At 44.5% G+C, this 72,089-nt stretch overlaps 2 protein-coding genes and 2 pseudogenes across 2 annotated transcripts; all 4 read right to left on the bottom strand.

The window, feature by feature from the left end:
• Positions 1 to 23,393: 23,393 nt before the first annotated feature.
• Positions 23,394 to 25,954, bottom strand: LOC123398968. The gene has a single exon (XM_045093405.1). The coding sequence runs from the start codon at positions 25,952 to 25,954 to the stop codon at positions 23,507 to 23,509; it is 2,448 nt and encodes an 815-aa protein (XP_044949340.1). The 3' UTR covers positions 23,394 to 23,506.
• A 4,479-nt stretch (positions 25,955 to 30,433) lies between these two features.
• Positions 30,434 to 43,629, bottom strand: LOC123452385 (annotated as a pseudogene).
• Positions 43,630 to 59,315: 15,686 nt separating this feature from the next.
• On the bottom strand, positions 59,316 to 61,876 carry LOC123399100. Its single transcript, XM_045093520.1, has one exon. It carries the CDS (start codon positions 61,874 to 61,876, stop codon positions 59,429 to 59,431), a length of 2,448 nt encoding a protein of 815 aa, XP_044949455.1. The 3' UTR covers positions 59,316 to 59,428.
• A 4,482-nt stretch (positions 61,877 to 66,358) lies between these two features.
• The window catches only part of LOC123452379, a 13,191-nt pseudogene continuing 7,460 nt past the window's right edge, over positions 66,359 to 72,089 (bottom strand).

Here is a 72,089-nt window from a genome sequence, read left to right as displayed (position 1 = left end):
CCGAGAATGGGCAAGAGGTCACATATTATGGTTACATAGAGGAGATATGGGAACTTGACTATGGACCCTCCTTTAAGGTCCCTTTGTTCCGGTGCAAATGGTTCAAGCTAACAGGAGGTGGGGTAAAGGTGGACCAGCAATACGGAATGACAATGGTGGATTTCAACAATCTTGGTTACCTTGACGAACCATTCGTCCTAGCGAAAGATGTCGCTCAGGTTTTCTATGTGAAGGACATGAGTAGCAAACCGAGGAAACGGAAAGATAAGAAAACGATCAGTACATCATGCGATGATCCAAAGCGCCACATTGTTCTTTCAGGGAAAAGAAACATCGTGGGAGTGGAGGACAAGACAGACATGTCAGAAGATTATAATATGTTTGCTGAAATTCCGCCCTTCAAAGTGAACACCGACCCAAGCATTAAGTTAAATGATGAGGATGCTCCATGGATACGGCACAATCGTAAGCAAGCAGGGACACAAGGGAAGAAATGATGTGTAATAATTTATTGTACCAAACTTTGTTGAATGGATCATGTGAATTATATTACCCGTGATGTGTTTGGTGTCCATTTTCGAATGATTCGAGATACCACTGATGATACATGAAATTTGGAGTGATTTAGTCATACTCCTTCCTAGGCGTATAATATGCATACTCGTAGTCTTCATAGCCGCCGTCGTCGTTGTAGTGGTAGTCGTCGCCTTCTAAGTTGCCGCCGTCGTCGTCGCTGCTGTCGTCGCTGTCGTCGGGCGGCGCTCGTGGCTCGAACTGAGGGTAGCGCAGGCGGGGGATATCGCCGGCCGTGATGTAGTCCATGACGCTCTGCAGAGTCCGGCCGTACCACCATAGCCGACGGCCGGCCTCGTGGAAGTTCCCAGGAGGCAGACCGTCCTCCTCATACCTGGCGAGCGCCCTCTCACGCCGATTGATGAAGAAGGCGTCCCAAGTATGCTGGTTATCGGGATGCCAGCGGGGATTCATCCGCTGCTCCGGCGTGAGGTCGAGGTAGTAGTGGTTCGTGATGGCCGCCCGGCGCGCAGTACCCTGAGGGACGGGAGGGACCGGCACGCCGCCGGCGCTTAGGCTCCAGCCGGTGGGGACGCGGTAGCCCGGTGGACAAGGGTAGTTCGAGGCGCAAAGCTCCTCCACCTGCTGGTAGGTTAGAGTGGGTGCGGTGGAAGCCATGAGAGAGTGATGAGAGATTGTAGAGATGTGATAATGCTGGCCAAGCCGGGCTACATATATGTAGTGAGAAATGGCGGGAAAAATGGGAGCGGGAAGACAGGAGGCGGGAAGACAGGAGGCGGGAAGAAAGTGGCGGGAAGAAAGAGGCGGGAAGACAGGGAAGAAATGGCGGGAAGAAGAGGAATCCAGAGCTGGTCATCTAACCTTTAGTCCCGGCTGGTTGGTGCAACCGGGACTAAAGGCCAGACCAACCGCGACTAAAGGTCGTTGCGCGCGGGGAACGCAAAAACGACCTCTCAGCGGGCGGATAGGAGAAGAAAGGGGCGGCGCGCTCACGGCTCGGGCGAGAGGCCTCTCAGCGGGGCATCACAGCCACCGCACCAGGCAGGCGTGAGCAAGATGGGTCGAGGCCGAAGGCCGGCCCAGGCCGGGGGGGAGAGAGGCTGTGGCCAATGTTCCCTTTAAATGGATTCTCTTTTTTCTGTCCCGTTTTAGGCAGATTCAATGTATTGTCTCTATGCATATTTTTCCTACGAAAATATGCTTAGAAAACAGAAAATAAAATGTTTGAAGTTTCTATAAAAGCAATGATGATTTTTCTGAAAAGAAAAAGATAAAAGGTTCTGAAAATAAAAGAAGATTTGGGGGGGGGGGCCTTTAGTCGCGGTTGGTCTGGCAAACCGCGACTAAAGGTTACCCTTTAGTCGCGGGTCGCCTCCCCAACCGCGACTAAAGGGGGGGGGGGCGCGGGAACGCAAAAAACCCGCCAAAAACCCTTTAGTCGCGGTTGGGGAGGCGACCCGCGACTAAAGGGTACCTTTAGTCGCGGGTCTCGTCCCCAACCGCGACTAAAGGGGGGGGGCTATAAATACAAGTGCGGGTCGCCTCCCCTGCCGCCGTCTTCTCCATCTCTCTCGTCTTCTCCGATTCTCTGCCGCGCGCGCCGAAGGCCTGCCGCCGCCGTCGCCCTCGCCCTCGTCGACGCCGCCCGCCGTCGCCCTCGCCGTCGTCGCCGCCCGCCGTCGCCCTCGCCCGCGACTAAAGGGTTCACCCCTATCCTTTCATCTTTCCCGCGCCGCGCCCGCCTTCCTCGCTTCCTGTCGCCGCCTTCCTCGCTTCCTCCGCTCGAAGCATTGCGCTCGTCGCTGCGCTCATAGCCGCCCTCGTCCCCGCGCCCATCGATGCCGACAGGGCTCGCAGAAAAAGAACGTCTTGGAAGAACGTCTTGGAAGAACGTCTTGGAAGAACGTCTTGGAAGAAAAAGAACGTCTTGGAAGAACGTCTTGGAAGAACGTCTTGGAAGAAAAAGAACGTCTTGGAAGAACGTCTTGGAAGAAAAAGAACGTCTTGGAAGAACGTCTTGGAAGAAAAAGAACGTCTTGGAAGAACGTCTTGGAAGAAAAAGAACAGAGACTATCTATTTAAAAGTTTCATCGAATATAAAAAGTTTCATCGAATATGAAAAAGAACAGAGACTATCAAATATGAAAAAGTTTCATCGAATATAAAAAGATCATCGAGTTAAAAAATCATCAATTTAAATAATTAATCAATCTAAATTGAAAAAAATTAGCGAATTTGGAAAAGTTCACCATTTTTGGTTGAGTTTAAGACTATCTATTTTGGTTGAGTTATTGCAGGACATGATTTTGGGAATGTATCAATTATCTTTTAGATTATTTCAAGTTACTTTATTTGTGTAGTTTAAATTATGTGTGGGATCAATTGTGAGTATCAAAAAATCAACAGAAAACCAAGAAGAGAGGGAGTCATGGGACGAAAAAACAAAGGGAGTAGGAGAGGCAACGGAACCAACTCCTCTTTTAATAATGAGATACTTACATAATATTTACTCCCTCCGTTTTTAAATAATTATAGTCAAAAAAAGATAGTCTAGTTTTTTTAACTACAATTATTTAGGAACAAAGAAAGTATTTTCTCGATGCACCTGCACAGTCCCGGGTCTCATACTCGTGTGGTTAGTACACACGGCAGTGATGAGAAAAAAAGTATGGTCCCGGGTCTCCCTCTCCGTGACGCCGTCGTCTGCCGCCCCGTCTCGCGCTCTACCGCGACACCCTCTCCCACCCCTTCCTCGCCCCCTCCTTTTGCCACCGCCCTTTCGCCACCGCCACCGCCACCGCCCCCCTTCTTCACTTAATTAATTTGTTTTTACTACGTGTTTTCAGGACTGACATAATGGCGGACGATAGAGCTGACCCGATTATGGACAACTATGATCCGGACGGTGAAGCACATATGTTCGGCATCATAAACGGCGATATTCTATATGTGCCGACCGGAGAAGAAGAAGATGATATCTCTTCTTATCTGAACCTTGACGGTGAAGATGAAGGGCGCCGTCAGCAAGATGATGCCGAACAAACGTCGATAAACGACGATCTTCAAATGGAAGTAGCAACCACCTCCGGCGCCGAGGTATATATATACATTGAGCCTCTGGTGATACAAACTAACTGATTTGAATAAATATGTGTGTACTAACGCGCGCGACTCTCTTTCTTATTTTAGCCCTCGGCCGGATCGTCGAAACAATCGAGTACGTCGTCAAAGCGTGGCGCAACCAAGACGATGAAACAAGGAGAAACATGCACCATCGAGGTTGTCGACAGTGCAACCGGCAGGCCGCTGGAGCCCCGCAAGAACGCCACCAAGTTTGTCAGCCAATGCGGAGCCGTTGTTAGAGACAACGTCTCGATCACCGTCCAGGAGTGGAATGAGCCAAAGAAGGCACGAATTGCTGCAGGTTTCACTTTTGTCGATAAGAGAACAAAAAAAGATTGCTTCAAGAAGCTTATGGAACATTTCGTTCTACCTCCGGAATACAACAAATTCGATGAGGAGGGTAACAAGATTGAGGAAAACAAGGAGAGGAGGAGGCTAGTCAAACAGTTCGCTCTTCATAAGATGGCCGACGCATTCCGGAAATTCAAGCAAAATCTAGCCCATGACTTTGTCAAGCAGAACAAGACTCCGGATTTCAAAGGACAATATGAGAAACTGAAACATGATTGGCCAGAATTTGTGAAGCAAAAGAAATCGGAGCAGTTCATTCAAATATCGAAAAAAATAAGGAAAATGCGGCTAAGAAGGAGTACAATCATATTATGGGGCCAGGAGGGTATCGCATTTTGTTGCCTAGGTTGGAGAAGATGGAGAACGAGCTGAGGGCGCGAGGAATCCGTCCAGGTACGGAGGGATGGGACCCAAGGGCCAAAAGCTGGTGGTACGGGCATGGGGGAACGCTGAACCCGGAGACAGGGGAGTGTGTTTACCGGGGCAAATTAATTAAACCCACCCAAGCCCTTATTGACGCAATGAGGGATGCTCAAGAGGGGAAGATCAAGTTCAACAGAGAGAACGACGCGCTGACAAAAGCCCTCGGGAATCCTGAACACGGAGGACGTGTACAAGGCATGGGGCACATTCCGTGGAAAATAGGGTTCCCCCAGAACGATGACCCGTACGGTTACAGAAGCCGTAAGAGAAAGATGGATCGGGAAGCAGATGTTGTGGCGCGGTTGGCATCGGAAATGGATGTGATGAAGAAAACCATGAGTGTACTAGTAGCCGAAAGAGATGCAGCTCGGGTGCAGCATGAAGATCATCCAGCGGATCTCGGAAGCCAGCAGCGGAGAAGCAGCGTGGCTTCCACGGAGGCCCCACCGGCTGGTGCAGATGCACCGACGATCGAAATTAATGCACCGGAGCCTCTGGTGGTCGAAATTACTGCACCGGAGCCTCTGGTGGTCGAAATTACTGCACCGGAGCCTCCTCGCTACCCCGTGGACGATATAAAGGAGATGAAAGAATGTCATCTGTATTATCCTATCGGGAACATGTCCATGAAGGTAGCCATCGGCAGTGCTTTACCATGTTTACCTGGAGCACTCCACCACAACAACCCCATTCAAGATGGCTATGCTCGTGTCACGGTGGAGGACATAGTCCAAGGGTTTGAGGACCTGGAGATTGACATTGCTACACCTGAAGGGGAGAAAAGACTTGGAGATGTCAAGCGCCATTTCATTCTATGGCAAAAGAAGTTTATCAAGTTTCCAGGCGAGGCGCCAAGGACAACAAGTCCACCCCCCTACGGTGGTGGTGGTGGCGGTGGCGGTGGTGGTGGTGGTGGTGGTGGTGGCGGTTCACCTACACCTCCGTCACGTCAGCCGACGCCCCCCAGTCCACAACGTCCGGCGGGTGATCAGACGCCGCCCCCCAGTCCTCGTCCGGCGGGTGATCAGACGCCGCCCCCCAATCCACCTCCGGCAAAGAAGCAGAAGCAGAAGCAGTCCTGGATTATTAACCCGGACCCTTATGTACCTAAGACCACAAAGGTACCGGAGCCATCACTGAAGCCTCTCCCCACAAGGCCTTGGGAACGTAGTGCCGAGGAAGTCGACGCGGCCGCGGCTGCTGATTTGGAGAAATGGAAGGCGGACTGCAAGAAGAAAAGAGAGCCCGAGCCCAAGCCAGTATTTTCTGATGAGCAAAAGAAGTGGGCTAAGTCATTTTTGAGCACACCGTCCCAAGCCGCGAAGAATCTGCCTGACGACTATGCACGTGAACTTCGCAGGCAGGCACTCATGTTCAAGGAGAACAAAGAGCGGGAGAAGGCCGAAAGTAAAAAAAGCGGGAAACAAGTTGCCCAGCTCGGGGAACAAAGTAAACAATCGATTGCCCCGCTTATAGTGGAAGCCGCCGGTCCGGATGCCCCCGAGATCATACAAGCTGCGGCAGCATAGGGATTGACTGCAACGAGTGCCAGAGAACAAGCGGCCAACTTAGGTATTACTCTTCGTGAACTGTTAGGCCTTGATGAGGCGCCAGTGAAGGAGGTAGTAATTACATATGTCAAGAATGGGCCTCTCGTCGAGCCTGCGCAGGAAAAGGATCTACCTCCACAAATGAAAGGTCTGCTGAAATGGTACAAGGGTTACATAAAAAATAAAAACGCCAAAGATTATATTTATGCGGAAGTTAGACATGAGCATCACTTCAAACATTACTATGTACAAATTGAACTGAGTGAATTGTTCCAGCTTTTCAATCTGCGCGATCTCGACAAATCTATCATCAGTTGCTACGTTCTGTAAGTGTTTTATTTCTACCCCATCTCGTTCATATTGCCTGCACTATATATATGTCCTAACTATATTGTTGTGTCCGCTATTATACATGCAGAATGAAGATTAAGGAATGCAGAGTAAGGAACATCCATGATGTTGGGTTCATTGACCCACACATCGTTAATGGACATGTGTTGGAGCATCACCCCGCCGACATGGAGGCAGACCTGTGGCAGTTTCTTACAAAGCAGGAACTCAAAAGTGATATTCTATTTCCTTACCATTTTGGGTGAGTGTTTCTGTCTTGAGCACATTCTCTTTTGTTTACTCCATGCATGGTATGTGGCCGGCTAATCGATGAGTTATGCATGACGTACTGTGCATGTATCGTGTCCGCAGGTTCCACTGGATTCTGCTAGTAATTAAAGTTAACACCTCAGAATGTCTCGTCCACGACTCTCTGAATATGGATCCAAAGCTTTGGGGCGGCATGAGAAGAATGCTGCAGAAGTAATTATTTTCATTCATTTGCGCTCTATATCGATCGGCCTATTTCGTTCATTTCCTAATATCAAGTAACTAATAACTCTCTTGTTCATTTAATTTTCTTTGCCTCGTAGGGTTTGGAGACGGTTCGTAGATACAAAGGTCGGTGAATTCAAAAAAGAGCTAGAATTCAAAAGGTCAAAGCCTAAGAATGCTGGGGATATTCAGCCAGCGGGGACCAATCTATGTGGATACTATGTCTGTGAGATGATCCGGAGATACACCTCTGAGCGGGTTCCGAGTGATACCAATGCGGGGAGGAATAACCTCCGGATGATGCTTAGTCCAGAAGCTCGCTTCCGACCACTTCAAGAGGAACTAGCTGGATGGTTCAGCAGGGAAGTCCTCCATCCTAAAGGAGAACACCATTACGAGGACGTAGAACTTTATATGCATTAAATTATGTATGGAAACTTGTTCAAAATTGTATATGGTCATCCGATGATATTGAATATATATTGTATATTCCTCTTGAATTCTTTTTGGTTCTAATTTCAAATTTGTTTGAAATTGTACATTCATATGCATGTATGTAGTACCGTAGAATATATGAAATTCCTTCAAAATTAAAATAAAGCACAAAAGAAATAAAACAATACAAATTAAAAAGAAAACAGGTTTAGGGGGGGGGGGGGGCGCGCGCGCTAAAACCCTAAACCTGTGGCGGCCTTTAGTCGCGGTTGGCCAGAAGAACCGCGACTAAAGGTCCTCCGCCCCGACGGCCGCCTGGCGCCCACGTGGACGGGCCTTTAGTCGCGGTTCTTAAGAAACCGCGACTAAAGGTGGGGGGCTTTAGTCGCGCTTAGTTGGTCGCGGTTGCGCAACCGCGACTAATGGCAGTTGCGAACCGCGACCAAAGGCCTTTTTTCCACCAGTGTTGGCACCAACGAAGAGGAAGCCGGTCAGGGGATGGTGACGGAAGCGCTGACCATAGGCACCGATCCCGACCATAACTCCTATCACGATGGTGCTCGCCACCAGAAGAGCATTCACTCGCACCAATTGCCCATCTATGTGATTAGAGAAGTCACGGATTGCTTCATCAGAGCAGTTTCCGGTGCCCATGATCTGCTTAACACACATGCCAAATCCAACGTCAACACATATTGAATTTGTTGATAAATAATTAAATATGCATGCAAAAAATAATATGTACAGTGCTACGTATGATACTAGTATACTGCAATCATACGTATTTAAATTAATAATCAACCACCAATACGAGAACAATCAGCTCATACTAAATTGCTGTACTAGCAGCTCAAACAAAAAAAAATAGATTGGTTGTTGTGCTAACAAGATTAGATTTAGGAGTAAAGGAAATTACCTCACACAAGGGTAGCAATCGGACTGCTGGAGACGTCAATCCGGACTGCTGGAGTACAAGCATGCGTGCTACTAAGTGGTCATGGAGACATTTGCTGATGCAGCCTTACCATGCCAGACGTAATTAATAAATCATGTGATTTTCCCTCTTTCATGTCTTCCACTACGTACTTTGTTATTAGGCAGGTTCTTTATTCCTTTGTTCTTTGCTGAAAAGGAAAGCTCTTGTACAATATACACTCTTTTGTCTCATATACACATCTAATGTAGTAGCTGATTCAGTGCTGTATAAACGTCGGTGCTCGATCTCTCCGGCTCATATTAATTCTCTAGGAGCAAGAACGAACTTATATTAGACAAGTTTCACCTATGAGCAAGAACGATTGCTTCGAAGCAAGGGGAGTACATGTCTATTTCACGATCGGATTTGAACCACCCACTATACATTTACAGCATGTTTTTTCATTTATGTTGTCCCTCCTAGCTGGTGTAAATCAACTTTGCATTTGAAGTTACATAGTATCTGTGATGTGATGTGAGCATCTTTAAAAGGAATTCCAGATTCCTGACGTACGGCTTGTAGGGCTGGTTAGCGCATGTGTCTCCTCCTTTGCCTACCTAGCCTGGATCAGGTGGCGTCCTGTGCATTGTTAGTGTAAAAATGGAACCCCCTGCTACAGATCATCGGAGACAAGAAAGGAGAGAGGAAGAGACAACACACAAGATTTCCCGGTGCACGAACACCTTGTCGCCCGAACGGCTATTTGTGTATTCCGGCGAGCTCGTACTCACCCCCACTTGTTACAATGTCCAACACTAGGATTTTATACCACGCACACGAAGGACATGCTCTCCGCGCTCCTGCCTGCTCGCGCCCACGACCTAGCACGCTCTGGCGGCGTCCTCCGCGCGCGCCTGCAACGCCCACGACGCACCGAACCCTCCCGATCGCTACGCTCCCCTAGACGTAGTATCTAACAGACACGCACGCACACGGCGCCACCCTACCCTGGCGGCCCGCGCACACTGTGCACGCACACACGCACGCCACTGCCGCGGACCCGACGCATCAGACGCACCTGGTGGGCGCCCACACACGCACGAGGCGCGCTAGCTCGCCGCCGCGGCTTATTCCAACGCAACACTCACCCCCTAAGCCGTGGCTTAGAGTAGCGTGGCGTTCTCGACGTCGACGTCTCCCATCAACGCATGTTCCTCCGCCGTCGGCCCCTTCCTCCGATGAGAATCCTTCTTGAAATGACCCCGCTCGTCGTAGTGGTAGTAGCGCCCGCGTCGGTTCTACCGGACGCTTGACGCCACGCTCTTGCCGTCGTCGTCGTCGTCCCGCACACTGCCTCGCCGGCGCTCCCGCGCACGCCACCGCTCCGCGGTGAGCATCAGCTGCTCCACGCCATGGTCGGCACCGTCCTGCCCGCGCCGACGCAGCCGCTCGTCGAAGGCTTTCAAGCGACCAAGGGCGTCCTCGAACACCATGGGCGAGACATCGCAGAATTGCTCGATTCCGGCCACCGCCACGTACATGCGATCCGGCACGGCGTTGAGCAATTTGTTTACCATCGCGGCGTCGTCCAGGGTCGATCCGAGCCCCGCGTAACGCGCCGCCATCCCGCTGATCTTCCCCGCAAATGCGTCCAGGGACTCGCCGTCGTCCATGCGCAGCCGCTCGAAGTCGCCTCGGAGCGTGGCCAGCCGCTCCACCCGCACGCGATCGGCTCCGACTAACCGCACCTTGAGAGAGTCCCATACCTCCCTCGCGTTCGCTGCAAACTGCATCAGCAAGTCTTCCGGCAGTGCCGTGAGCAACATCGCCCGCGCCGTCTTGCACTTCCTGGTGTCCACTGCTGCTCCATCCGCCTGCTGCACCACGCCACACAGCCCCCCGACATCAAGGATAGCCTCCACCTTGATTGACCAGGAGGTGTAGCCCGTTGGTACCAGCGGCAGGAGATGCATCGAACCCGACGCACCGCCGCCCCGCCGCCCCCGTACGGGACTATCGACATGGCCGCCGGCGCGTGATGTGACCTCGCTCTGATACGAGATGTTAGTGCAAAAATGGAACCCCCTACCGCCGGCGATCACCGGAGACAAGAAGGCAGAGAGGAAGAGACAACACACAAGTTTTCCCGGTGCACGAACATCTTGCCTCCCGAACGGCTACCTGTGTATTCCGGCGAGCTCGTACTCCACCCCCACCTGTTACAATGTCCAACACTAGGGTTTTATACCCAGGCACACGACGGACATGCTCTCCGCACTCCTGCCTGCTCGCGCCCACGACCTAGCACGCTCTGGCCGCGTCCTCCGCGCGCGCCCGCAACTCCCGCGACGCACCGAACCCTCCCGGTCGCTACGCTCCCCTAGACCTAGTCTGTAACAGACACGCACGCACACGGCGCCACCCTACCCTGGCGGCCCGCGCACACCACGCACGCACACACAGGCATGCCACTTCCGCGGACCCGACAAACCAGACATACCCGGTGCGCGCCCACACACGCACGAGGCGCGCTAGCTCGCCGCCGCGGCTTATTCCAACGCAACATGCATATGCAAGATAGGAAATAGCTTTGCTTTAGACAGTATGAGAATCATGCATGTGTTTCCAAGTGTGTACAATACAATACGGTCTTGCCATTGGCACTTTGGCCGCTCTTTGATTCGATGCTCTTTGGCGATTAATTAAGCTCGGAATCTCCTTTTGATATAGCTTCTGTGTTGCTCCATCTCTTTTATATATTTCGGCCTTACTTCTCACTTTACGTATCCATTGGAATCTCATATATGTTGTGGTCTTTCCGTAGCTCTAGTACGTCACTGATATATCTTGGTTAATTCGGTTAAACATTGGGGTTTTAGGTATATGCAAAAAACAAAAGTGGAACTTCAAAACAGTCGGGAAATTTCATGCCGAAAGTCATAAACCATAAAAAAAATATAAAATTCGTTTGGTTTCGTTTTTTTTGTTCAATTTTAAAATGCACAGAGTGAGATCAGACCGTACTGTTCAACATTGGGTGGAACAATGGTGTTGGGTATGTGAAAAGTATATGAATCGTCCCTACCCCCATACATGGGAGCGACGATGTTATATATTGATCAGGAGAGCCAACTCTCGGTAGGTTACACAGATCGATCTACTTGAGACCGTTGGAGATACTACAGGAGGGAGATCGAGATAAACAAGATAACAACTAGTTTAAACTACCTCCTGAATACAACCTTGTCTTGCAAGGCAAGCCTTCGGGTATAACTATCTAGAGATAAGACTCTAGAGATAAGATGTGTTTCAACACCCTCCCATAATCAAAACTTTCCTAAGTTGAGATTACGTTTAAACACTTCAAATAACTTTGTAGAAAAGCCTTTGTAAACCCATCGGTGACTTGATCGCCGATTATTTGCTTGCAACTCTCTCTCTCACAAAATGATAGTCGATCTCTATATGCTTAGTCCTAACATGAAAAACAGGATTTGCTAACACATAAGTGGCACCAAGATTGTCACACCAAAGACATGGAGTTTGTGTGCGGTGCTGGCAGTCCCCGGCAATGACACCAGAAAAGAACTGCTTCCAGTTGCTCAACAATTAGCAATTGTCTTGCAATGGCCCACCAGCGTGTGGGATCGCGGCAGTTTTCGAGGGTAGAGTATTCAACCCAAATTTGTTGGTTCGACACGATGGGAGTGAAAGGATATTCTTCAGTATTAGCAGTTGAGGTGTCAGCTCAACCACACCTGAAAGATTAGTATCTGCAAGCAGGATATAAGCAGCAAAGATAGTATGATAGCAACGGTGCCAGAAACGATCTGTTGACAAGGCAGACTATTCCTAACTGAAGTATCAATGGCGCCAGAAAAGTATTGTAGCAGGTAGCAGCAGTGTAATGAGTAACAGCAGTGGCAAGGAGCAACAGTAGTGACAGCAGTAGCAAGTAGCAGCAGTAGCGACTAACAGCAGTAGCAAGAAGCAACAGTAGTGGCAGCAGCAGCAGGACAAAGCAAGTAACAGTGGCAGTGGGACAAACTCGTAGGCAATGGATCGGTGATTTGCTGGATGACATTCATCATGCAACAGTTATAACACGGAGAGATATGTGGCTAGCTCCCGTTCGTCGATGTGATGTAGGCATGCATTCCGTGTGTAGTCATACGTGCTTAGGGAAAAGAACTTGCATGACATTTATTGTCCATCCCTCCCGTGGCAGCGGGGTCCAAAGGGATACTACGGGATAACACATTAAGGTTCTCCTTTTAATAAAGAACCGGACCAACGCATTAGCACTTGGTGAACACATGAACTCCTCAAACTATGGTCATCACCGGGAGTGGTTCCGGTTATTGTCACTCCGGGGTTGCCGGTTCATAACACATAGTAGGTAACTACAACTTGCAAGATCGGATCTAAAACACACATATATTGGTGACAACATAATAATTTCAGATCTGAAATCATGGCACTCGGGCCCTAGTGACAAGCATTAAGCATGGCAAAGTAGTAGCAACATCAATCTCAGAACATAGTGGATACTAGGGATCAATCCCCGTCAAAACTAACTCGATTACATGATAGATCTCATCCTACTCATCACCACCCAGCGAGCCTACGAATAGATTACTCACGAACGATGAAGAGCTTCATGGAATTGGAGAGGGAAGAAGGTTGATGATGACGATGGCCACGATCTCCTTGATCTGGAGCCCAAAACGGACTCCAGATCTGCCCTCCAGGGCAAGAACGGGATGTGGCGGCGCCTCTGGATCGTAAAACGCGATGAAATCTTCTCTCTTGATTTTTTCCGGGACGAAATGGAATAAATAGCGCTGGAATTGGGGGCGGCAGAGCCACGTGGGCCACACAAGCCTGGTCGCCGCGGCCAGGGGGAGGCCGCGGCCACAGGGCTTGTGGCCCACTGGCCCGTACCCTCTGGTGGATCTTTGTTGGGGAACGTCGCATGGGAAACATTCGTCATTCCCGGTACATTCCCGGTAACTCTAAAAATCTTCCGGTAATCAAATGAGGTCATCCTATATATCAATCTTCGTTTCCGGACCATTCCGGAAACCCTCGTGACGTCCGTGATCTCATCCGGGACTCCGAACAACATTCGGTAACCAACCATATAACTCAAATACGCATAAAATAACGTCGAACCTTAAGTGTGCAGACCCTGCGGGTTCAAGAACTATGTAGACTTGAGCCGAGAGACTCCTCGGTCAATATCCAATAGCGGGACCTGGATGCCCATATTGGATCCTACATATTCTACGAAGATCTTATCGTTTGAACCTCAGTGCCAAGGATTCATATAATCCCGTATGTCATTCCCTTTGTCCTTCGGTATGTTACTTGCCCGAGATTCGATCGTCAGTATCCGCATACCTATTTCAATCTCGTTTACCGGCAAGTCTCTTTACTCGTTCCGTAATACAAGATCCCGTAACTTACACTAAGTCACATTGCTTGCAAGGCTTGTGTGTGATGTTGTATTACCGAGTGGGCCCCGAGATACCTCTCCGTCACACGGAGTGACAAATCCCAGTCTCGATCCATACTAACTCAACGAACACCTTCGGAGATACCTGTAGAGCATCTTTATAGTCACCCAGTTACGTTGCGACGTTTGATACACACAAAGCATTCCTCCGGTGTTCGTGAGTTATATTATCTCATGGTCATAGGAACAAATACTTGACACGCAGAAAACAGTAGCAACAAAATGACACGATCAACATGCTACGTCTATTAGTTTGGGTCTAGTCCATCACATGATTCTCCTAATGATGTGATCCCGTTATCAAGTGACAACACTTGCCTATGGCCAGGAAACCTTGACCATCTTTGATCAACGAGCTAGTCAACTAGAGGCTTACTAGGGACAGTGTTTTGTCTACGTATCCACACAAGTATTGTGTTTCCAATCAATAGAATTATAGCATGGATAATAAACCATTATCATGAACTAAGAAATATAATAATAACTAATTTATTATTGTCTCTAGGGCATATTTCCAACAATCTTTGCGCAGGTATTTTTCATATTTTCTAGAAATATTCTCCGTAAATTTTCAAGACGTTCCGAGAACTTTCATTTCTGCACAAAAACAACACCATGACAATTCTGCTGAAAACAACGTTAGTCCGGGTTAGTTCCATTCAAATCATGCAAATTAGAGTCCAAAACAAGGGCAAAAGAGTTTGGAAAAGTAGATACGATGGAGACGTATCAACTCCCCCAAGCTTAAAACCTTGCTTGTCCTCAAGCAACTCAGTTGACAAACTGAAAGAGAAAGAAAAACTTTGACAAACTCTGTTTGATCTTGTTGTTGCAACTATGTCTAACTCATAACCAGAATTTCAGCAAGATCACAAGTTAACCACATAAGCAAGTGACACAAAGGTCTCACGGTAAACTAATATCAATGGCATAAACAGCTAGCGAGCAAATAATAATGAGTTTCAGATACCAACAATTCAATAAAACAAGCATGAAGCAATATGAATAGGTGGTACCTCGCTAGCTCTTTCTGAGACCGCAAAACATAAATGCAGAGCACTTTCAAATATCAAGGGCTGACTAAACATTGTAATTCATAGCAACGAAGATCCAGTCATAGTCATACTCAATATCAATCAAAAGCAAGGCATAGAAATGACAGAGGTGCTCTCTAATTGGTGCTTATATAAGAAGAGGATGACTCAACAAGAAAATAAATAGACAGGCCCTTCGCAGAGGGAAGCATTGATTTGCAGAGGTGCCAGAGCTCAAGCTTTGAAAACAGAGATAATAATTTTTGGGTGGCACTACAGGAATCAGCTTCTTTGCCGTCTGCCATCACAGACGGCAAAGACAAAATCCTGGACGGCAAAGACAAAACAGCAGACGACAAAGATTCTCACGGCCGGCAAAATTTCTGCGTCAGCCTACGACGGCATAGGACCTTCTTTGCCGTCTGCCCCCCCCCCCAAAGCGGACGACAAAGCCGTCTGCCTCTTCCTTTATCTTTGCCGTCTGCCTCCCCCTTTATCTTTGCCGTCTGCCTCCTCCTCCCCCCCCCCTCCACTCTTTGTCGTATTCCTTCCCCTCCATCTTTGTCGTCTGCCTACTCCTCCCCTCCCCCCTCCACTCTTTGTCGTCTGCCTCTCCCCCCTCCACTCTTTGCCGTCTGCCTCTCCACCCCTCCACTCTTTGCCGTCTGCCTCCTCCCCCCCCTCTGCGCCCTCTTCTTTGCCGTCTGCCCACCCTGGAGGCTGACGGCAAAGATCCTATATACACACCCCAGGATGCACATCTGGGTGCCATGTGGCAACTTTGCCATCTGCAAGCTGATGGCACAAGTCTTTGCCATCAGCTGGCAGACGGCAAAGAGCCCATATAGTACCTGTTTTTTTTGTTTTATATTATTTCACAGCACATATATATATATATATATTTGGCAACACATTTATATAATTCACCACACATATATGATATATAGTTCACCACACATATACTTGCCAACACATATATATAATTCACCACACATATATGATATACATATAAATCAATGTACATCCCCATATATCGGAAGAACCAACATACAAAGTATTGCACTGTTTATCCATATATACATATACATATAGTTCGACATTGTTCATCAACTCAAATAAAAACAAGATAATATACATATAAAGTTCATCCATCGACATTGTTCAACTCCATGAATGCCAGCTTCCATGCATGTAGTATATCCAATCTGCAAAAATGTGAATAAGAAAGTCAGAAGAAGAACAAAATATGATGTATTTCAGCTAATTATGTCATTTTTAGCGGAAAACAAGCTAAGAATATAATATTCATGAGCTAACCAAGGTTCTTATGCCATTTTTAGCTTATTATGGCATTTTGGAGCTAAATGGGTTAATTAAAGCAAGGATAATATGAAAGAGGAGAAGAAAGAGGAGGAGGAGGAGAAGAAGAAGAAATCAAGCAGAAGGAGGAGAAGGAGGAGGAGGAGAAGGACAAGAAGGTCCTTGGCCTTCTCCTCCTCCTCCTCCTCCTTATCCTTCTTCTCTTCTTCTTCTTCTTCTTCTTCTTCTTGTTTCTTTTCATTTTGCCTATTTCTTCTCCTCTTCTCCTCTTGTTGGAGCTAAATTACCTAATGTCTTCCCATCTATGTCGAACAATGTACCAAAAATAGCCTCTCCGATATTCTTTTCAGTGTGCATCATGTCGATATTGTGTGGAAGAAGGAGGTGTTTAAAGTAAGGCAGATCCCAGAAGCATGGCTTGTGAGTCCAGGCGTGTTTTGAATTATACCCCTTGAAATACCCTGGACGCTCTGGATCAGGCTCGAGGGCGTTTAACTGATCCAGGATCAGTTGGCCTGTGAACGGAGGTGGTGCCAAGTTTTTGACAACTTTACCTTTGGTAAAGTTCTTCTTGTCTTTTCTGAACTGATGGTCAGGATTCAGGAATTGTCTATGCAAGTCAAAGCAAGAATACTTCCGACCCTCCTGCAACCAATGAAACTGAAGAGCTGCCTTGCATTGGGGGCATGGGAACCTTCCATGCACACACCATCCAGAGAATACTACTGATAATTTACTAGGGCATGTTCTTATATGTGTAACTTATCTACATCAAATGTGAGCTCATTTCATTTATCCAATTCCTCTCAATAATTTTTACAAGTTTCTGTCCATAGAAGAGCATTGTGAAGGAAGTGCCACTTTGGCATGTCCAAATGGTATAAAAACGTACAGTACTTTCCTATGCCCAAATCACCATCCTCCACCAAATTGTAGATCAATCCAAGCATTCATTTGAGCCCAGATTCAACATCCGTATTTTTGCCAAGTGTGGTACTTTGCAAACCAAGTGCCACCTAGACTCCTTCATTTGAGCTAAAAATTTGCCAAGACAGTCTCCTTAGTAGACGATCATCCTCACTCAAAAATCAGGCCCATTGGCCTTGTGAATTTCCCCCACCGCTAATCAAACACTTGGCTGTTAATTCATGTTTGAGCTTATTTCAGTCTTCTCGTGAGATTTTTCTATTGTATTATTCTTACTAACACCTAACGGGGGAGTGATAAACCCACCAGACATGCCTAGACTTCCCAGAACGCGCGACAATGTCACAGTCACGCGGTGACCACGCGGTTGGCATGCTCGTTTACACGCTCTGGAGTTGGGGCCCTCAGACACCATCCAAACCTCGATGTCTTGTCATATTACAAGTTTATTATTTTACCTGATAACTTTGTCACATATAATGACACAATGTGAAAGTTTTCCATTTTTTTGATTTGTTTTGAATTTTTCATGCCCATTTCAATATGCGGTAAAAACGGCGGGTATAACCGTTCCTACCTAGTGGTTGAATTATGGAAAACTTTCGGTGTTTCTCTGATTAAATAGATACTTCTATACCTAAAAATTCATTTTGGAAAACATAAAGAGCAAACTATAAGATAGCTGCAGTTCAAATTTGATCCGCTTCCACATGAACCGGCGAAAATTTGTCTTTTTTACAAGAGGTGGATAAAAGCTTTTGACACCCAACCATTTGGTCAATTGTATATTAAATATGTCCTAGTATTTTAGAAAAATGATTTGGTCCAATTTCGCAACAAATATATGGTAGTTTCTTCACAAAAAACTCATTTTGGGTACTCGAAAAATGAAAAATGAATTTTGCGTCCAAAGAAAATGAGAACTTCCTTAGCAAACATTGTTTTCCATTCCAATACGCACCCGTGTGCACAATATGAGATCATTTGAACAAACTATGCCATGAAATTAGCGATAAGATTGATCATTTGGTTTGAAAGCAATGAATCTTCACACATGATAGGTCATTTCTAAGAACACTTTTTAAAAATAATTGCTATATTACAAGTTTATTATTTTACCTGATAACTTTGTCACATATAATGACACAATGCGAAGGTTTTGCATTTACTTGGTATCAGTATTTTATATGTATCAGTAATTATATGGAGAAGATCCATAGGTTCAACATAATTTCAAGAGCATAAGGAGAATATCCATAAGTTCAACATAATTTCAAGATCATAAGGAGAAGATCCATAGGTTCACCATAGCAGTACATAAGTTCAATATCATAAAAGTGCAGATGCACTTGGATAAATAGTCAAATATGAACTCAGTTTTATAGGTTCAAAGAGCAATTGTTTTTTTATAGGGGAAAGGAAATAACAAAAAGTTGTTTGTTTTGTGAGAAAGGGTTCCTTTTTCATATACTTTCCCTCAATAAATAAAAAATTCAAAACAAAAACCGCTACTATTCAGATAAGAATGACACAACTGCAGTTTTACATTAAGGACGTACCCAAATTCTCGTAGTGGGCCAGCCCATCGTCGTACTTGAAGAATCCATTCATGCCCAATGCTTACATCACTAGTGGGGACAGGGCCTATAGACCCGGCCCGTAAGGGGCTTTAGTCCCGGTTGGTGTCCCGGGTCTTAACACGGACCGGGACTAAAGGATCCGTCTATTTATTTTGTTTGTTTGACCCCAAAAGGTACCTTATTTATTTATATTTCAAATTTTATTTTTGAATATTCTTTGATTTGTTTTTAAGTTTTATTTCAATTTTTAAATCTTTGATTTATTTGACAATTTAATCTCTAATCACCCATCCTCACTGCTCTAGCGTAGATTACTCATTTCAAATCGTCTAACTTCTCGGCCGGTCACCCCTCCTTTCAGTGCTTCAGCCCGAGCACGCTTAACTTCCTAGTTCTATCGCCCCTAGTTGCCAAGTTTGCACTTGTTGTTCTCCTGACAATAGTAAGCTATCAATCCTAAACAACCTAGGTTTGATGTCATGTCACATGATTTAATTTTTTGAATTCAAACAATTATTAAAATAAACAAAATAAGTAATAATAATAGTGAATTTCAATGAGAACAACCTAAAGATTTTAAATAAAATTATTTTTTCTTATTTTTATGGAAAAAACTTCTTTTTGCCATAACTTTTTTTACATTTGGAATTTTGAGCATCTGAGAAAACTTCACCGGGCAAGCCCCGGTGAAATCGATTCCCAATTTTCTCTAGTTTTTTTTATATATTAAACTTTTTTTATGTCGTATGCAAAAGTTATGGCCGTTTTACATTTTTCCCTTTTTTGAAAAAACGGTCAAAATTCATATCTCAAAATTTGTATACCAACTAGGCACTAAAACCTAACTACATCTCAAAGGATTTTATTTTTTGAAGATTTTAGCATTTTTGTTTATTTTCTACAAAACTAAAAAAGACGGTCCAGGGAGGGTAGAGTTTGAAAATTTCAGAATCCCCTTCAGCCAAGAGTCCAATCATACCCGTCGACTACATTTGCTAGCACCGTCCCCGCCAGAATCACAACTAAGGTTAACCAAGCCAGATTTAACCCTTTCTAACTTTATTTGCTATGTTGAGCCAAATGACCCTGAAATTGAAAAGAACTATAATGAACTCTGAAAATGTTGAAACTTGGCATGGTATCATCATTTCATCAACATAGCTTGTGTTAAAAAGTTGAGAGGGTTACGACAAAAACTGGATGCACTTCGTGTACAAACTGGACCATCTCCTTCGAAGTATCACGGTTTCGGACGAAAACCCATCTGCTAGAAAGATATATTATTTTTTACTTATTTCAACTTTAGACATTGTATGCATTTTGTGCATTCAATATAAACCATTCAAAACCACATCCTAAATTTTGACCCTTTATAACTTCATTTGCTATTTTTCATGCATTTAATGATTTTTTGACCTAAATGACCTTGAAATTGAAAAGCCCGACAAATGAACTCTGAAAAGGTTGAAACTTGGCATCGTATCATCATCTCTCCCACATAGCATGTGCTAAAAAGTTGAGAGGGTTACGTCAAAAACTGGATGCACTTCGTGTACAAAATGAACAATCTCTTTCGAAGTATCAGGGTTTCGAACGAAAACTCATCTATTGCAAAGGGATTTCATTTTTTCGAACTTATTTGAACTCCATACTTTTTTTGTGTTTAAAATACACCATTTAAAGCCACATCATAAATTTTCAATATTTTCTGACTTCATTTGGTATTTTTCATGCATTTACTTACTTTTTTGAGCTAATTGACCCTGAAATTGAAAAGCACTACAAGTGAACTCTGAAAAGGTTGAAAGTTAGCATGGTATCATAGTTTCACCCACATGGCATGTGCTAAAAAGTTGAGAGAGTTACGATAAAAACTAGATGCACTTCGTGTACAAACTGGATCATCCTTCGAAGTATCAAGGTTTGAGACGAAAACCCATCTGCTACAAAGGCATTTTATTAAAATGATTTTAATTCCATACTTTTTATGCATTCAATATGCACCATACTATAACATGTTAAAATCTACAGAAAGTACTAACAAAAAATAATAAAGAACAACAATTAAATGGCTAAAACAACTATATAAGCAAAACAATATTGTTTTAATTAAAATCTAAATTTAAATTATTCTAAAAATAACCAAATAAATCTTACTGTGATAACAATCTAACAGATGACTAGGAGAAAAAAGAATTAAATTAAAAACTATTTGTAAACTCAAGTTATTCACAATTTGGGTTTGAAGAAAATTTGAACAAATTCAAATGTAAACCATTCAAATTTAAAAACTAATTGCACAAACAAAAACTAGACAAAATTTTGAATCTAATGCAAAAAGAATCACTCAAAAAAATTAAATATCCTAAAAGATATAAGCAATTTAAAACAGAAACTACAAACAGAAATAAAATTTAAAAACAGGAAAAAATAAAAATACAAAACCCCTTTAGTCCCGGTTCGTGTCTCGAACCGGGACTAAAGGTCTACCCTTTAGTCCCGGTACTAAAGCCTCCAAACCCTTTAGTCCCGGTTCGAGACACGAACCGGGACTAAAGGTCCCTTTTGAACCGGGAATAAAGACCGACCGGGGCCCTTGTCGTTCGAACCGGGACAAATGCTAACATTAGTCCCGGTTCGTAATGGAACCGGGACTAATGTGTAAATTGAGCTGGGACGGAAGCCCTTTTTTCTACTAGTGCATACTTTTTTTTGGTGTATGGTGAAGTAACTATTGTACTACATTGCTTGGCATGCCCTCGTCTCGCCTCTAGCTCTCCGCTAATGGCCTGGCCCAACATTGTAGCTCCTTAGAGCAGTTTTGGAAAGGTTGCATGGACAGGTTTTGATCGGTTTTAAAACCTTCTCTGCGGTTTATTCTTCTTCCATGTTTCAATGTGATTTCCGTAACGATCTCATCTTTTTCTCAAATTGGTTTCTTTTTCTCTGTATGTCTTTTCTCTTTGTTCTTCATTTTTCAAATACATGTTAATGTTTTTTATACATGTTGAATATTTTCTTAAAACATGTTGAATACTTTTCTAAAATACGTGTTGAACATTTATCAATTCACATTGATGAAAATATGTAACACAAAACTTTTATTTATTAATGTGAAAAGCATTTTTTTAATGTTTAGACATTTTTTAAAACGCCATGAACATTTTTCTCAATGGTACGAAGTAGTATATTAAATTGTGTAAGAATTTTTCAAACATCTCATGAACATATTTTTTAAACCCATGAATATATTTTTTTTAGAAAAGGAGGTTTCCCTCCGGCCTCTGCATCAGGGCGATGCATCCAACCATTTTATTTAATCAAACGAAGCAAACATTCAGCGGTTCCGAACCAGGTCCAAAATAACAGAAAATTACATAAATGGATAATAAAAAGCCACAACCGGCTACAAATATAGGCCTAGATGCCTAATCATCTATCCTATTAGTGGACCGCCATCCAAACCGGTTGTATATATCTCGTGCTACCATCTCTCATCGGATAGACCAGGTAACCAAAGGCTCCCTGATTTTCACAGGTGTGAGTAACGACCATATACGGATCCACGCCGATGCCGTGTGGAGTACCTGCAAGAAATTGACATTTGATAATCTGTTAAAGTTCACATCATTTCTGCAATTCCAAATAGCCCAGATCAATGCACATGCTCCTATACGAATATGTGTGGCAATATACATGTTTACCCCATTTAGCCACGTCCCAAACAACGTATCAATGCTATCCGGTGGTGTAATGTTGAAAGCTATATGGACTGTTTGCCATAGAATTTTAGCAAGTGGGCAATGAAGAAAAAGGTGTTTGATAGTCTTCTCATGATCAGAGAAGGAACAACGTTTATCCCCGCCCCCCAATTTCTCTTAGCCAAATTATCTCTGGTTAGAATCACCTTCTTATGGACAAACCACATGAAAATTTTGATCCGTAAAGGGACTTTAACTTTCCAGATATTATTGGACTTGGGAATAGTAGATGTATTTATGATGCTTAAATACATGGACTTCACAGAAAACACTCCATTGGGCGTTAGCTTCCAATGAAACTTGTCCGCCTCCTCCGATAAGCAGACATCCATGAGTCTTGTAACTAAATGCAGCCATGCATCCCATCTATGTCCTATCAATGCTCTCCGGAACTGAATATTCAGAGGATTAGACTGTAATATTGTGGCAACGTATGGGTCCTTACGTTGAACAATATTATAGATAGATGGATAGTGTATGGCTAGAGGCAAGTCCCCCATCCATGTATCCTCCCAGAATCTAGTTGACTTCCCATCACCTACAACAAATCTTGATTTTTGAAAGAAGGTTGTTCTCACTGACATCAAGCCTTTCCAAAATGCTGAATCATTGGGATTTAGTAGCACCTGAGCTAGAGTTTTAGTTTGTAGGTACTTATTACGCAAAATTTATACCCACATAACCTCCGTCTCCATAGAAAGTCTGAACAGCCATTTGCTTAGCAGACATCTATTCTTTACCTCTAAATTTTCAATTCCCAACCCTCCCTGATCTTTAGGCCTGCAAATAATATCCCACCTAGTAAGTCGGTATTTTTTCTTAATTTAGTCACTTTGCGAGAAGAACCGAGATCTATAAAAGTCTAATCTTTTTCGTACCCTGACTGGTACAAGAAAGAAGAAGGAAAGAAGGAACACATTGGCATGCTCGTGAGAACCGAGTTAATAAATTGTTAATGAAGCACACGACATTGGAATATATATATATATATATATATATATATATATATATATATATATATATATATATATATATATATATATATATTATTGTATGTCATTTTCAAATCAAGGAATTGAAAGTGTATGTACTGAAATGAAACACATGACAAACTTCTTAGTAGCACACCACACCACACCACACCAATCAACATGAAACAACACAAAAGGTAGTGAATTGAAACACATAACTAGCTAGGACTCATACGACTTAAACATCACCAGGGGTGTTAGGCATGGCAGCCTCTGGCCGGCTGATGAACCCGAGGTGGGTGAGTAACGCCCACAGAAGTGTTATCAGCTCGCCACCCCGCGCAATGGCCTCGGCATGGGCGGCGACATTGTCCGACGGGGCGGCATAGAGTATCATCTCAGACCAGAATTCTGCGAGGAGCTCCCATGCCACCTCTTCTCCTTCATTTCCCGCCAGCTCCACCAGCTTCTTCCCGAGCTCCGCACCATTCTTGAGCAGGTCGTGTGCCTCTTCAGACCCGGCACTCAGCGCCTGGACCAGCGCTTCAGGACTCAATGACGCCTGCCCGGTGTTGCCGGATGCCGCGAGTGCGCGCTTGGCTTTTTTCTTGATGCCCTTGTACAAGCTTTTGCACCACTCGTTGTTGTCGGGGAGTAGATCTGGGACATAGGCTACCAAGTAGGCACAATAGCGTGACAAGTGTGTGGCGGCAATCTCATTAGCAGAGTCAGCCTGGCGGAGTGGCTCCGATGTTCTCACTTCAAGGATGCTCGTGGCAATGTGGGCCACAAGCATGGTATCAGCTACACCTTTGACGCCATTCGATGTTGAGAGCGGATTGTTGTCGGCCTGCAGTTGTAGCCTTGTACAAAGGGATGCCACGCCATTGCTTCTGTTCTTCCAATTGGGGCTTCTAAGTGGCTTGAGGAGAGCAGCCTTCACTGCTCTTGGTACCTTCTTCCTGTGAAGCAGTGGGATGAGGCGTCCGAGAAGAGGCACTGGGGTTGTGCTTGGGTGGAGTGCCAAGACTGAGCATTGGTTCATTTTGTCCACCCAATGATTTAGCAGCTTGCATTTTCTACGCAGCACAAGGCTAAGCATCTTCTTCTTCCAATGTGATTTCTGCCACGAAGAAGCATGCCTAACATAGGAGCAGATCAGGAATACTTTAGTCCAGTTAGAGCAGATGTAACAAGCAATCTCCCGCACCTCCGAAAGCACAACTAGTGCCGCAAGCAAACCCACTGGGGCAAGATCGAAGAAAATATTTCCATATTGTATCTGGTTCGAAGAACTATAGAAAAAATCTTCATGTTCATTCTGGAACGAAGGATGGCAATTCAGAAAACACTGCATCTGTCCATGATGTGGCCATCCCATAAAAGCATACAGCAAAATCACAACTGTTATGAGCAATAGATATAATAAGCTCAAACCCATGGTTAGAAGTGAAATAGATATGCTCAAAATGGGTAGCCAACTGCTTGAATATGAGGTTGGGAGAGATGAATAATAATAATCATGAAGGAAAGAAAGCTCATGTGCAATCATCCCAAGTGGTCTTTCATCATCAACATCCTGGAGCAACACGTGTGACAATAAGTTATGGGCCTTGATGAAACCAAACTCAGCAATTGTATGCCTTGTAAATCGACATCTTAACAACTTGAACAATGCAAACGAAAAGCATATATCTTTTAGCTGCTTGGTTGAATACCTCGGAAATATATCATCCTCTAACCTCCAAACTTTATCAGTGGTCACTAAATTGTTGTTGTCTATCCCTGTCCCATCAGCTTGGTTAAATAACCATTTGATACTATAACCATGAGGCTCCTTTTGTACCAATGTTGTGTCCTCTCCCGTAACTATGAGTGGAGGAAGGGAATGCTCACTTGTTAGCTTGGCTTTTAGTTGCTCCATGTATCCAACAATGAAATGAGGATTGCGCCCAAATGCTAATGACCTGCTTGCCCCATACCAAGCATAATATTTGAGAAGTAGCTTGGCAATGAGAAGAGAAAACAATGGAAGAACCGGTAATCCATTTGCAAGATCCATATGCTTTATGGACCATTGTCTCGTTGAATAATATCCCCCTCCTAGGTAGTACACGACAATGTACGAGGTCCATATTGCTTGAACAAGCAGTACAGTGCCAGGAAGGGTAATGTTTCGTCCTTTGTTGTCATCACCAGCAACTATTGTAGTGGTGTTGGCGCCAGCAATCTGAACAAGACTAGCCCATACGAACACAGTGTAAATGTGGCTACGTGTACTGCACCACCCTGGTATTATGTGTGCATCGGAGGAAATAGTGACAACACCTAGATTACTATCGACGGTAGAGACAACATAGGAGAGGATGGGCACGAACAAGGTGGTGGCACCAAGGAAGAGGAAGCTGGTAAGTGGATGGTGACGGTAGCGCTGACCATAGGCACCGATCCCAACAATAACTCCTATCACGATGGTGCTGGCCACCAGCAGAGCGTTCACTCTCATCAACTGCCCATCTATGTGCTTAGAGAAGTCAGTGATTGCTTGGTCGGAGCAGTTTCCGACGCCCATAATCTGCTTAACACACATATCAAATTCAAACATCAGTACAAGTTGAAGATGTTGACAAACACGCAAAAAGAATACAACCATTCGTCCAATGATGCTATGCTGCAATGTAAGCATTCAATTGATTCACTGATAGAACAACATTAAGACCAAACTAGCTCATAGATTCTTGTACTAAAGGAAATGATAAGCTTACACAAGGGTGGCAATCGGACTGCTGGAGTACCAGAGTATTGTTTCCTTGAGCGTCGGTTTTCAACCATGCGTGCTACGAGGTCATGGAAATATGTGTGTTATCTATTGCTACTAGCAGTCCATCCTGACATTTGCAAATGCACCATTCTCCTGATATAACTAATATATGCCTTTTTTTCCTTTTTGTCTTTTTCATTTTTTCCACTTTTCCTTTGTTCCCTTTATTCCTTGGATCTGGATGCTAGACATGTTCTTTATTCCATGGTTCTTTGTAAAAACAAAAGAGCAAAATAGCTTTGGTACGTATCTGTTCGTCTCACTCACACTTTTTCATGTACTCAAGATTACCTTCACCCGGTGGCTTGGACTACATGTTGCTATGCACAGGAGCTCCATAAGAGTCAGCCCTTGTTGAAATACGCTGCACATCTTTCTCATTCGCTTACGCTTATAAATAAATGTGTTGGTCGGTTAATGCAATTTAATCAAAACGGCACGGAGTGACCAGCCCCGGATTTTTTGAGCTGAAAACAGCTGAGCATTTAAGCATGCAATTCAACATGGCTAAGGAGATCGGCGCCTAATTTAAGAAGTGAAATTTTTTAGTGTAGCCTCAATTGATATATGAATCCTCCCTGATCTTCCTTTTTCCTCATGCATGTGAAGATAAAATAAAATCGAAATGTACAATAAATAAACTATTTTTCTGCTGTTTCCAGATAAATATGGTTCTAGTTATGATTGTCCAAATGTATACCTTTTTGAGTTAGACCAAGTTTTCACCGTAAATAGAAAAAGGAAAAAAAAGGTTTCACAAATTAATAGAAAATCAGACCAAGTTCTCAGAAGAATGCATCAACATGTACAAGATCAAATGAAGAGATTGTGAACATATATTTCATGATTGATCTGAATCTGATGGAACTGATTGGATGTTATAAATTTTGGTAGTTGAATCATATGCACACCGTCTCTCGTTTGTTAGCACATCAAATTCAATTGCGATGATTCCGCGCGCTGGCAAGATGTCCTATCGCTTTATGTCCGGCTGTGTGAGTGTGACTGTCAAGTGAGCTAAATTTGTGATACTTCCTCCATTCCACAATGTAGTGCGCATGCGCTTTGCGAGGTCTAAATTTCACCATAAATTTAACCAATGAGACAGATTGCGATGGGAGCAAAAGTTATATTATTGAATTCGTATATGAATGAAGTTTTTGATGGTACAGTTTTTCCTTCCGTTGCAATCATCCACATTGATTAAATCCATTGTTAAACTTAAAACTTAAAAACCGAGGACGCACTATATTATGGAATGGAGGGAGTAGAAGCTTTAGACAGTAGGAGAATCATGTGTTCCAAACTCCAAAGTGTGAACAATACGGTATTTGGCACTTTGGCCTCCCTTTGATCGATGTTGTCTTCGATCCCTGACGTACTCCCTTGTATCTAGTTGCCGGGCTTCATGGAGCCCTTTATTAGAAACGTTCAAAAATCACATTCTGAAGCTTTGAAAAATAAAAAATAAACCATACATTAACATATGGGTGTATACTATATGCATGTAAATTTTGAGGATAAAATACATTGATTCGTAAGATACACAAAAAAATGAAAATCATTGGTTTTATATAGGGAACGGTGCACAGTGCACCATGCTGTTCACTATTTTCAAAATTAGCAATTTTTCATCTTTGTCTAGCTCACGATGTCAATGTATTTTCTCATGAAAATTTGCACCCATGTACAGTATACATTTGCATGGCATTGTGTGCCTTTTTTCAGATTTTTTAAAAACTTCAAAATATCTGGTTGACTTTTTCAATAAGAACAAGCATCGACAAAATGCATTTCTTATCTATTTATTGACTTCTAGAAAATGAAAACCAGTTCAGGCTGGCTTTTGCTTGCTTGTTGAAAAAGTTTTTGATGGTATCTTTTCTGAAAACTGAGCTCATTTATACATAACCGTCCATTTGGACAATATGAACGGGCATTCTCCCTTGATAAAATAAAATAAACAATTAGACCTATATATATGTGATGATGACTAGTGGGTGCGACTTGTCTCACTTATAGCATGATATGGTGCAGCCTCACATCAAGCAATGCCAAAACTCGCGGGGAGGCCACCGCGATGGGATCCCGCGGCTGCAACCTAGATGCAGCTCCCGCGCCGCGCCATCGAAGACGAAGCGGGCGAGCAGGGAGAAGAGCTAACACGGGAAGGGTGAAATACCGTAGAACGATTGTTATGCGGTTTGAGTTCAAAAAAAACACGGGAAGGCTGGAGAGGAGGTAGAAGAAGTCCCGCCGTTGCCACAGGCCGGCTGAAGGCCGCCGTCAACGGCGGCAAGGAGAGGCCTAATCGCCCCCGAGTCGCCCCCGAGTCGCCTACGTGAGACGACGCGAGGGGGGGTGGGGAATCTTCACCACCCTGGTATTACTACCAATATTACATATATTTAACCCAAATGATAATGCCCACACGTGTGACATGTTTCTACTTTGCCCTCATGCCAACTCTTATTTTACCCAAATGATAATATCCATTCTGTTTTGCATGAATCTTCAAGGAATCTGTTGAAATTTCAGTGCAACGTAGGCATCATCGTGTTTGTGGGCGTTTGAGAGTTCGCCCACACGACCCGCATCGTGTGGTAGACAGCTACGATCTGTGGGCAAACCAGTTTCTGTCCACATAGTCACCACCTAGTCCACGCGTGTGTGGGCGAACTGTTTTTCGCCCACACAACGCTCGTCTGTTGCTAGATGGCAACTGTGTTTGTGCGTATGTGGCAACTAGGTAAACTCACATGGCAACTATGATTGATTGCTAGATGACAACTGCAGTTGCGCGTACGTGCCAACCTGATAAACATATGTGGCAACTATGATTAACATACATAACAATTATGGTTGGACCACATGTGACAACTAGTTAAACACATATGAAAACTATCTCCGGATAACTAAAGTGTCATCCCGGAGGTCACTATAGTTAACCAAAACAGAGCGAGTTGTCATGTTTTCTCAACTACATTTGCCACCTCGGATTACTAAAATTGTCATTCTTGAGGGATAACTAAAGTGTCATCCCGCGGGTAACAAACGTAGTTGCACCACACGCAGGGATGGGAATGAATAATACTTGTTGGGAGTGTGGTCCAAAGTAGTTGCGCCTACACGCGTTTTAGAACCGAACAGGTTCCTCTTTCTTACATGACATGTTTAACAGCCATCGGCTTAGAACATAACCAATATAACTCCAAGACAATCTTCCTTGCCCTTGGCAAACAAAGAGAGAATCGGCTCAAGGGCATATGATGTGACTTGTGATATAGGCCTTCCAACCGCTTTTAACAAGATAATTAAGCTACTGTAATTTAATTTGTGGTAGCTTTAGAAACACCATCTACACTACTAGTAAATATATGTAATCTTGCAACAGACTGTAAATACTAGTAAATATATGTAATCCCGCTAGAGATCCGGTCAGCGGCACAGAGCATGGTGGTGGTCTTCAACATGGCCTTCACCTTCATCATCGCCCATATCTTCATCATGATGCTCTACCACTTCAAGTTCGGCCCCTTCTACTTCTTTGGCGTCTGCGAGCTCCTCATGACCGCCTTCATCTAGTTCTTCCTGCCGGAGACCAAGGGCATCCCCATCGAGGAGATGGGCCGGATCTAGGCCACGCATTGGTACTAGAAGCGCTTCCGTGCTTTGTTGAGGGCAATGGCAGACTCCGAAATGTCCACTTGACGTCATCCAACGCCGTATGACCAACATCGATGGACTGGCTCAGTCCATCATAGTTTTGATGATTGATCTCCTTTGGCTAGATATATATCCCTAGTGTGGTCGTTAGCTAGAGGATGTTTATCATAGAGTTAGTTATTAATTAGTTTGGGGAAAACCTAGTTAATTATGTGGATTAATGTTGATGCGTAGCAGGAATTGAACGACTCGACAAATTAATCTACTACTACTGTGCCGATCCTGGTAAATAATATACCACGACTTTGGTGTTTAGAGATTGAAGAGCGTCCATTTACGACGTACAAATCCATATATATGTAACCAAATGTTGGGAAGCAGTAAGTTATAATTATATGCCCTTAAGCAGCAACACAACACCAATCAAGATCAAATCAAACAATCAGAAATTGTAATGAAGCGAAACACATGACAACAACAGTTCTTTTAGTAGCACACCACACCACACCACACCAATCAAGATGAATCGAAAGATCAAAAAAGTAGTGAATCGAAACACATGACACGGGCAGTTTTTTAGTAGCACATCACACCAGACCACACAGCACCAATCAAGATGAACGACAGAACAGAAAAGTAGTGAATCGAAACACATGACTAGTAGTACTTGTGTACGACTTAAACATCACAACGAGCGTTGTTAGGCGTGGCGGGCTCTGGCCGGCTGATGATCCCGACGTGGGTGAGCAAGGCCCACAGGAGCGTTATCAGCTCCCCGCCCCGCGCAATGGCCTCGGCGTGAGCGTCCGAGGGGGCGGCATAGAGGATCATCTCGGACCAGAAGTCCATGAGGACCTCCCATGCCTCCTCTTCTCCTTTATCCTCCAACAGCTCAATCAGCTTCTTGCCGAGCTCTGCGCCATTCTTATGATCAAAGTAGGCGCAGTAGCGTGACAAGTGTGTGGCGGCGATCTTATGATCAAAGTCAGCCTTCCCCGATCTACTCACTTCCAGGATGCTCGTGGCAATGTGAGCCACCAGCATTGTATTAGCAATACCTTTGACGCCATTGGACTGTGAGAAAGGGTTGTTGTCGGCCTGCAGTTGTAGCCTTGTGCATAGGGATGCCACGCCATTGCTTCGGTTCCTCAGTGGCTTGAGGACGGCAGTCTTCACAGCTGTCGGTACCTTCTTCCGGTCAAGCACAAGGATGAGGCGATGAAGAAGAGCCAGTGGAGTTGTTCTTGGGTTGAGGGTCAATACTGAGCACTGGTTCATTTTGTCCACCCAATGATTTAGCAGCTTGCATTTTCTGCGTAGCACAAGGCCTAGTAACTTGTTCTTCCAAGGTGATTGCTGCCAAGAAGAAGCATGCCTAACATAGTGGCAGATGAGGGATACTTTAGTCCACTTAGAGCAGATGTAAGAAGCAATCTCCCGCAGCTCGGAAAGCACAACTAGTGACGCAAGTAAAAATACGGGTACATCATCCAAGTACCACTTTCCATAATGTTTCCAGGTCAATGTATCACATTCCATGATACATTCAATCTGTGAATCATTCCATGAAGCTTCCCCCGGCATATAAAGAGTTTCATCCAACATATAGAACAAGCTCTAACCCATGCTTAAGAGAGATATAAATATGCTCAAAATGGGCAGCCAACTCCTCGAATATGAGGTTGTGAGAGATGAACAATAATAATCGTGAAGGAAAGAAAGCTCAAGTGTAATCACATCAAATGCTCTTTCATCATCACTATCCTGGAGCAACATGTGTGGCAATAAGTTATAGGCCTTCATGAAACAAGTCTCAACAATTGTATGCCTTGCAAATCGGCATCTTAGCAGCTTGAACAACGCGAATGAAAAGCATAAATCTTTAAACTGTTCCCTTGAAGACCTCGGAAGCATGTCATCCTGCAACTGCCAAACTTTGTCAATGGTCACTAAGCTGTTGTTTTCAATCCTTGCCCCATCAGCTTGGTTGGATAACAATTTGAGACTGTAACCACAAGGCACCCTTTTAAGATTTATCAATCTTATGTCCTCTCCTGCAACTATGAGTGGAGGAAGGGAATGCTCAGTTGTTGGCCCGACATGCTGCTTTTCATCTTTTAGCTGCTCCATGTATCCAACAATGAGATGTGGATTGCGCCCAAATGCTAACGAACTTCTTGCACTGTACCATGCATAATATTTGAGAAGGAGTTTAGCAACGATAAGAGCAAAGGATGGAAGAAGGACCAATACGTCTCCGGGCTCCACATTCTTTAGCGACCATTGTCTCGGTGAATAAAAATCCTTTCCTAGCAAATTAACGGCAAGGTAGGAAGTCCATATTGCTTGAACAAGCAGTACTGTGGCAGGAGGGGTGATGTTGCGACCTTCCTTATCATCACCAGCAACTATTGCAGTGGTGTTGAGGCCAGCAATCTGAATAAGACTAGCCCATACGAAGACAGAGATGATGTGGTCCTGTGTGTGACAACTCCCTGATATGATGTGTGGACCAGAGAAAATGGCGATGACATCTTGATTACCAATGGTAGAGTTAACATACGAGAGGATGGGCAGGAACAAGGTGTTGCACTGGTGGAAAAACAGGCTTCCGTCCAGCCCCATAAGTCGCGAAGCTGTAGGAACCGCGACTAATGGGACCTTTAGTCGCGGTTCTGGAGGTGAACCGCGACCAAAGGCCTGGGCCCAGGGCGCTCGGTGGCCAGCTGGTGCACGTGAGGGGCTTTAGTCGCGGTTGGCCAGGACAACCGCGACTAAAGGCCTTCGGGCACCTTTAGTCACGGTTTGCCAGGCCAACCGCAACTAAAGCCCCTCCCCTATATATACCCATCCAGCAGCCAACACTTAGCCATTTAGAGCCATTCTCTTCACACTTAGGGTTTAGGTTTGCTTTTGGTTCCTCTTATGCACATAAGGTGTTTGATGAAATGCCCCAAGAGCATGAAACAAACATGACATGAAGTGTTGGAGCCACACTCCTCGATCGCGGTTAGCAACTTGATGAACCTTTGATGTGTCATTGATAAAATATGCATGTGTGTAGTTCATTGTTTAATTTATATTGTTTGTAGCTAGTTAGTTTAACAAATGCATGATGGTTAATTATATATTTTATATTATAATAATGCAGATGAATCGGCAATGGATGTACGTTAACCGACTCTCCGGCGAGTTCACTACGGGTTTGAAAGATTTCCTCGTAGTGGCTAATGCGAACAAGCGGGGGGGTTTTGTTATCTGTCCATGTGTTAACTGTAAGAATCAGAAGGGTTACTCTTCCTCAAGAGATGTTCACATGCATCTGCTTCGGCACGGTTTCATGCCAAGCTATAATTGTTGGACCAAGCATGGAGAAACAGGGGTTATAATGGAAGAAGATGAAGAAGGGGATGATTTCATCGATGAAAGCTATCTTGCTCATTTCGGTGATACTTTCATGGAGGATGCTGAAGGTGAAGGGGAAGGTGAAGAAGAGGCACGTGATGATCCCGTTGATGATCTTGGTCGGACCATTGCTGATGCACGGAGACGCTGCGAAACTGAAAAGGAGAGGGAGAATTTGGATCGCATGTTAGAGGATCACAGAAAGGCGCTGTACCCCGGATGCGATGATGGTCTGAAAAAGCTGGGCTGCACACTGGATTTGCTGAAATGGAAGGCAGAGGCAGGTGTAGCTGACTCGGCATTTGAAAACTTGCTGAAAATGTTGAAGAATATGTTTCCAAAGGATAACGAGTTGCCCACCAGTACGTACGAAGCAAAGAAGGTTGTCTGCCCTCTAGGTTTAGAGGTTCTGAAGATACATGCATGCATCAACGACTGCATCCTCTACCGCGGTGAATACGAGAATTTGAATGAATGCCCGGTATGCACTGCATTGCGTTATAAGATCAGAGGCGATGACCCTGGTGACGATGTTGAGGGCCAGAAACCCAGGAAGAGGGTTCCCGCCAAGGTGATGTGGTATGCTCCTATAATACCACGGTTGAAACGTCTGTTCAGGAACAAAGAGCATGCCAAGTTGTTGCGATGGCACAAAGAGGACCGTAAGTCGGACGGGGAGTTGAGACACACCGCAGATGGAACGCAATGGAGAAAGATCGACAGATGGTTCAAAGATTTTGCAGCTGACGCAAGGAACATAAGATTTGCTCTAAGTACGGATGGCATGAATCCTTTTGGCGAGCAGAGCTCCAGCCATAGCACCTGGCCCGTGACTCTATGCATCTACAACCTTCCTCCTTGGTTGTGCATGAAGCGGAAGTTCATTATGATGCCAGTGCTCATCCAAGGTCCGAAGCAACCCGGCAACGACATCGATGTGTACCTAAGGCCATTAGTTGATGAACTTTTACAGCTGTGGGGTGGTGTCCGTGTGTGGGATGAGCACAAACAAGAGGAATTTGACCTACGAGCGTTGCTTTTCGTAACCATCAACGATTGGCCTGCTCTTAGTAACCTTTCGGGACTGTCAAATAAGGGATACAATGCATGCACGCACTGCTTACATGAGACTGAAAGTGTACATTTGCCAAATTGTAAGAAGAACGTGTACCTTGGGCATCGTCGATTTCTTTCGAAAATTCATCCAGTAAGAAAGAAAGGCAAGCATTACAACGGCAAGGCAGATCACCGGCCGAAGCCTGCGGAACGCACTGGTGCTGAGGTATTTGATATGGTCAAGGATTTGAAAGTCATCTTTGGAAAGGGTCCTGGCGGACAATCAGTTCCGAAGGGAGCTGACGGGCACGCAGCCATGTGGAAGAAGAAATCTATATTCTGGGAGCTAGAATATTGGAAAGTCCTAGATGTCCGCTCTGCAATCGACGTGATGCACGTTACGAAGAATATTTGCATGAACCTCCTAAGCTTCTTGGGCGTGTATGGGAAGACAAATGATACAAAGGAAGCACGGCAGGACCAGCAACGTTTGAAAGACCCTGATGACCGGCATCCGGAATGGTTTCAAGGTCGTGCCAGCTACGCTCTGACCAAAGAAGAGAAGGTCATCTTTTTTGAATGCCTGAGCAGTATGAAGGTCCCGTCTGGATTCTCGTCCAATATAAAGGGAATAATAAACATGGCGGAGAAAAAGTTCCAAAACCTGAAGTCTCACGACTGCCACGTGATTATGACGCAATTGCTTCCGATTGCTTTGAGGGGGCTCCTGCCGGAAAATGTTCGAGTAGCCATTGTGAAGCTATGTGCATTCCTCAATGCAATCTCTCAGAAGGTAATCAATCCAGAAGTTCTACCACGGTTACAGAACGATGTGATCCAATGTCTTGTCAGTTTCGAGTTGGTGTTCCCGCCATCCTTCTTCAATATTATGACGCACCTCCTGGTTCACCTAGTCGAAGAGATTTTCGTTCTCGGTCCTGTATTTCTACACAATATGTTCCCCTTCGAGAGGTTCATGGGAGTATTAAAGAAATATGTTCGTAACCGTGCTAGGCCAGAAGGAAGCATCGCCAAGGGCTATGGAAATGAGGAGGTAATTGAGTTTTGTGTTGACTTTGTTCCTGACCTTAAGCCGATTGGTCTTCCTCGATCGCGGCACGAGGGGAGACTAAGTGGAAAAGGCACGATCGGAAGGAAATCAACGATATGTATGGACGGCCATTCTCTGACTGAAGCACACCACACTGTACTGACCAATTCCAGCTTGGTGGCTCCGTACTTTGAGAAACACAAGAATATTTTACGCTCTGACAACCCGGGGAAGCCTGAATCCTGGATTAGGAAGGCCCACATGGAGACTTTCGGCAGTTGGTTGAGAAAACATTTAATGAATGACAATGATGTTGTAGATCAGCTGTACATGTTGGCCAAGACACCATCTTCGACTATAACGACTTTCCAAGGGTACGAGATAAATGGGAATACATTTTACACGATCGCCCAAGATAAAAAGAGCACCAACCAAAACAGTGGTGTCCGCTTTGATGCAGCAACCGAGAATGGGCAAGAGGTCACATATTATGGTTACATAGAGGAGATATGGGAACTTGACTATGGACCCTCCTTTAAGGTCCCTTTGTTCCGGTGCAAATGGTTCAAGCTAACAGGAGGTGGGGTAAAGGTGGACCAGCAATACGGAATGACAATGGTGGATTTCAACAATCTTGGTTACCTTGACGAACCATTCGTCCTAGCGAAAGATGTCGCTCAGGTTTTCTATGTGAAGGACATGAGTAGCAAACCGAGGAAACGGAAAGATAAGAAAACGATCAGTACATCATGCGATGATCCAAAGCGCCACATTGTTCTTTCAGGGAAAAGAAACATCGTGGGAGTGGAGGACAAGACAGACATGTCAGAAGATTATAATATGTTTGCTGAAATTCCGCCCTTCAAAGTGAACACCGACCCAAGCATTAAGTTAAATGATGAGGATGCTCCATGGATACGGCACAATCGTAAGCAAGCAGGGACACAAGGGAAGAAATGATGTGCAATAATTTATTGTACCAAACTTTGTTGAATGGATCATGTGAATTATATTACCCGTGATGTGTTTGGTGTCCATTTTCGAATGATTCGAGATACCACTGATGATACATGAAATTTGGAGTGATTTAGTCATACTCCTTCCTAGGCGTATAATATGCATACTCGTAGTCTTCATAGCCGCCGTCGTCGTTGTAGTGGTAGTCGTCGCCTTCTAAGTTGCCGCCGTCGTCGTCGCTGCTGTCGTCGCTGTCGTCGGGCGGCGCTCGTGGCTCGAACTGAGGGTAGCGCAGGCGGGGGATATCGCCGGCCGTGATGTAGTCCATGACGCTCTGCAGAGTCCGGCCGTACCACCATAGCCGACGGCCGGCCTCGTGGAAGTTCCCAGGAGGCAGACCGTCCTCCTCATACCTGGCGAGCGCCCTCTCACGCCGATTGATGAAGAAGGCGTCCCAAGTATGCTGGTTATCGGGATGCCAGCGGGGATTCATCCGCTGCTCCGGCGTGAGGTCGAGGTAGTAGTGGTTCGTGATGGCCGCCCGGCGCGCGGTACCCTGAGGGACGGGAGGGACCGGCACGCCGCCGGCGCTTAGGCTCCAGCCGGTGGGGACGCGGTAGCCCGGTGGACAAGGGTAGTTCGAGGCGCAAAGCTCCTCCACCTGCTGGTAGGTTAGAGTGGGTGCGGTGGAAGCCATGAGAGAGTGATGAGAGATTGTAGAGATGTGATAATGCTGGCCAAGCCGGGCTACATATATGTAGTGAGAAATGGCGGGAAAAATGGGAGCGGGAAGACAGGAGGCGGGAAGACAGGAGGCGGGAAGAAAGTGGCGGGAAGAAAGAGGCGGGAAGACAGGGAAGAAATGGCGGGAAGAAGAGGAATCCAGAGCTGGTCATCTAACCTTTAGTCCCGGCTGGTTGGTGCAACCGGGACTAAAGGCCAGACCAACCGCGACTAAAGGTCGTTGCGCGCGGGGAACGCAAAAACGACCTCTCAGCGGGCGGATAGGAGAAGAAAGGGGCGGCGCGCTCACGGCTCGGGCGAGAGGCCTCTCAGCGGGGCATCACAGCCACCGCACCAGGTAGGCGTGAGCAAGATGGGTCGAGGCCGAAGGCCGGCCCAGGCCGGGGGGGAGAGAGGCTGTGGCCAATGTTCCCTTTAAATGGATTCTCTTTTTTCTGTCCCGTTTTAGGCAGATTCAATGCATTGTCTCTATGCATATTTTTCCTACGAAAATATGCTTAGAAAACAGAAAATAAAATGTTTGAAGTTTCTATAAAAGCAATGATGATTTTTCTGAAAAGAAAAAGATAAAAGGTTCTGAAAATAAAAGAAGATTTGGGGGGGGCCTTTAGTCGCGGTTGGTTTGGCAAACCGCGACTAAAGGTTACCCTTTAGTCGCGGGTCGCCTCCCCAACCGCGACTAAAGGGGGGGGGGCGCGGGAACGCAAAAAACCCGCCAAAAACCCTTTAGTCGCGGTTGGGGAGGCGACCCGCGACTAAAGGGTACCTTTAGTCGCGGGGTCTCGTCCCCAACCGCGACTAAAGGGGGGGGCTATAAATACAAGTGCGGGTCGCCTCCCCTTCCGCCGTCTTCTCCATCTCTCTCGTCTTCTCCGATTCTCTGCCGCGCGCGCCGAAGGCCTGCCGCCGCCGTCGCCCTCGCCCTCGTCGACGCCGCCCGCCGTCGCCCTCGCCGTCGTCGCCGCCCGCCGTCACCCTCGCCCGCGACTAAAGGGTTCACCCCTATCCTTTCATCTTTCCCGCGCCGCGCCCGCCTTCCTCGCTTCCTGTCGCCGCCTTCCTCGCTTCCTCCGCTCGAAGCATTGCGCTCGTCGCTGCGCTCATAGCCGCCCTCGTCCCCGCGCCCATCGATGCCGACAGGGCTCGCAGAAAAAGAACGTCTTGGAAGAACGTCTTGGAAGAACGTCTTGGAAAAACGTCTTGGAAGAAAAAGAACGTCTTGGAAGAACGTCTTGGAAGAACGTCTTGGAAGAAAAAGAACGTCTTGGAAGAAAAAGAACGTCTTGGAAGAACGTCTTGGAAGAAAAAGAACGTCTTGGAAGAACGTCTTGGAAGAAAAAGAACAGAGACTATCTATTTAAAAGTTTCATCGAATATAAAAAGTTTCATCGAATATGAAAAAGAACAGAGACTATCAAATATGAAAAAGTTTCATCGAATATAAAAAAGATCATCGAGTTAAAAAATCATCAATTTAAATAATTAATCAATCTAAATTGAAAAAAATTAGCGAATTTGGAAAAGTTCACCATTTTTGGTTGAGTTTAAGACTATCTATTTTGGTTGAGTTATTGCAGGACATGATTTTGGGAATGTATCAATTATCTTTTAGATTATTTCAAGTTACTTTATTTGTGTAGTTTAAATTATGTGTGGGATCAATTGTGAGTATCAAAAAATCAACAGAAAACCAAGAAGAGAGGGAGTCATGGGACGAAAAAACAAAGGGAGTAGGAGAGGCAACGGAACCAACTCCTCTTTTAATAATGAGATACTTACATAATATTTACTCCCTCCGTTTTTAAATAATTATAGTCAAAAAAAGATAGTCTAGTTTTTTTAACTACAATTATTTAGGAACAAAGAAAGTATTTTCTCGATGCACCTGCACAGTCCCGGGTCTCATACTCGTGTGGTTAGTACACACGGCAGTGATGAGAAAAAAAGTATGGTCCCGGGTCTCCCTCTCCGTGACGCCGTCGTCTGCCGCCCCGTCTCGCGCTCTACCGCGACACCCTCTCCCACCCCTTCCTCGCCCCCTCCTTTTGCCACCGCCCTTTCGCCACCGCCACCGCCACCGCCCCCCTTCTTCACTTAATTAATTTGTTTTTACTACATGTTTTCAGGACTGACATAATGGCGGACGATAGAGCTGACCCGATTATGGACAACTATGATCCGGACGGTGAAGCACATATGTTCGGCATCATAAACGGCGATATTCTATATGTGCCGACCGGAGAAGAAGAAGATGATATCTCTTCTTATCTGAACCTTGACGGTGAAGATGAAGGGCGCCGTCAGCAAGATGATGCCGAACAAACGTCGATAAACGACGATCTTCAAATGGAAGTAGCAACCACCTCCGGCGCCGAGGTATATATATACATTGAGCCTCTGGTGATACAAACTAACTGATTTGAATAAATATGTGTGTACTAACGCGCGCGACTCTCTTTCTTATTTTAGCCCTCGGCCGGATCGTCGAAACAATCGAGTACGTCGTCAAAGCGTGGCGCAACCAAGACGATGAAACAAGGAGAAACATGCACCATCGAGGTTGTCGACAGTGCAACCGGCAGGCCGCTGGAGCCCCGCAAGAACGCCACCAAGTTTGTCAGCCAATGCGGAGCCGTTGTTAGAGACAACGTCTCGATCACCGTCCAGGAGTGGAATGAGCCAAAGAAGGCACGAATTGCTGCAGGTTTCACTTTTGTCGATAAGAGAACAAAAAAAGATTGCTTCAAGAAGCTTATGGAACATTTCGTTCTACCTCCGGAATACAACAAATTCGATGAGGAGGGTAACAAGATTGAGGAAAACAAGGAGAGGAGGAGGCTAGTCAAACAGTTCGCTCTTCATAAGATGGCCGACGCATTCCGGAAATTCAAGCAAAATCTAGCCCATGACTTTGTCAAGCAGAACAAGACTCCGGATTTCAAAGGACAATATGAGAAACTGAAACATGATTGGCCAGAATTTGTGAAGCAAAAGAAATCGGAGCAGTTCATTCAAATATCGAAAAAAATAAGGAAAATGCGGCTAAGAAGGAGTACAATCATATTATGGGGCCAGGAGGGTATCGCATTTTGTTGCCTAGGTTGGAGAAGATGGAGAACGAGCTGAGGGCGCGAGGAATCCGTCCAGGTACGGAGGGATGGGACCCAAGGGCCAAAAGCTGGTGGTACGGGCATGGGGGAACGCTGAACCCGGAGACAGGGGAGTGTGTTTACCGGGGCAAATTAATTAAACCCACCCAAGCCCTTATTGACGCAATGAGGGATGCTCAAGAGGGGAAGATCAAGTTCAACAGAGAGAACGACGCGCTGACAAAAGCCCTCGGGAATCCTGAACACGGAGGACGTGTACGAGGCATGGGGCACATTCCGTGGAAAATAGGGTTCCCCCAGAACGATGACCCGTACGGTTACAGAAGCCGTAAGAGAAAGATGGATCGGGAAGCAGATGTTGTGGCGCGGTTGGCATCGGAAATGGATGTGATGAAGAAAACCATGAGTGTACTAGTAGCCGAAAGAGATGCAGCTCGGGTGCAGCATGAAGATCATCCAGCGGATCTCGGAAGCCAGCAGCGGAGAAGCAGCGTGGCTTCCACGGAGGCCCCACCGGCTGGTGCAGATGCACCGACGATCGAAATTAATGCACCGGAGCCTCTGGTGGTCGAAATTACTACACCGGAGCCTCTGGTGGTCGAAATTACTGCACCGGAGCCTCCTCGCTACCCCGTGGACGATATAAAGGAGATGAAAGAATGTCATCTGTATTATCCTATCGGGAACATGTCCATGAAGGTAGCCATCGGCAGTGCTTTACCATGTTTACCTGGAGCACTCCACCACAACAACCCCATTCAAGATGGCTATGCTCGTGTCACGGTGGAGGACATAGTCCAAGGGTTTGAGGACCTGGAGATTGACATTGCTACACCTGAAGGGGAGAAAAGACTTGGAGATGTCAAGCGCCATTTCATTCTATGGCAAAAGAAGTTTATCAAGTTTCCAGGCGAGGCGCCAAGGACAACAAGTCCACCCCCCTACGGTGGTGGTGGTGGCGGTGGCGGTGGTGGTGGTGGTGGTGGTGGTGGTGGCGGTTCACCTACACCTCCGTCACGTCAGCCGACGCCCCCCAGTCCACAACGTCCGGCGGGTGATCAGACGCCGCCCCCCAGTCCTCGTCCGGCGGGTGATCAGACGCCGCCCCCCAATCCACCTCCGGCAAAGAAGCAGAAGCAGAAGCAGTCCTGGATTATTAACCCGGACCCTTATGTACCTAAGACCACAAAGGTACCGGAGCCATCACTGAAGCCTCTCCCCACAAGGCCTTGGGAACGTAGTGCCGAGGAAGTCGACGCGGCCGCGGCTGCTGATTTGGAGAAATGGAAGGCGGACTGCAAGAAGAAAAGAGAGCCCGAGCCCAAGCCAGTATTTTCTGATGAGCAAAAGAAGTGGGCTAAGTCATTTTTGAGCACACCGTCCCAAGCCGCGAAGAATCTGCCTGACGACTATGCACGTGAACTTCGCAGGCAGGCACTCATGTTCAAGGAGAACAAAGAGCGGGAGAAGGCCGAAAGTAAAAAAAGCGGGAAACAAGTTGCCCAGCTCGGGGAACAAAGTAAACAATCGATTGCCCCGCTTATAGTGGAAGCCGCCGGTCCGGATGCCCCCGAGATCATACAAGCTGCGGCAGCACAGGGATTGACTGCAACGAGTGCCAGAGAACAAGCGGCCAACTTAGGTATTACTCTTCGTGAACTGTTAGGCCTTGATGAGGCGCCAGTGAAGGAGGTAGTAATTACATATGTCAAGAATGGGCCTCTCGTCGAGCCTGCGCAGGAAAAGGATCTACCTCCACAAATGAAAGGTCTGCTGAAATGGTACAAGGGTTACATAAAAAATAAAAACGCCAAAGATTATATTTATGCGGAAGTTAGACATGAGCATCACTTCAAACATTACTATGTACAAATTGAACTGAGTGAATTGTTCCAGCTTTTCAATCTGCGCGATCTCGACAAATCTATCATCAGTTGCTACGTTCTGTAAGTGATTTATTTCTACCCCATCTCGTTCATATTGCCTGCACTATATATATGTCCTAACTATATTGTTGTGTCCGCTATTATACATGCAGAATGAAGAATAAGGAATGCAGAGTAAGGAACATCCATGATGTTGGGTTCATTGACCCACACATCGTTAATGGACATGTGTTGGAGCATCACCCCGCCGACATGGAGGCAGACCTGTGGCAGTTTCTTACAAAGCAGGAACTCAAAAGTGATATTCTATTTCCTTACCATTTTGGGTGAGTGTTTCTGTCTTGAGCACATTCTCTTTTGTTTACTCCATGCATGGTATGTGGCCGGCTAATCGATGAGTTATGCATGACGTACTGTGCATGTATCGTGTCCGCAGGTTCCACTGGATTCTGCTAGTAATTAAAGTTAACACCTCAGAATGTCTCGTCCACGACTCTCTGAATATGGATCCAAAGCTTTGGGGCGGCATGAGAAGAATGCTGCAGAAGTAATTATTTTCATTCATTTGCGCTCTATATCGATCGGCCTATTTCGTTCATTTCCTAATATCAAGTAACTAATAACTCTCTTGTTCATTTAATTTTCTTTGCCTCGTAGGGTTTGGAGACGGTTCGTAGATACAAAGGTCGGTGAATTCAAAAAAGAGCTAGAATTCAAAAGGTCAAAGCCTAAGAATGCTGGGGATATTCAGCCAGCGGGGACCAATCTATGTGGATACTATGTCTGTGAGATGATCCGGAGATACACCTCTGAGCGGGTTCCGAGTGATACCAATGCGGGGAGGAATAACCTCCGGATGATGCTTAGTCCAGAAGCTCGCTTCCGACCACTTCAAGAGGAACTAGCTGGATGGTTCAGCAGGGAAGTCCTCCATCCTAAAGGAGAACACCATTACGAGGACGTAGAACTTTATATGCATTAAATTATGTATGGAAACTTGTTCAAAATTGTATATGGTCATCCGATGATATTGAATATATATTGTATATTCCTCTTGAATTCTTTTTGGTTCTAATTTCAAATTTGTTTGAAATTGTACATTCATATGCATGTATGTAGTACCGTAGAATATATGAAATTCCTTCAAAATTAAAATAAAGCACAAAAGAAATAAAACAATACAAATTAAACAGAAAACAGGTTTAGGGGGGGGGGGGGGGCGCGCGCTAAAACCCTAAACCTGTGGCGGCCTTTAGTCGCGGTTGGCCAGAAGAACCGCGACTAAAGGTCCTCCGCCCCGACGGCCGCCTGGCGCCCACGTGGACGGGCCTTTAGTCGCGGTTCTTAAGAAACCGCGACTAAAGGTGGGGGGCTTTAGTCACGCTTAGTTGGTCGCGGTTGCGCAACCGCGACTAATGGCAGTTGCGAACCGCGACCAAAGGCCTTTTTTCCACCAGTGTTGGCACCAACGAAGAGGAAGCCGGTCAGGGGATGGTGACGGAAGCGCTGACCATAGGCACCGATCCCGACCATAACTCCTATCACGATGGTGCTCGCCACCAGAAGAGCATTCACTCGCACCAATTGCCCATCTATGTGATTAGAGAAGTCACGGATTGCTTCATCAGAGCAGTTTCCGGTGCCCATGATCTGCTTAACACACATGCCAAATCCAACGTCAACACATATTGAATTTGTTGATAAATAATTAAATATGCATGCAAAAAATAATATGTACAGTGCTACGTATGATACTAGTATACTGCAATCATACGTATTTAAATTAATAATCAACCACCAATACGAGAACAATCAGCTCATACTAAATTGCTGTACTAGCAGCTCAAACAAAAAAAAATAGATTGGTTGTTGTGCTAACAAGATTAGATTTAGGAGTAAAGGAAATTACCTCACACAAGGGTAGCAATCGGACTGCTGGAGACGTCAATCCGGACTGCTGGAGTACAAGCATGCGTGCTACTAAGTGGTCATGGAGACATTTGCTGATGCAGCCTTACCATGCCAGACGTAATTAATAAATCATGTCATTTTCCCTCTTTCATGTCTTCCACTACGTACTTTGTTATTAGGCAGGTTCTTTATTCCTTTGTTCTTTGCTGAAAAGGAAAGCTCTTGTACAATATACACTCTTTTGTCTCATATACACATCTAATGTAGTAGCTGATTCAGTGCTGTATAAACGTCGGTGCTCGATCTCTCCGGCTCATATTAATTCTCTAGGAGCAAGAACGAACTTATATTAGACAAGTTTCACCTATGAGCAAGAACGATTGCTTCGAAGCAAGGGGAGTACATGTCTATTTCACGATCGGATTTGAACCACCCACTATACATTTACAGCATGTTTTTTCATTTATGTTGTCCCTCCTAGCTGGTGTAAATCAACTTTGCATTTGAAGTTACATAGTATCTGTGATGTGATGTGAGCATCTTTAAAAGGAATTCCAGATTCCTGACGTACGGCTTGTAGGGCTGGTTAGCGCATGTGTCTCCTCCTTTGCCTACCTAGCCTGGATCAGGTGGCGTCCTGTGCATTGTTAGTGTAAAAATGGAACCCCCTGCTACAGATCATCGGAGACAAGAAAGGAGAGAGGAAGAGACAACACACAAGATTTCCCGGTGCACGAACACCTTGTCGCCCGAACGGCTATTTGTGTATTCCGGCGAGCTCGTACTCACCCCCACTTGTTACAATGTCCAACACTAGGATTTTATACCACGCACACGAAGGACATGCTCTCCGCGCTCCTGCCTGCTCGCGCCCATGACCTAGCACGCTCTGGCGGCGTCCTCCGCGCGCGCCTGCAACGCCCACGACGCACCGAACCCTCCCGATCGCTACGCTCCCCTAGACGTAGTATCTAACAGACACGCATGCACACGGCGCCACCCTACCCTGGCGGCCCGCGCACACTGTGCACGCACACACGCACGCCACTGCCGCGGACCCGACGCACCAGACGCACCTGGTGGGCGCCCACACACGCACGAGGCGCGCTAGCTCGCCGCCGCGGCTTATTCCAACGCAACACTCACCCCCTAAGCCGTGGCTTAGAGTAGCGCGGCGTTCTCGACGTCGACGTCTCCCATCAACGCATATTCCTCCGCCGTCGGCCCCTTCCTCCGATGAGAATCCTTCTTGAAATGACCCCGCTCGTCGTAGTGGTAGCAGCGCCCGCGTCGGTTCTACCGGACGCTTGACGCCACGCTCTTGCCGTCGTCGTCGTCGTCCCGCACACTGCCTCGCCGGCGCTCCCGCGCACGCCACCGCTCCGCGGTGAGCATCAGCTGCTCCACGCCATGGTCGGCACCGTCCTGCCCGCGCCGACGCAGCCGCTCGTCGAAGGCTTTCAAGCGACCAAGGGCGTCCTCGAACACCATGGGCGAGACATCGCAGAATTGCTCGATTCCGGCCACCGCCACGTACATGCGATCCGGCACGGCGTTGAGCAATTTGTTTACCATCGCGGCGTCGTCCAGGGTCGATCCGAGCCCCGCGTAACGCGCCGCCATCCCGCTGATCTTCCCCGCAAATGCGTCCAGGGACTCGCCGTCGTCCATGCGCAGCCGCTCGAAGTCGCCTCGGAGCGTGGCCAGCCGCTCCACCCGCACGCGATCGGCTCCGACTAACCGCACCTTGAGAGAGTCCCATACCTCCCTCGCGTTCGCCGCAAACTGCATCAGCAAGTCTTCCGGCAGTGCCGTGAGCAACATCGCCCGCGCCGTCTTGCACTTCCTGGTGTCCACTGCTGCTCCATCCGCCTGCTGCACCACGCCACACAGCCCCCCGACATCAAGGATAGCCTCCACCTTGATTGACCAGGAGGTGTAGCCCGTTGGTACCAGCGGCAGGAGATGCATCGAACCCGACGCACCGCCGCCCCGCCGCCCCCGTACGGGACTATCGACATGGCCGCCGGCGCGTGATGTGACCTCGCTCTGATACGAGATGTTAGTGCAAAAATGGAACCCCCTACCGCCGGCGATCACCGGAGACAAGAAGGCAGAGAGGAAGAGACAACACACAAGTTTTCCCGGTGCACGAACATCTTGCCTCCCGAACGGCTACCTGTGTATTCCGGCGAGCTCGTACTCCACCCCCACCTGTTACAATGTCCAACACTAGGATTTTATACCCAGGCACACGACGGACATGCTCTCCGCACTCCTGCCTGCTCGCGCCCACGACCTAGCACGCTCTGGCCGCGTCCTCCGCGCGCGCCCGCAACTCCCGCGACGCACCGAACCCTCCCGGTCGCTACGCTCCCCTAGACCTAGTCTGTAACAGACACGCACGCACACGGCGCCACCCTACCCTGGCGGCCCGCGCACACGACGCACGCACACACGCATGCCACTTCCGCGGACCCGACGCACCAGACTTACCCGGTGCGCGCCCACACACGCACGAGACGCGCTAGCTCGCCGCCGCGGCTTATTCCAACGCAACATGCATATGCAAGATAGGAAATAGCTTTGCTTTAGACAGTATGAGAATCATGCATGTGTTTCCAAGTGTGTACAATACAATACGGTCTTGCCATTGGCACTTTGGCCGCTCTTTGATTCGATGCTCTTTGGCGATTAATTAAGCTCGGAATCTCCTTTTGATATAGCTTCTGTGTTGCTCCATCTCTTTTATATATTTCGGCCTTACTTCTCACTTTACGTATCCATTGGAATCTCATATATGTTGTGGTCTTTCCGTAGCTCTAGTACGTCACTGATATATCTTGGTTAATTCGGTTAAACATTCGGGTTTTAGTTATATGTAAAAAACAAAAGTGGAACTTCAAAACAGTCAGGAAATTTCATGCCGAAAGTCATAAACCATAAAAAAAAATATAAAATTCGTTTGGTTTCGTTTTTTTTGTTCAATTTTAAAATGCACAGAGTGAGATCAGACCGTACTGTTCAACATTGGGTGGAACAATGGTGTTGGGTATGTGAAAAGTATATGAATCGTCTCTACCCCCATACATGGGAGCGACGATGTTATATATTGATCAGGAGAGCCAACTCTCGGTAGGTTACACAGATCGATCTACTTGAGACCGTTGGAGATACTACAGGAGGGAGATCGAGATAAACAAGATAACAACTAGTTTAAACTACCTCCTGAATACAACCTTGTCTTGCAAGGCAAGCCTTCGGGTATAACTATCTAGAGATAAGACTCTAGAGATAAGATGTGTTTCAACACCCTCCCATAATCAAAACTTTCCTAAGTTGAGATTACGTTTAAACACTTCAAATAACTTTGTAGAAAAGCCTTTGTAAACCCATCGGTGACTTGATCGCCGATTATTTGCTTGCAACTCTCTCTCTCACAAAATGATAGTCGATCTCTATATGCTTAGTCCTAACATGAAAAACAGGATTTGCTAACACATAAGTGGCACCAAGATTGTCACACCAAAGACATGGAGTTTGTGTGCGGTGCTGGCAGTCCCCGGCAATGACACCAGAAAAGAACTGCTTCCAGTTGCTCAACAATTAGCAATTGTCTTGCAATGGCCCACCAGCGTGTGGGATCGCGGCAGTTTTCGAGGGTAGAGTATTCAACCCAAATTTGTTGGTTCGACACGATGGGAGTGAAAGGATATTCTTCAGTATTAGCAGTTGAGGTGTCAGCTCAACCACACCTGAAAGATTAGTATCTGCAAGCAGGATATAAGCAGCAAAGGTAGTATGATAGCAACGGTGCCAGAAACGATCTGTTGACAAGGCAGACTATTCCTAACTGAAGTATCAATGGCGCCAGAAAAGTATTGTAGCAGGTAGCAGCAGTGTAATGAGTAACAACAGTGGCAAGGAACAACAGTAGTGACAGCAGTAGCAAGTAGCAGCAGTAGCGACTAACAGCAGTAGCAAGAAGCAACAGTAGTGGCAGCAGCAGCAGGACAAAGCAAGTAACAGTGGCAGTGGGACAAACTCGTAGGCAATGGATCGGTGATTTGCTGGATGACATTCATCATGCAACAGTTATAACACGGAGAGATATGTGGCTAGCTCCCGTTCGTCGATGTGATGTAGGCATGCATTCCGTGTGTAGTCATACGTGCTTAGGGAAAAGAACTTGCATGACATCTATTGTCCATCCCTCCCGTGGCAGCGGGGTCCAAAGGGATACTACGGGATAACACATTAAGGTTCTCCTTTTAATAAAGAACCGGACCAACGCATTAGCACTTGGTGAACACATGAACTCCTCAAACTATGGTCATCACCGGGAGTGGTTCCGGTTATTGTCACTCCGGGGTTGCCGGTTCATAACACATAGTAGGTAACTACAACTTGCAAGATCGGATCTAAAACACACATATATTGGTGACAACATAATAATCTCAGATCTGAAATCATGGCACTCGGGCCCTAGTGACAAGCATTAAGCATGGCAAAGTAGTAGCAACATCAATCTCAGAACATAGTGGATACTAGGGATCAATCCCCGTCAAAACTAACTCGATTACATGATAGATCTCATCCTACTCATCACCACCCAGCGAGCCTACGAATAGATTACTCACGAACGATGAAGAGCTTCATGGAATTGGAGAGGGAAGAAGGTTGATGATGACGATGGCCACGATCTCCTTGATCTGGAGCCCAAAACGGACTCCAGATCTGCCCTCCAGGGCAAGAACGGGATGTGGCGGCGCCTCTGGATCGTAAAACGCGATGAAATCTTCTCTCTTGATTTTTTCCGGGACGAAATGGAATAAATAGCGCTGGAATTGGGGGCGGCAGAGCCACGTGGGCCCCACAAGCCTGGTCGCCGCGGCCAGGGGGAGGCCGCGGCCACAGGGCTTGTGGCCCACTGGCCCGTCCCCTCTGGTGGATCTTTGTTGGGGAACGTCGCATGGGAAACATTCGTCATTCCCGGTACATTCCCGGTAACTCCGAAAATCTTCCGGTAATCAAATGAGGTCATCCTATATATCAATCTTCGTTTCCGGACCATTCCGGAAACCCTCGTGACGTCCGTGATCTCATCCGGGACTCCGAACAACATTCGGTAACCAACCATATAACTCAAATACGCATAAAATAACGTCGAACCTTAAGTGTGCAGACCCTGCGGGTTCGAGAACTATGTAGACTTGAGCCGAGAGACTCCTCGGTCAATATCCAATAGCGGGACCTGGATGCCCATATTGGATCCTACATATTCTACGAAGATCTTATCGTTTGAACCTCAGTGCCAAGGATTCATATAATCCCGTATGTCATTCCCTTTGTCCTTCGGTATGTTACTTGCCCGAGATTCGATCGTCAGTATCCGCATACCTATTTCAATCTCGTTTACCGGCAAGTCTCTTTACTCGTTTCGTAATACAAGATCCCGTAACTTACACTAAGTCACATTGCTTGCAAGGCTTGTGTGTGATGTTGTATTACCGAGTGGGCCCCGAGATACCTCTCCGTCACACGGAGTGACAAATCGCAGTCTCGATCCATACTAACTCAACGAACACCTTCGGAGATACCTGTAGAGCATCTTTATAGTCACCCAGTTACGTTGCGACGTTTGATACACACAAAGCATTCCTCCGGTGTTCGTGAGTTATATTATCTCATGGTCATAGGAACAAATACTTGACACGCAGAAAACAGTAGCAACAAAATGACACGATCAACATGCTACGTCTATTAGTTTGGGTCTAGTCCATCACATGATTCTCCTAATGATGTGATCCCGTTATCAAGTGACAACACTTGCCTATGGCCAGGAAACCTTGACCATCTTTGATCAACGAGCTAGTCAACTAGAGGCTTACTAGGGACAGTGTTTTGTCTACGTATCCACACAAGTATTGTGTTTCCAATCAATAGAATTATAGCATGGATAATAAACCATTATCATGAACTAAGAAATATAATAATAACTAATTTATTATTGCCTCTAGGGCATATTTCCAACAATCTTTGCGCATGTATTTTTCATATTTTCTAGAAATATTCTCCGTAAATTTTCAAGACGTTCCGAGAACTTTCATTTCTGCACAAAAACAACACCATGACAATTCTGCTGAAAACAACGTTAGTCCGGGTTAGTTCCATTCAAATCATGCAAATTAGAGTCCAAAACAAGGGCAAAAGAGTTTGGAAAAGTAGATACGATGGAGACGTATCAACTCCCCCAAGCTTAAAACCTTGCTTGTCCTCAAGCAACTCAGTTGACAAACTGAAAGAGAAAGAAAAACTTTGACAAACTCTGTTTGATCTTGTTGTTGCAACTATGTCTAACTCATAACCAGAATTTCAGCAAGATCACAAGTTAACCACATAAGCAAGTGACACAAAGGTCTCACGGTAAACTAATATCAATGGCATAAACAGCTAGCGAGAAAATAATAATGAGTTTCAGATACCAACAATTCAATAAAACAAGCATGAAGCAATATGAATAGGTGGTACCTCGCTAGCTCTTTCTGAGACCGCAAAACATAAATGCAGAGCACTTTCAAATATCAAGGGCTGACTAAACATTGTAATTCATAGCAACGAAGATCCAGTCATAGTCATACTCAATATCAATCAAAAGCAAGGCATAGAAATGACAGAGGTGCTCTCTAATTGGTGCTTATATAAGAAGAGGATGACTCAACAAGAAAATAAATAGACAGGCCCTTCGCAGAGGGAAGCATTGATTTGCAGAGGTGCCAGAGCTCAAGCTTTGAAAACAGAGATAATAATTTTTGGGTGGCACTACAGGAATCAGCTTCTTTGCCGTCTGCCATCACAGACGGCAAAGACAAAATCCTGGACGGCAAAGACAAAACAGCAGACGACAAAGATTCTCACGGCCGGCAAAATTTCTGCGTCAGCCTACGACGGCATAGGACCTTTGCCGTCTGCCTCCTCCCCCCCCTCTGCGCCCTCTTCTTTGCCGTCTGCCCACCCTGGAGGCTGACGGCAAAGATCCTATATACACACCCCAGGATGCACATCTGGGTGCCATGTGGCAACTTTGCCATCTGCAAGCTGATGGCACAAGTCTTTGCCATCAGCTGGCAGACGGCAAAGAGCCCATATAGTACCTGTTTTTTTTGTTTTATATTATTTCACAGCACATATATATATATATATATATATATATTTGGCAACACATTTATATAATTCACCACACATATATGATATATAGTTCACCACACATATACTTGCCAACACATATATATAATTCACCACACATATATGATATACATATAAATCAATGTACATCCCCATATATCGGAAGAACCAACATACAAAGTATTGCACTGTTTATCCATATATACATATACATATAGTTCGACATTGTTCATCAACTCAAATAAAAACAAGATAATATACATATAAAGTTCATCCATCGACATTGTTCAACTCCATGAATGCCAGCTTCCATGCATGTAGTATATCCAATCTGCAAAAATGTGAATAAGAAAGTCAGAAGAAGAACAAAATATGATGTTTTTCAGCTAATTATGTCATTTTTAGCGGAAAACAAGCTAAGAATATAATATTCATGAGCTAACCAAGGTTCTTATGCCATTTTTAGCTTATTATGGCATTTTGGAGCTAAATGGGTTAATTAAAGCAAGGATAATATGAAAGAGGAGAAGAAAGAGGAGGAGGAGGAGAAGAAGAAGAAATCAAGGAGAAGGAGGAGGAGGAGAAGGACAAGAAGGTCCTTGGCCTTCTCCTCCTCCTCCTCCTTATCCTTCTTCTCTTCTTCTTCTTCTTCTTCTTCTTGTTTCTTTTCATTTTGCCTATTTCTTCTCCTCTTCTCCTCTTGTTGGAGCTAAATTACCTAATGTCTTCCCATCTATGTCGAACAATGTACCAAAAATAGCCTCTCCGATATTCTTTTCAGTGTGCATCATGTCGATATTGTGTGGAAGAAGGAGGTGTTTAAAGTAAGGCAGATCCCAGAAGCATGGCTTGTGAGTCCAGGCGTGTTTTGAATTATACCCCTTGAAATACCCTGGACGCTCTGGATCAGGCTCGAGGGCGTTTAACTGATCCAGGATCAGTTGGCCTGTGAACGGAGGTGGTGCCAAGTTTTTGACAACTTTACCTTTGGTAAAGTTCTTCTTGTCTTTTCTAAACTGATGGTCAGGATTCAGGAATTGTCTATGCAAGTCAAAGCAAGAATACTTCCGACCCTCCTGCAACCAATGAAACTGAAGAGCTGCCTTGCATTGGGGGCATGGGAACCTTCCATGCACACACCATCCAGAGAATACTACTGATAATTTACTAGGGCATGTTCTTATATGTGTAACTTATCTACATCAAATGTGAGCTCATTTCATTTATCCAATTCCTCTCAATAATTTTTACAAGTTTCTGTCCATAGAAGAGCATTGTGAAGGAAGTGCCACTTTGGCATGTCCAAATGGTATAAAAACGTACAATACTTTCCTATGCCCAAATCACCATCCTCCACCAAATTGTAGATCAATCCAAGCATTCATTTGAGCCCAGATTCAACATCCGTATTTTTGCCAAGTGTGGTACTTTGCAAACCAAGTGCCACCTAGACTCCTTCATTTGAGCTAAAAATTTGCCAAGACAGTCTCCTTAGTAGACGATCATCCTCACTCAAAAATCAGGCCCATTGGCCTTGTGAATTTCCCCCACCGCTAATCAAACACTTGGCTGTTAATTCATGTTTGAGCTTATTTCAGTCTTCTCGTGAGATTTTTCTATTGTATTATTCTTACTAACACCTAACGGGGGAGTGATAAACCCACCAGACATGCCTAGACTTCCCAGAACGCGCGACAATGTCACAGTCACGCGGTGACCACGCGGTTGGCATGCTCGTTTACACGCTCTAGAGTTGGGGCCCTCAGACACCATCCAAACCTCGATGTCTTGCCACCACACCATGTATCTATGATTAAATGGATACTTATGTACCTAAACATGAATTTTGGGAAAAATAAAGAGTAAAGTATAATGCAGCTGCAGTTCAAATTTGACGTGCTTCCATCTCAATCGGTGGAAATTTGTCTTTTTCAGGAGCGGTGGATAAAAGATTTTGAGACCCAACAATTAGGTCAATTGTGCATTAAATATGGACTAGTATTTTAGAAAACTGATTTTGTACAATTTTGCAACAAAATATGGTAGATCCTTCACAAAAAAATTGGGCATTAGAAAAATGGAAAATGCATTTTTCGTCCAAAGAAAATGAAAACTTCCTTAGGCAACATTGTTTTCCATTCCAATATGCACCATTGTGCATAATATGAGATTATTTGAACAAAATATGCAATGAATGTGGTCATAAGATTGATCATTTGGCTTGAAAGCCATGAATCTTCACACATGATAACTCATTTCTAAGAATATTTTTTTAAAATAATTGTCATATTACAAGTTTATTATTTTACCTGATAACTTTGTCACATATAATGACACAATGTGAAAGTTTTCCATTTTTTTGATTTGTTTTGAATTTTTCATGCCCATTTCAATATGCGGTAAAAACGGCGGGTATAACCGTTCCTACCTAGTGGTTGAATTATGGAAAACTTTCGGTGTTTCTCTGATTAAATAGATACTTCTATACCTAAAAATTCATTTTGGAAAACATAAAGAGCAAACTATAAGATAGCTGCAGTTCAAATTTGATCCGCTTCCACATGAACCGGCGAAAATTTGTCTTTTTTACAAGAGGTGGATAAAAGCTTTTGACACCCAACCATTTGGTCAATTGTATATTAAATATGTCCTAGTATTTTAGAAAAATGATTTGGTCCAATTTCGCAACAAATATATGGTAGTTTCTTCACAAAAAACTCATTTTGGGTACTCGAAAAATGAAAAATGAATTTTGCGTCCAAAGAAAATGAGAACTTCCTTAGCAAACATTGTTTTCCATTCCAATACGCACCCCTGTGCACAATATGAGATCATTTGAACAAACTATGCCATGAATTTAGCGATAAGATTGATCATTTGGTTTGAAAGCAATGAATCTTCACACATGATAGGTCATTTCTAAGAACACTTTTTAAAAATAATTGCTATATTACAAGTTTATTATTTTACCTGATAACTTTGTCACATATAATGACACAATGCGAAGGTTTTGCATTTACTTGGTATCAGTATTTTATATGTATCAGTAATTATATGGAGAAGATCCATAGGTTCAACATAATTTCAAGAGCATAAGGAGAATATCCATAAGTTCAACATAATTTCAAGATCATAAGGAGAAGATCCATAGGTTCACCATAGCAGTACATAAGTTCAATATCATAAAAGTGCAGATGCACTTGGATAAATAGTCAAATATGAACTCAGTTTTATAGGTTCAAAGAGCAATTGTTTTTTTATAGGGGAAAGGAAATAACAAAAAGTTGTTTGTTTTGTGAGAAAGGGTTCCTTTTTCATATACTTTCCCTCAATAAATAAAAAATTCAAAACAAAAACCGCTACTATTCAGATAAGAATGACACAACTGCAGTTTTACATTAAGGACGTACCCAAATTCTCGTAGTGGGCCAGCCCATCGTCGTACTTGAAGAATCCATTCATGCCCAATGCTTACATCACTAGTGGGGACAGGGCCTATAGACCCGGCCCGTAAGGGGCTTTAGTCCCGGTTGGTGTCCCGGGTCTTAACACGGACCGGGACTAAAGGATCCGTCTATTTATTTTGTTTGTTTGACCCCAAAAGGTACCTTATTTATTTATTTTTCAAATTTTATTTTTGAATATTCTTTGATTTGTTTTTAAGTTTTATTTCAATTTTTAAATCTTTGATTTATTTGACAATTTAATCTCTAATCACCCATCCTCACTGCTCTAGCGTAGATTACTCATTTCAAATCGTCTAACTTCTCGGCCGGTCACCCCTCCTTTCAGTGCTTCAGCCCGAGCACGCTTAACTTCCTAGTTCTATCGCCCCTAGTTGCCAAGTTTGCACTTGTTGTTCTCCTGACAATAGTAAGCTATCAATCCTAAACAACCTAGGTTTGATGTCATGTCACATGATTTAATTTTTTGAATTCAAACAATTATTAAAATAAACAAAATAAGTAATAATAATAGTGAATTTCAATGAGAACAACCTAAAGATTTTAAATAAAATTATTTTTTCTTATTTTTATGGAAAAAACTTCTTTTTGCCATAACTTTTTTTACATTTGGAATTTTGAGCATCTGAGAAAACTTCACCGGGCAAGCCCCGGTGAAATCGATTCCCAATTTTCTCTAGTTTTTTTTATATATTAAACTTTTTTTATGTCGTATGCAAAAGTTATGGCCGTTTTACATTTTTCCCTTTTTTGAAAAAACGGTCAAAATTCATATCTCAAAATTTGTATACCAACTAGGCACTAAAACCTAACTACATCTCAAAGGATTTTATTTTTTGAAGATTTTAGCATTTTTGTTTATTTTCTACAAAACTAAAAAAGACGGTCCAGGGAGGGTAGAGTTTGAAAATTTCAGAATCCCCTTCAGCCAAGAGTCCAATCATACCCGTCGACTACATTTGCTAGCACCGTCCCCGCCAGAATCACAACTAAGGATAACCAAGCCAGATTTAACCCTTTCTAACTTTATTTGCTATGTTGAGCCAAATGACCCTGAAATTGAAAAGAACTATAATGAACTCTGAAAATGTTGAAACTTGGCATGGTATCATCATTTCATCAACATAGCTTGTGTTAAAAAGTTGAGAGGGTTACGACAAAAACTGGATGCACTTCGTGTACAAACTGGACCATCTCCTTCGAAGTATCACGGTTTCGGACGAAAACCCATCTGCTAGAAAGATATATTATTTTTTACTTATTTCAACTTTAGACATTGTATGCATTTTGTGCATTCAATATAAACCATTCAAAACCACATCCTAAATTTCGACCCTTTATAACTTCATTTGCTATTTTTCATGCATTTAATGATTTTTTGACCTAAATGACCTTGAAATTGAAAAGCCCGACAAATGAACTCTGAAAAGGTTGAAACTTGGCATCGTATCATCATCTCTCCCACATAGCATGTGCTAAAAAGTTGAGAGGGTTACGTCAAAAACTGGATGCACTTCGTGTACAAAATGAACAATCTCTTTCGAAGTATCAGGGTTTCGAACGAAAACTCATCTATTGCAAAGGGATTTCATTTTTTCGAACTTATTTGAACTCCATACTTTTTGTGTGTTTAAAATACACCATTTAAAGCCACATCATAAATTTTCAATATTTTCTGACTTCATTTGGTATTTTTCATGCATTTACTTACTTTTTTGAGCTAATTGACCCTGAAATTGAAAAGCACTACAAGTGAACTCTGAAAAGGTTGAAAGTTGGCATGGTATCATAGTTTCACCCACATGGCATGTGCTAAAAAGTTGAGAGAGTTACGATAAAAACTAGATGCACTTCGTGTACAAACTGGATCATCCTTCGAAGTATCAAGGTTTGAGACGAAAACCCATCTGCTACAAAGGCATTTTATTAAAATGATTTTAATTCCATACTTTTTATGCATTCAATATGCACCATACTATAACATGTTAAAATCTACAGAAAGTACTAACAAAAAATAATAAAGAACAACAATTAAATGGCTAAAACAACTATATAAGCAAAACAATATTGTTTTAATTAAAATCTAAATTTAAATTATTCTAAAAATAACCAAATAAATCTTACTGTGATAACAATCTAACAGATGACTAGGAGAAAAAAGAATTAAATTAAAAACTATTTGTAAACTCAAGTTATTCACAATTTGGGTTTGAAGCAAATTTGAACAAATTCAAATTTAAACCATTCAAATTTAAAAACTAATTGCACAAACAAAAACTAGACAAAATTTTGAATCTAATGAAAAAAGAATCACTCAAAAAAATTAAATATCCTAAAAGATATAAGCAATTTAAAACAGAAACTACAAACAGAAATAAAATTTAAAAACAGGAAAAAATAAAAATACAAAACCCCTTTAGTCCCGGTTCGTGTCTCGAACCGGGACTAAAGGTCTACCCTTTAGTCCCGGTACTAAAGCCTCCAAACCCTTTAGTCCCGGTTCGAGACACGAACCGGGACTAAAGGTCCCTTTTGAACCGGGAATAAAGACCGACCGGCGCCCTTGTCGTTCGAACCGGGACAAATGCTAACATTAGTCCCGGTTCGTAATGGAACCGGGACTAATGTGTGAATTGAGCTGGTACGGAAGCCCTTTTTTCTACTAGTGCATACTTTTTTTTGGGTGTATAGTGAAGTAACTATTGTACTACATTGCTTGGCATGCCCTCGTCTCGCCTCTAGCTCTCCGCTAATGGCCTGGCCCAACATTGTAGCTCCTTAGAGCAGTTTTGGAAAGGTTGCATGGACAGGTTTTGATCGGTTTTAAAACCTTCTCTGCGGTTTATTCTTCTTCCATGTTTCAATGTGATTTCCGTAACGATCTCATCTTTTTCTCAAATTGGTTTCTTTTTCTCTGTATGTCTTTTCTCTTTGTTCTTCATTTTTCAAATACATGTTAATGTTTTTTATACATGTTGAATATTTTCTTAAAACATGTTGAATACTTTTCTAAAATACGTGTTGAACATTTATCAATTCACATTGATGAAAATATGTAACACAAAACTTTTATTTATTAATGTGAAAAGCATTTTTTTAATGTTTAGACATTTTTTAAAACGCCATGAACATTTTTCTCAATGGTACGAAGTAGTATATTAAATTGTGTAAGAATTTTTCAAACATCTCATGAACATATTTTTTAAACCCATGAATATATTTTTTTTAGAAAAGGAGGTTTGCCTCCGGCCTCTGCATCAGGGCGATGCATCCAACCATTTTATTTAATGAAACGAAGCAAACATTCAGCGGTTCCGAACCAGGTCCAAAATAACAGAAAATTACATAAATGGATAATAAAAAGCCACAACCGGCTACAAATATAGGCCTAGATGCCTAATCATCTATCCTATTAGTGGACCGCCATCCAAACCGGTTGTATATATCTCGTGCTACCATCTCTCATCGGATAGACCAGGTAACCAAAGGCTCCCTGATTTTCACAGGTGTGAGTAACGACCATATACGGATCCACGCCGATGCCGTGTGGAGTACCTGCAAGAAATTGACATTTGATAATCTGTTAAAGTTCACATCATTTCTGCAATTCCAAATAGCCCAGATCAATGCACATGCTCCTATACGAATATGTGTGGCAATATACATGTTTACCCCATTTAGCCACGTCCCAAACAACGTATCAATGCTATCCGGTGGTGTAATGTTGAAAGCTATATGGACTGTTTGCCATAGAATTTTAGCAAGTGGGCAATGAAGAAAAAGGTGTTTGATAGTCTTCTCATGATCAGAGAAGGAACAACGTTTATCCCCGCCCCCCAATTTCTCTTAGCCAAATTATCTCTGGTTAGAATCACCTTCTTATGGACAAACCACATGAAAATTTTGATCCGTAAAGGGACTTTAACTTTCCAGATATTATTGGACTTGGGAATAGTAGATGTATTTATGATGCTTAAATACATGGACTTCACAGAAAACACTCCATTGGGCGTTAGCTTCCAATGAAACTTGTCCGCCTCCTCCGATAAGCAGACATCCATGAGTCTTGTAACTAAATGCAGCCATGCATCCCATCTATGTCCTATCAATGCTCTCCGGAACTGAATATTCAGAGGATTAGACTGTAATATTGTGGCAACGTATGGGTCCTTACGTTGAACAATATTATAGATAGATGGATAGTGTATGGCTAGAGGCAAGTCCCCCATCCATGTATCCTCCCAGAATCTAGTTGACTTCCCATCACCTACAACAAATCTTGATTTTTGAAAGAAGGTTGTTCTCACTGACATCAAGCCTTTCCAAAATGCTGAATCATTGGGATTTAGTAGCACCTGAGCTAGAGTTTTAGTTTGTAGGTACTTATTACGCAAAATTTATACCCACATAACCTCCGTCTCCATAGAAAGTCTGAACAGCCATTTGCTTAGCAGACATCTATTCTTTACCTCTAAATTTTCAATTCCCAACCCTCCCTGATCTTTAGGCCTGCAAATAATATCCCACCTAGTAAGTCGGTATTTTTTCTTAATTTAGTCACTTTGCGAGAAGAACCGAGATCTATAAAAGTCTAATCTTTTTCGTACCCTGACTGGTACAAGAAAGAAGAAGGAAAGAAGGAACACATTGGCATGCTCGTGAGAACCGAGTTAATAAATTGTTAATGAAGCACACGACATTGGAATATATATATATATATATATATATATATATATATATATTATTGTATGTCATTTTCAAATCAAGGAATTGAAAGTGTATGTACTGAAATGAAACACATGACAAACTTCTTAGTAGCACACCACACCACACCACACCAATCAACATGAAACAACACAAAAGGTAGTGAATTGAAACACATAACTAGCTAGGACTCATACGACTTAAACATCACCAGGGGTGTTAGGCATGGCAGCCTCTGGCCGGCTGATGAACCCGAGGTGGGTGAGTAACGCCCACAGAAGTGTTATCAGCTCGCCACCCCGCGCAATGGCCTCGGCATGGGCGGCGACATTGTCCGACGGGGCGGCATAGAGTATCATCTCAGACCAGAATTCTGCGAGGAGCTCCCATGCCACCTCTTCTCCTTCATTTCCCGCCAGCTCCACCAGCTTCTTCCTGAGCTCCGCACCATTCTTGAGCAGGTCGTGTGCCTCTTCAGACCCGGCACTCAGCGCCTGGACCAGCGCTTCAGGACTCAATGACGCCTGCCCGGTGTTGCCGGATGCCGCGAGTGCGCGCTTGGCTTTTTTCTTGATGCCCTTGTACAAGCTTTTGCACCACTCGTTGTTGTCGGGGAGTAGATCTGGGACATAGGCTACCAAGTAGGCACAATAGCGTGACAAGTGTGTGGCGGCAATCTCATTAGCAGAGTCAGCCTGGCGGAGTGGCTCCGATGTTCTCACTTCAAGGATGCTCGTGGCAATGTGGGCCACAAGCATGGTATCAGCTACACCTTTGACGCCATTCGATGTTGAGAGCGGATTGTTGTCGGCCTGCAGTTGTAGCCTTGTACAAAGGGATGCCACGCCATTGCTTCTGTTCTTCCAATTGGGGCTTCTAAGTGGCTTGAGGAGAGCTGCCTTCACTGCTCTTGGTACCTTCTTCCTGTGAAGCAGTGGGATGAGGCGTCCGAGAAGAGGCACTGGGGTTGTGCTTGGGTGGAGTGCCAAGACTGAGCATTGGTTCATTTTGTCCACCCAATGATTTAGCAGCTTGCATTTTCTACGCAGCACAAGGCTAAGCATCTTCTTCTTCCAATGTGATTTCTGCCACGAAGAAGCATGCCTAACATAGGAGCAGATCAGGAATACTTTAGTCCAGTTAGAGAAGATGTAACAAGCAATCTCCCGCACCTCCGAAAGCACAACTAGTGCCGCAAGCAAACCCACTGGGGCAAGATCGAAGAAAATATTTCCATATTGTATCTGGTTCGAAGAACTATAGAAAAAATCTTCATGTTCATTCTGGAACGAAGGATGGCAATTCAGAAAACACTGCATCTGTCCATGATGTGGCCATCCCATAAAAGCATACAGCAAAATCACAACTGTTATGAGCAATAGATATAATAAGCTCAAACCCATGGTTAGAAGTGAAATAGATATGCTCAAAATGGGTAGCCAACTGCTTGAATATGAGGTTGGGAGAGATGAATAATAATAATCATGAAGGAAAGAAAGCTCATGTGCAATCATCCCAAGTGGTCTTTCATCATCAACATCCTGGAGCAACACGTGTGACAATAAGTTATGGGCCTTGATGAAACCAAACTCAGCAATTGTATGCCTTGTAAATCGACATCTTAACAACTTGAACAATGCAAACGAAAAGCATATATCTTTTAGCTGCTTGGTTGAATACCTCGGAAATATATCATCCTCTAACCTCCAAACTTTATCAGTGGTCACTAAATTGTTGTTGTCTATCCCTGTCCCATCAGCTTGGTTAAATAACCATTTGATACTATAACCATGAGGCTCCTTCTGTACCAATGTTGTGTCCTCTCCCGTAACTATGAGTGGAGGAAGGGAATGCTCACTTGTTAGCTTGGCTTTTAGTTGCTCCATGTATCCAACAATGAAATGAGGATTGCGCCCAAATGCTAATGACCTGCTTGCCCCATACCAAGCATAATATTTGAGAAGTAGCTTGGCAATGAGAAGAGAAAACAATGGAAGAACCGGTAATCCATTTGCAAGATCCATATGCTTTATGGACCATTGTCTCGTTGAATAATATCCCCCTCCTAGGTAGTACACGACAATGTACGAGGTCCATATTGCTTGAACAAGCAGTACAGTGCCAGGAAGGGTAATGTTTCGTCCTTTGTTGTCATCACCAGCAACTATTGTAGTGGTGTTGGCGCCAGCAATCTGAACAAGACTAGCCCATACGAACACAGTGTAAATGTGGCTACGTGTACTGCACCACCCTGGTATTATGTGTGCATCGGAGGAAATAGTGACAACACCTAGATTACTATCGACGGTAGAGACAACATAGGAGAGGATGGGCACGAACAAGGTGGTGGCACCAAGGAAGAGGAAGCTGGTAAGTGGATGGTGACGGTAGCGCTGACCATAGGCACCGATCCCAACAATAACTCCTATCACGATGGTGCTGGCCACCAGCAGAGCGTTCACTCTCATCAACTGCCCATCTATGTGCTTAGAGAAGTCAGTGGTTGCTTGGTCGGAGCAGTTTCCGACGCCCATAATCTGCTTAACACACATATCAAATTCAAACATCAGTACAAGTTGAAGATGTTGACAAACACGCAAAAAGAATACAACCATTCGTCCAATGATGCTATGCTGCAATGTAAGCATTCAATTGATTCACTGATAGAACAACATTAAGACCAAACTAGCTCATAGATTCTTGTACTAAAGGAAATGATAAGCTTACACAAGGGTGGCAATCGGACTGCTGGAGTACCAGAGTATTGTTTCCTTGAGCGTCGGTTTTCAACCATGCGTGCTACGAGGTCATGGAAATATGTGTGTTATCTATTGCTACTAGCAGTCCATCCTGACATTTGCAAATGCACCATTCTCCTGATATAACTAATATATGCCTTTTTTTTTCCTTTTTGTCTTTTTCATTTTTTCCACTTTTCCTTTGTTCCCTTTATTCCTTGGATCTGGATGCTAGACATGTTCTTTATTCCATGGTTCTTTGTAAAAACAAAAGAGCAAAATAGCTTTGGTACGTATCTGTTCGTCTCACTCACACTTCTTTCATGTACTCAAGATTACCTTCACCCGGTGGCTTGGACTACATGTTGCTATGCACAGGAGCTCCATAAGATTCAGCCCTTGTTGAAATACGCTGCACATCTTTCTCATTCGCTTACGCTTATAAATAAATGTGTTGGTCGGTTAATGCAATTCAATCAAAACGGCACGGAGTGACCAGCCCCGGATTTTTTGAGCTGAAAACAGCTGAGCATTTAAGCATGCAATTCAACATGGCTAAGGAGATCGGCGCCTAATTTAAGAAGTGAAATTTTTTAGTGTAGCCTCAATTGATATATGAATCCTCCCTGATCTTCCTTTTTCCTCATGCATGTGAAGATAAAATAAAATCGAAATGTACAATAAATAAACTATTTTTCTGCTGTTTCCAGATAAATATGGTTCTAGTTATGATTGTCCAAATGTATACCTTTTTGAGTTAGACCAAGTTTTCACCGTAAATAGAAAAAGGAAAAAAAAGGTTTCACAAATTAATAGAAAATCAGACCAAGTTCTCAGAAGAATGCATCAACATGTACAAGATCAAATGAAGAGATTGTGAACATATATTTCATGATTGATCTGAATCTGATGGAACTGATTGGATGTTATAAATTTTGGTAGTTGAATCATATGCACACCGTCTCTCGTTTGTTAGCACATCAAATTCAATTGCGATGATTCCGCGCGCTGGCAAGATGTCCTATCGCTTTATGTCCGGCTGTGTGAGTGTGACTGTCAAGTGAGCTAAATTTGTGATACTTCCTCCATTCCACAATGTAGTGCGCATGCGCTTTGCGAGGTCTAAATTTCACCATAAATTTAACCAATGAGACAGATTGCGATGGGAGCAAAAGTTATATTATTGAATTCGTATATGAATGAAGTTTTTGATGGTACAGTTTTTCCTTCCGTTGCAATCATCCACATTGATTAAATCCATTGTTAAACTTAAAACTTAAAAACCGAGGACGCACTATATTATGGAATGGAGGGAGTAGAAGCTTTAGACAGTAGGAGAATCATGTGTTCCAAACTCCAAAGTGTGAACAATACGGTATTTGGCACTTTGGCCTCCCTTTGATCGATGTTGTCTTCGATCCCTGACGTACTCCCTTGTATCTAGTTGCCGGGCTTCATGGAGCCCTTTATTAGAAACGTTCAAAAATCACATTCTGAAGCTTTGAAAAATAAAAAATAAACCATACATTAACATATGGGTGTATACTATATGCATGTAAATTTTGAGGATAAAATACATTGATTCGTAAGATACACAAAAAAATGAAAATCATTGGTTTTATATAGGGAACGGTGCACAGTGCACCATGCTGTTCACTATTTTCAAAATTAGCAATTTTTCATCTTTGTCTAGCTCACGATGTCAATGTATTTTCTCATGAAAATTTGCACCCATGTACAGTATACATTTGCATGGCATTGTGTGCCTTTTTTCAGATTTTTTAAAAACTTCAAAATATCTGGTTGACTTTTTCAATAAGAACAAGCATCGACAAAATGCATTTCTTATCTATTTATTGACTTCTAGAAAATGAAAACCAGTTCAGGCTGGCTTTTGCTTGCTTGTTGAAAAAGTTTTTGATGGTATCTTTTCTGAAAACTGAGCTCATTTATACATAACCGTCCATTTGGACAATATGAACGGGCATTCTCCCTTGATAAAATAAAATAAACAATTAGACCTATATATATGTGATGATGACTAGTGGGTGCGACTTGTCTCACTTATAGCATGATATGGTGCAGCCTCACATCAAGCAATGCCAAAACTCGCGGGGAGGCCACCGCGATGGGATCCCGCGGCTGCAACCTAGATGCAGCTCCCGCGCCGCGCCATCGAAGACGAAGCGGGCGAGCAGGGAGAAGAGCTAACACGGGAAGGGTGAAATACCGTAGAACGATTGTTATGCGGTTTGAGTTCAAAAAAAACACGGGAAGGCTGGAGAGGAGGTAGAAGAAGTCCCGCCGTTGCCACAGGCCGGCTGAAGGCCGCCGTCAACGGCGGCAAGGAGAGGCCTAATCGCCCCCGAGTCGCCCCCGAGTCGCCTACGTGAGACGACGCGAGGGGGGGTGGGGAATCTTCACCACCCTGGTATTACTACCAATATTACATATATTTAACCCAAATGATAATGTCCACACGTGTGACATGTTTCTACTTTGCCCTCATGCCAACTCTTATTTTACCCAAATGATAATATCCATTCTGTTTTGCATGAATCTTCAAGGAATCTGTTGAAATTTCAGTGCAACGTAGGCATCATCGTGTTTGTGGGCGTTTGAGAGTTCGCCCACACGACCCGCATCGTGTGGTAGACAGCTACGATCTGTGGGCAAACCAGTTTCTGTCCACATAGTCACCACCTAGTCCACGCGTGTGTGGGCGAACTGTTTTTCGCCCACACAACGCTCGTCTGTTGCTAGATGGCAACTGTGTTTGTGCGTATGTGGCAACTAGGTAAACTCACATGGCAACTATGATTGATTGCTAGATGACAACTGCAGTTGCGCGTACGTGCCAACCTGATAAACATATGTGGCAACTATGATTAACATACATAACAATTATGGTTGGACCACATGTGACAACTAGTTAAACACATATGAAAACTATCTCCGGATAACTAAAGTGTCATCCCGGAGGTCACTATAGTTAACCAAAACAGAGCGAGTTGTCATGTTTTCTCAACTACATTTGCCACCTCGGATTACTAAAATTGTCATTCTTGAGGGATAACTAAAGTGTCATCCCGCGGGTAACAAACGTAGTTGCACCACACGCAGGGATGGGAATGAATAATACTTGTTGGGAGTGTGGTCCAAAGTAGTTGCGCCTACACGCGTTTTAGAACCGAACAGGTTCCTCTTTCTTACATGACATGTTTAACAGCCATCGGCTTAGAACATAACCAATATAACTCCAAGACAATCTTCCTTGCCCTTGGCAAACAAAGAGAGAATCGGCTCAAGGGCATATGATGTGACTTGTGATATAGGCCTTCCAACCGCTTTTAACAAGATAATTAAGCTACTGTAATTTAATTTGTGGTAGCTTTAGAAACACCATCTACACTACTAGTAAATATATGTAATCTTGCAACAGACTGTAAATACTAGTAAATATATGTAATCCCGCTAGAGATCCGGTCAGCGGCACAGAGCATGGTGGTGGTCTTCAACATGGCCTTCACCTTCATCATCGCCCATATCTTCATCATGATGCTCTACCACTTCAAGTTCGGCCCCTTCTACTTCTTTGGCGTCTGCGAGCTCCTCATGACCGCCTTCATCTAGTTCTTCCTGCCGGAGACCAAGGGCATCCCCATCGAGGAGATGGGCCGGATCTAGGCCACGCATTGGTACTAGAAGCGCTTCCGTGCTTTGTTGAGGGCAATGGCAGACTCCGAAATGTCCACTTGACGTCATCCAACGCCGTATGACCAACATCGATGGACTGGCTCAGTCCATCATAGTTTTGATGATTGATCTCCTTTGGCTAGATATATATCCCTAGTGTGGTCGTTAGCTAGAGGATGTTTATCATAGAGTTAGTTATTAATTAGTTTGGGGAAAACCTAGTTAATTATGTGGATTAATGTTGATGCGTAGCAGGAATTGAACGACTCGACAAATTAATCTACTACTACTGTGCCGATCCTGGTAAATAATATACCACGACTTTGGTGTTTAGAGATTGAAGAGCGTCCATTTACGACGTACAAATCCATATATATGTAACCAAATGTTGGGAAGCAGTAAGTTATAATTATATGCCCTTAAGCAGCAACACAACACCAATCAAGATCAAATCAAACAATCAGAAATTGTAATGAAGCGAAACACATGACAACAACAGTTCTTTTAGTAGCACACCACACCACACCACACCAATCAAGATGAATCGAAAGATCAAAAAAGTAGTGAATCGAAACACATGACACGGGCAGTTTTTTAGTAGCACATCACACCAGACCACACAGCACCAATCAAGATGAACGACAGAACAGAAAAGTAGTGAATCGAAACACATGACTAGTAGTACTTGTGTACGACTTAAACATCACAACGAGCGTTGTTAGGCGTGGCGGGCTCTGGCCGGCTGATGATCCCGACGTGGGTGAGCAAGGCCCACAGGAGCGTTATCAGCTCCCCGCCCCGCGCAATGGCCTCGGCGTGAGCGTCCGAGGGGGCGGCATAGAGGATCATCTCGGACCAGAAGTCCATGAGGACCTCCCATGCCTCCTCTTCTCCTTTATCCTCCAACAGCTCAATCAGCTTCTTGCCGAGCTCTGCGCCATTCTTATGATCAAAGTAGGCGCAGTAGCGTGACAAGTGTGTGGCGGCGATCTTATGATCAAAGTCAGCCTTCCCCGATCTACTCACTTCCAGGATGCTCGTGGCAATGTGAGCCACCAGCATTGTATTAGCAATACCTTTGACGCCATTGGACTGTGAGAAAGGGTTGTTGTCGGCCTGCAGTTGTAGCCTTGTGCATAGGGATGCCACGCCATTGCTTCGGTTCCTCAGTGGCTTGAGGACGGCAGTCTTCACAGCTGTCGGTACCTTCTTCCGGTCAAGCACAAGGATGAGGCGATGAAGAAGAGCCAGTGGAGTTGTTCTTGGGTTGAGGGTCAATACTGAGCACTGGTTCATTTTGTCCACCCAATGATTTAGCAGCTTGCATTTTCTGCGTAGCACAAGGCCTAGTAACTTGTTCTTCCAAGGTGATTGCTGCCAAGAAGAAGCATGCCTAACATAGTGGCAGATGAGGGATACTTTAGTCCACTTAGAGCAGATGTAAGAAGCAATCTCCCGCAGCTCGGAAAGCACAACTAGTGACGCAAGTAAAAATACGGGTACATCATCCAAGTACCACTTTCCATAATGTTTCCAGGTCAATGTATCACATTCCATGATACATTCAATCTGTGAATCATTCCATGAAGCTTCCCCCGGCATATAAAGAGTTTCATCCAACATATAGAACAAGCTCTAACCCATGCTTAAGAGAGATATAAATATGCTCAAAATGGGCAGCCAACTCCTCGAATATGAGGTTGTGAGAGATGAACAATAATAATCGTGAAGGAAAGAAAGCTCAAGTGTAATCACATCAAATGCTCTTTCATCATCACTATCCTGGAGCAACATGTGTGGCAATAAGTTATAGGCCTTCATGAAACAAGTCTCAACAATTGTATGCCTTGCAAATCGGCATCTTAGCAGCTTGAACAACGCGAATGAAAAGCATAAATCTTTAAACTGTTCCCTTGAAGACCTCGGAAGCATGTCATCCTGCAACTGCCAAACTTTGTCAATGGTCACTAAGCTGTTGTTTTCAATCCTTGCCCCATCAGCTTGGTTGGATAACAATTTGAGACTGTAACCACAAGGCACCCTTTTAAGATTTATCAATCTTATGTCCTCTCCTGCAACTATGAGTGGAGGAAGGGAATGCTCAGTTGTTGGCCCGACATGCTGCTTTTCATCTTTTAGCTGCTCCATGTATCCAACAATGAGATGTGGATTGCGCCCAAATGCTAACGAACTTCTTGCACTGTACCATGCATAATATTTGAGAAGGAGTTTAGCAACGATAAGAGCAAAGGATGGAAGAAGGACCAATACGTCTCCGGGCTCCACATTCTTTAGCGACCATTGTCTCGGTGAATAAAAATCCTTTCCTAGCAAATTAACGGCAAGGTAGGAAGTCCATATTGCTTGAACAAGCAGTACTGTGGCAGGAGGGGTGATGTTGCGACCTTCCTTATCATCACCAGCAACTATTGCAGTGGTGTTGAGGCCAGCAATCTGAATAAGACTAGCCCATACGAAGACAGAGATGATGTGGTCCTGTGTGTGACAACTCCCTGATATGATGTGTGGACCAGAGAAAATGGCGATGACATCTTGATTACCAATGGTAGAGTTAACATACGAGAGGATGGGCAGGAACAAGGTGTTGCACTGGTGGAAAAACAGGCTTCCGTCCAGCCCCATAAGTCGCGAAGCTGTAGGAACCGCGACTAATGGGACCTTTAGTCGCGGTTCTGGAGGTGAACCGCGACCAAAGGCCTGGGCCCAGGGCGCTCGGTGGCCAGCTGGTGCACGTGAGGGGCTTTAGTCGCGGTTGGCCAGGACAACCGCGACTAAAGGCCTTCGGGCACCTTTAGTCACGGTTTGCCAGGCCAACCGCAACTAAAGCCCCTCCCCTATATATACCCATCCAGCAGCCAACACTTAGCCATTTAGAGCCATTCTCTTCACACTTAGGGTTTAGGTTTGCTTTTGGTTCCTCTTATGCACATAAGGTGTTTGATGAAATGCCCCAAGAGCATGAAACAAACATGACATGAAGTGTTGGAGCCACACTCCTCGATCGCGGTTAGCAACTTGATGAACCTTTGATGTGTCATTGATAAAATATGCATGTGTGTAGTTCATTGTTTAATTTATATTGTTTGTAGCTAGTTAGTTTAACAAATGCATGATGGTTAATTATATATTTTATATTATAATAATGCAGATGAATCGGCAATGGATGTACGTTAACCGACTCTCCGGCGAGTTCACTACGGGTTTGAAAGATTTCCTCGTAGTGGCTAATGCGAACAAGCGGGGGGGTTTTGTTATCTGTCCATGTGTTAACTGTAAGAATCAGAAGGGTTACTCTTCCTCAAGAGATGTTCACATGCATCTGCTTCGGCACGGTTTCATGCCAAGCTATAATTGTTGGACCAAGCATGGAGAAACAGGGGTTATAATGGAAGAAGATGAAGAAGGGGATGATTTCATCGATGAAAGCTATCTTGCTCATTTCGGTGATACTTTCATGGAGGATGCTGAAGGTGAAGGGGAAGGTGAAGAAGAGGCACGTGATGATCCCGTTGATGATCTTGGTCGGACCATTGCTGATGCACGGAGACGCTGCGAAACTGAAAAGGAGAGGGAGAATTTGGATCGCATGTTAGAGGATCACAGAAAGGCGCTGTACCCCGGATGCGATGATGGTCTGAAAAAGCTGGGCTGCACACTGGATTTGCTGAAATGGAAGGCAGAGGCAGGTGTAGCTGACTCGGCATTTGAAAACTTGCTGAAAATGTTGAAGAATATGTTTCCAAAGGATAACGAGTTGCCCACCAGTACGTACGAAGCAAAGAAGGTTGTCTGCCCTCTAGGTTTAGAGGTTCTGAAGATACATGCATGCATCAACGACTGCATCCTCTACCGCGGTGAATACGAGAATTTGAATGAATGCCCGGTATGCACTGCATTGCGTTATAAGATCAGAGGCGATGACCCTGGTGACGATGTTGAGGGCCAGAAACCCAGGAAGAGGGTTCCCGCCAAGGTGATGTGGTATGCTCCTATAATACCACGGTTGAAACGTCTGTTCAGGAACAAAGAGCATGCCAAGTTGTTGCGATGGCACAAAGAGGACCGTAAGTCGGACGGGGAGTTGAGACACACCGCAGATGGAACGCAATGGAGAAAGATCGACAGATGGTTCAAAGATTTTGCAGCTGACGCAAGGAACATAAGATTTGCTCTAAGTACGGATGGCATGAATCCTTTTGGCGAGCAGAGCTCCAGCCATAGCACCTGGCCCGTGACTCTATGCATCTACAACCTTCCTCCTTGGTTGTGCATGAAGCGGAAGTTCATTATGATGCCAGTGCTCATCCAAGGTCCGAAGCAACCCGGCAACGACATCGATGTGTACCTAAGGCCATTAGTTGATGAACTTTTACAGCTGTGGGGTGGTGTCCGTGTGTGGGATGAGCACAAACAAGAGGAATTTGACCTACGAGCGTTGCTTTTCGTAACCATCAACGATTGGCCTGCTCTTAGTAACCTTTCGGGACTGTCAAATAAGGGATACAATGCATGCACGCACTGCTTACATGAGACTGAAAGTGTACATTTGCCAAATTGTAAGAAGAACGTGTACCTTGGGCATCGTCGATTTCTTTCGAAAATTCATCCAGTAAGAAAGAAAGGCAAGCATTACAACGGCAAGGAAGATCACCGGCCGAAGCCTGCGGAACGCACTGGTGCTGAGGTATTTGATATGGTCAAGGATTTGAAAGTCATCTTTGGAAAGGGTCCTGGCGGACAATCAGTTCCGAAGGGAGCTGACGGGCACGCAGCCATGTGGAAGAAGAAATCTATATTCTGGGAGCTAGAATATTGGAAAGTCCTAGATGTCCGCTCTGCAATCGACGTGATGCACGTTACGAAGAATATTTGCGTGAACCTCCTAAGCTTCTTGGGCGTGTATGGGAAGACAAATGATACAAAGGAAGCACGGCAGGACCAGCAACGTTTGAAAGACCCTGATGACCGGCATCCGGAATGGTTTCAAGGTCGTGCCAGCTACGCTCTGACCAAAGAAGAGAAGGTCATCTTTTTTGAATGCCTGAGCAGTATGAAGGTCCCGTCTGGATTCTCGTCCAATATAAAGGGAATAATAAACATGGCGGAGAAAAAGTTCCAAAACCTGAAGTCTCACGACTGCCACGTGATTATGACGCAATTGCTTCCGATTGCTTTGAGGGGGCTCCTGCCGGAAAATGTTCGAGTAGCCATTGTGAAGCTATGTGCATTCCTCAATGCAATCTCTCAGAAGGTAATCAATCCAGAAGTTCTACCACGGTTACAGAACGATGTGATCCAATGTCTTGTCAGTTTCGAGTTGGTGTTCCCGCCATCCTTCTTCAATATTATGACGCACCTCCTGGTTCACCTAGTCGAAGAGATTTTCGTTCTCGGTCCTGTATTTCTACACAATATGTTCCCCTTCGAGAGGTTCATGGGAGTATTAAAGAAATATGTTCGTAACCGTGCTAGGCCAGAAGGAAGCATCGCCAAGGGCTATGGAAATGAGGAGGTAATTGAGTTTTGTGTTGACTTTGTTCCTGACCTTAAGCCGATTGGTCTTCCTCGATCGCGGCACGAGGGGAGACTAAGTGGAAAAGGCACGATCGGAAGGAAATCAACGATATGTATGGACGGCCATTCTCTGACTGAAGCACACCACACTGTACTGACCAATTCCAGCTTGGTGGCTCCGTACTTTGAGAAACACAAGAATATTTTACGCTCTGACAACCCGGGGAAGCCTGAATCCTGGATTAGGAAGGCCCACATGGAGACTTTCGGCAGTTGGTTGAGAAAACATTTAATGAATGACAATGATGTTGTAGATCAGCTGTACATGTTGGCCAAGACACCATCTTCGACTATAACGACTTTCCAAGGGTACGAGATAAATGGGAATACATTTTACACGATCGCCCAAGATAAAAAGAGCACCAACCAAAACAGTGGTGTCCGCTTTGATGCAGCAACCGAGAATGGGCAAGAGGTCACATATTATGGTTACATAGAGGAGATATGGGAACTTGACTATGGACCCTCCTTTAAGGTCCCTTTGTTCCGGTGCAAATGGTTCAAGCTAACAGGAGGTGGGGTAAAGGTGGACCAGCAATACGGAATGACAATGGTGGATTTCAACAATCTTGGTTACCTTGACGAACCATTCGTCCTAGCGAAAGATGTCGCTCAGGTTTTCTATGTGAAGGACATGAGTAGCAAACCGAGGAAACGGAAAGATAAGAAAACGATCAGTACATCATGCGATGATCCAAAGCGCCACATTGTTCTTTCAGGGAAAAGAAACATCGTGGGAGTGGAGGACAAGACAGACATGTCAGAAGATTATAATATGTTTGCTGAAATTCCGCCCTTCAAAGTGAACACCGACCCAAGCATTAAGTTAAAT

Source organism: Hordeum vulgare, chromosome 5H (genome assembly GCF_904849725.1).
Source record: "Hordeum vulgare subsp. vulgare chromosome 5H, MorexV3_pseudomolecules_assembly, whole genome shotgun sequence".
NCBI classification, from domain to species: Eukaryota; Viridiplantae; Streptophyta; class Magnoliopsida; order Poales; family Poaceae; genus Hordeum; species Hordeum vulgare.
The sequence above is the reverse complement of the archived record's forward strand: the minus strand, read 5'-3'. Positions and strand labels throughout refer to the sequence as shown.

What these genes read in the sequence shown, in the direction of transcription:
- LOC123398968 (XM_045093405.1), bottom strand. Translation starts at nt 25,954, where the DNA reads ATGCTTACATTGCAGCATAGCATCATTGGACGAATGGTTGTATTCTTT.
- LOC123399100 (XM_045093520.1), bottom strand. Translation starts at nt 61,876, where the DNA reads ATGCTTACATTGCAGCATAGCATCATTGGACGAATGGTTGTATTCTTT.